The sequence below is a fragment of the Beta vulgaris genome, chromosome 1 (genome assembly GCF_026745355.1).
Source record: "Beta vulgaris subsp. vulgaris cultivar EL10 chromosome 1, EL10.2, whole genome shotgun sequence".
Taxonomy (NCBI): domain Eukaryota; kingdom Viridiplantae; phylum Streptophyta; class Magnoliopsida; order Caryophyllales; family Amaranthaceae; genus Beta; species Beta vulgaris.
Genome location: NC_079202.1, coordinates 6130835 through 6202923, shown reverse-complemented (window position 1 = coordinate 6202923; position 72089 = coordinate 6130835). Strand labels below are relative to the sequence as shown.

General features: G+C 37.0%; 3 protein-coding genes and 1 long non-coding RNA gene across 7 annotated transcripts; 2 read left to right on the top strand and 2 right to left on the bottom strand.

Annotated features, from left to right (window-relative positions):
* Positions 1-3536: 3536 nt before the first annotated feature.
* On the bottom strand, positions 3537-10968 carry LOC104905113 (uncharacterized). Of its 4 annotated transcripts, none has more exons than XM_048647003.2 (5): positions 10522-10968; positions 10313-10424; positions 8133-8203; positions 6985-8022; positions 3537-4060 (listed from the first exon to the last, which is right to left on the bottom strand). In XM_048647003.2, exons 1-5 carry the CDS (start codon positions 10732-10734, stop codon positions 3944-3946), a joined length of 1551 nt encoding a protein of 516 aa, XP_048502960.1. In that variant the 5' UTR covers positions 10735-10968; the 3' UTR covers positions 3537-3943. The 4 variants fall into 4 exon arrangements, with proteins under 4 accessions (XP_048502960.1, XP_010691860.1, XP_010691861.1 ...); XM_010693558.4 differs by having other exon boundaries at positions 8127-8206; positions 10522-10967; XM_010693559.4 differs by having other exon boundaries at positions 8133-8206; positions 10522-10967.
* A 10756-nt stretch (positions 10969-21724) lies between these two features.
* On the top strand, positions 21725-28018 carry LOC104905111 (probable alkaline/neutral invertase B). Its single transcript, XM_010693556.4, has 5 exons — positions 21725-22120; positions 22592-23017; positions 23701-24132; positions 25914-26472; positions 27481-28018. Exons 2-5 carry the CDS (start codon positions 22619-22621, stop codon positions 27774-27776), a joined length of 1686 nt encoding a protein of 561 aa, XP_010691858.1. The 5' UTR covers positions 21725-22120; positions 22592-22618; the 3' UTR covers positions 27777-28018.
* A 3602-nt stretch (positions 28019-31620) lies between these two features.
* On the bottom strand, positions 31621-33224 carry LOC109136232 (uncharacterized). The gene is made up of 2 exons (XR_002041119.3): positions 32748-33224; positions 31621-32505 (listed from the first exon to the last, which is right to left on the bottom strand). It is a non-coding gene; the product is annotated as an uncharacterized LOC109136232 (long non-coding RNA).
* An 8123-nt stretch (positions 33225-41347) lies between these two features.
* On the top strand, positions 41348-51150 carry LOC104905109 (uncharacterized). The gene is made up of 6 exons (XM_010693555.4): positions 41348-41765; positions 42460-42659; positions 45333-45473; positions 45735-45815; positions 50551-50675; positions 50761-51150. Exons 1-6 carry the CDS (start codon positions 41540-41542, stop codon positions 50807-50809), a joined length of 822 nt encoding a protein of 273 aa, XP_010691857.1. The 5' UTR covers positions 41348-41539; the 3' UTR covers positions 50810-51150.
* The last annotated feature ends 20939 nt before the right edge of the window (positions 51151-72089 follow it).

The window sequence follows — 72089 nt, the reverse complement described above, 5'->3', positions numbered from 1 at the left end:
CATTGATGAGTATAATGAGCAAAAAGCATCATTTTTTATTTCATTATAGATGCTTTTAGTTGAAAATCAATCATTTGATTTTTACTGATGATCTTATGCTTTTTGCAAAGGGGGTATTCGGTTTACAATGTAGATAAAAAGAACTTTCATGCTAGTCAAGAAAAGACTACAATATACTTTGGGAATGTTAATCCTGAAACCCAAAATAGAATCTTGTAGCTTATTGGATTTCAGAGATGGGAATTCCCTTTCAGATACCTAGGCATACCCACTACAGCAAGAAGATTATCAACGGCTGATTGTGATGTGATTGTTGATAGAATGCTTAAGAGAATTTTTTGCTGGACCTCCAGGCATCTGTCTTATGCAGCCAAGGTCACTTTAGTCAATGTTGTGCTTCTCACTCTTCATACTTATTGGGCATAAGTTTTGTACTGCCTAAGATGGTGATGATGAAAATTACACAATTGTGCAGAGCTTTTTTATAAGAGGGAAAGGATTATCTAAACAGACCTCCTCCTATTGCCTGGACTAAGGTGTGCATGCCTGGGAAATATGGTGGGTTGGGTTTGAGAGATTGCCTTGTTTGGAATCATGTTGCAGTTGGTAAATATGTTTGATAGGTGGCTCAGAAAGCTGATTTATTATGGATTAAATGGGTCCACAATTTATATCAAAGATATGAATTGGTGGAGTTATGTTCCACCACAATCTGCAAGTTGGGGTTGGAGAAATATTTGTAAAGTGAAGGATATGGTGAAAGGGGGTTGTGATTCTAGAAATAATTAGCTCAATGGCAGCAAAATATATACTGTAAAAGGGGGCTACGTTTGGCTTATAGGCCAGTTTGAGAAGGTGCAATGGTATGATTGGGTATGGGCTGCTTATAACATCCCCAAGCACTCTTTTTAGCATGGATGGTGGCCTTGGGAAGGATCAAAACTAAGGAAATCAATTTTTTTTATAATGATTCATACGTTTTATTTTTATTGTTTCAAAAAAAAGTGAATTAAGAAAGACTCATGGTAACCATTTGAGAAGACGAAATTAGCAATATTATTCGGGAACATATTGAACAATATAATCGAGAAGTAAAGGTTGCAAAAACGAAACAATTATTTTTGAACAACAAAAAAGCGATTAATCAAGTCCGACAACGGATTTTTCAACCAGCCTTACAAGGAGCTCTAGGAACTCTGAATAGTTGTTTGAACAACGAATTACATTTACTCACCATCAATGCTAATATTGGCATGTTTGGTTCACGACTTTTGGAAAGATCCGCTAAATCAAGTTCTCGTTTAGGTGAAGGAAGTATGACCGCTTTACCAATAGTCTAGGCCCAATTAGGAGATGTTTCGACTTATATTCCTACTAATGTAATTTCCATTACATATGGGCAAATATTCTTATTCGTCGATCTATTCAATGCTGGAATCAAACCAGCTATTAATGTGGGTATTTCGGTTTCTCGAGTAGGATCCGCAACTCAAATTAAAGCCATGAAACAAGTAGCTAGTAAATTAAAATTGGAGCTGGCCCAATTTGCAGAAAAGATTACTTGTTGCTGGTATTTGGACTGATGATTTGTGTTTATTGTGTGTAAATGGGAAAGATGCTTATCTTCATCTATTTTTTAGATGTCACTTCAGTAGGAAAATTTGTGTTGAGGTTATGAATTGGTTAAGTATCAAAGTGAGTACAGATTAATGTCTTTATACTGCTTGGAGACAATGGGGTAGGAAATACAGAAGCAAGAGGATGCAGCAAATATGTTATTGTGCTCTTGCTGCTACTGTCAAGGGGGATCTTTTAAGGAGCAGGACTGGACCTGGCCCCTAAAAGATTTTGGAAAAAAATTACAACATTACTATTTTGCTGAGCCCACTAAGAAAAAAGCCCAAATATGTTGAATATATGGAAAAATAAACACTACTTACTGTGCATTAGAAAGGCTGAAAGGGGAAGAAGAAATAGAAAAGTGTGAACTAGAACCACACTTGAATTACACAACTGTCAATAGTACTGAACTGAAGTATTGATGCGACATGAAGAATTGAATATGACGTTTTTGATTCCTACTTTAATAACATTTCTTTCTTTTTTGTCTTTTCTTTTTTTTTTCTTTTTTTAAGGGGTTTCTTTTATTTTATTGATTAAATATTACTGATTTTCTATTCTTAACCAAATTTTCTTACTTTATGCATTTTAAAAATTTAAAATTTTGCTATTCTATTTGTCTTTTTGCCAAGTTGAAAATTATTTAAAAATTAGATAAATATCATATATCTATGAAGAAAAAGTTGTACCCTCATATCATATCCATGTCCTAGAATCTCTAATTTTTAGATTTGCCGAATCGGATACCCGAATTTGTACTCGTATATATTACTTATACCCCGCGCATACTTGAATTTGCACCCGTATCCGATACTTGTTACCAACCCAAATAAATAGATATTAACTAAAAGTATAAAGTAGGTATTGGCCCCTGATAACAAAAGTTCCAAGATCCGCCACTTTAGTACTGTATACTATGTATGGAGAGCTAGGGCTCTATGGAAGCAAGTTGTCCCTAGACTAGAGATTTTATTGGAAGAAATCAAAAGTGTAGTGTGCAGAAGAGCTCGAACCAAAACGAGTGATAGATGGAGTAGCTTTGAAGTGACATGGTTGAATGGGTTAGCTGACAGTATAATTAGCAAGATTGTAATTGTTTTGGTTGGGTTGCTGAATGTTATTTTGCTGGGTTTTGGTGTTTTCTGTTGGATTTAAATGCTTTGGTTGTTTAGTAGTAGGGTTGTATGCAGATGGCTTTTTACGCTTTTTTTGATAATACAATTTTCTTACATTTTACCAAAAATATAAAAAAACAAAACCTTCTCACTATATCCTTAATCGTAACTATGTAGAACTACCTAAAATGATCACTTGAGGAGACCAACTTAGTATCTAACACAGCGACTAGTATCTAAAAATTTGCCAATTAGTACCTAGAAAAATATAAGATGTAAGAGCAATTAGTACCCAACAAGACTTGTTGGTTTGAAAAAGCCATTTTGAACTTTTCATATACCAAGATATTATCCCGCAATTAGATGCCTTTAAGAGCTCATCAACTGAACACAAGGGTCAATTAGTGCCCTTCTTCAGCATGTTTCTTTTGTTGTGGCTTTCGGAGAAGCCAAATCCAGTTACTTTTCTGTTTCAAATTGATCCTTATGCCCAACATGAGCGGCTTTTGGTTAAATAGAGACTTCAAAAATCGACAAGCTCGACAGGAAAACCTTATTGAGAGGATCTCAAACTCCAATAACTGGCAACGGCTTCCAGTAACTGGCAACGGCTTGCTGGGAGCCAGGGATACTTGTCCGGTCACAGCTGAGCTTAACCAACATCCATGTTAGAGAATTTCGATAACAGGAGGATGTTTGCTGGTTTTGATAGCATGTCTTCTGCAACAAAACAAAAAGGTATAACTAAAGGGACAAATGTATCACAATGTCACGCTATCAATTTTTCTCATACAGTAGAAATTTGAAAACACAAAATCAACAATGGCTCCCATACAGTGGAAATTTGAAAACACAAAATCAACAATGGTTCGGCAGACCAGACAAGGCCTATCTTTCAGTATTCATATTCTTTTTACAGATACTAATAGTACAGCTTACAAATGTTGGACTTGTTGCATGAGCTATTGAGCTTAGATACAGCAGACTGGATCATCTGGACTCGAGGCGAATCAATAATCTAAGTATTCCATATAGCATGATGTAGTAGAAGAGATCATACATAATTATGGCTCCATAACTAATGCTCTCTAAATTACAAAAAGATCTACATCCATTATAAAAAGAAAAAATTAATTATAACATAGACATATATCTGTACAAATGCCTGCTCCTTTGCCTGAAAAAACAAATCAGATGACAAGGAAACGTCATCTTCCACAAGGAGATTGGCTCCTCAATTTGGGAATCTTAAACTGCGATGTGAATAACCTCGGTGTCTCCTCTATGTTGATAATATCTTGTTTTCTCTTGGATCGTCTACCACCCTGCTTGTAGTATAAAATAGGCAAAGCTTATGAATAAATCAAAATACATTTTGGATCTAGAAAATAGGTGCACAACAGCAGAAGCAAAGCAAAGCAAAGTAGCAAACATATGCAAGTGAAACTGTGAAAGGGCAAGTGTACCCCAAATAAAAAGGTCTGCTATTCCCACCAATGTCTTCCTCCCATAAGACAGTTAATGCTAAAGTTAATTTCACAGCAAAATGGTTTCACAGAGGTTCCAGATACAAAATTATACAAGTGACTTCATCTCTATTACACAGAACTTACAGTTCAGAACTCATAAATAAGCAACACAGTGATCCTTTATTGATATGAATAAAATGGAACCACTTGAACTTCCCACTGTCCCCGGTGGCAATAAATGCAGTAACAGCAATGGGGCAACAGTCGTCTAAATTCTCAAACCAGCAATCTGCACTATCTAAATTCTCTTGGTATGTATACATTCCAGAAGAAAAAAAACAGCTCCTGTTGGGTTGCAAAAGGGAGAAGGAAAATTTTTAATTGACAAGTCTCCTCCACCATGACTTGTAGTTCACCTATGTTACCTGGACTCGGCTACGAGTGTCGGATATGGGTACGGATCCGAGTGTCTGGTACGGCACTTCCAAAAAATCAGGAGACGGGGATACTGTCCGATATTTGGACACGGGTACGGGTATGGCGAAATTAATATTTTATAACATAAACTTTAATAATTAATCTGCTAATTTATATTTTCTGATTGTCTATTTATAGCATATTTGTAAAATTAAGGTATTTGTTAATAGGCAAAAAAAAATAAAAAGGAAAGCAGAACAGAGGAAGGGAAGGAGAGAAGGAAAAAGAAAAAGAAAAAAGGAAAAAGAAAAGAAAGAGAAACAAAGTCACGTGAACAAAAGATGAGAAGGAAAAGAAAGAAAGAAAGAAAAGAAAAAGAAACAAAGTCACGTGGACTTGCTTCCCCATCTACTGTATAAAGGACAACAAAAAAAGAAAAAGAAAAAGAAAAGATGAGAAGGTGAAAACTGAAGAGATAGAAGATCGAAGAGAGAAGAAGAGAAGGAACCGAACGGAAGAAACATGAAGCTTACCGGCGAGTTCGATGCTCCGGCGGCGAGTCAGATGAGTTACCCACTTCTCCTCTTCTTCTCTTCTCCTCTTCACGTTCGAACTCTAGGGTTTGAGTATCTAGGGTTTAGGCCGCCGTGTCCGAGTAAAGGTTGCCGCATCTGACACGTATTTCATACCGTTGTCGGTGTCGTGTCGTACCGACACCGGTATTTGGCAAATTTTGCCGAGTCCGGGTAACAGAGTAGTTCACACTACTTCTCGCAGGCCAGCCGGACTGAGAGTACGGTAGGAACGGGCTTCCCGAAAAGCCATCCCACCGTTGTACCCTGCTTCTCTTCCTTTCACTATTAATACCTAAAAAGTCACTATCACAAGAAACCACACTTGTGCCATATTTTCCATCTATAATACATGTGATGGAAAGAGAGAAAATATATACAGGTTCCTCAACATATCCTCACTTCCGTGGAAAGAAGATACTAATATGGTGGTCAAGTTAGTGAAAGTAGGTATATCGACCACTCCCAAACTCCAGCCACCACCATTATCTGGCCCATAGTTCTCTCCCTTCAATTGAAGCACCATTGCTATTAATATAACCACCAATTTTATTACAATCCCCCACCCCCTCGCTCTCTCCCCCTCCCCCTCCCCCTCTCGCTCTCGCTCTCTCCCTCTCCCCCCTTCTTTCTCCCTCTCCCTCTCCCCCCTCTCTCCCTCCTTCCATCTCCCTCATTCCCCCCCCTCTCTCTCTTTCCCTCCCTCCCTCACTCTCTCTCCCTCTCTCCCTCCAGCCATCTCCCTCATCCCCCTTCTCTCTCTTTCCCTCCCTCACCCTCCCTCTCTCCCTCCTTATATCTCTCTCTCTCCCTTCCTCTCTCTCTCCCTCCCTCCCTCTCCATCCCTCCTTCCATCTCTCTCCCTCCCTTTCTCTCTCTCTCCCTCCCTCCCTCCTTTCCCCCCCCCTCTCTCTCTCTTTGCCTCCCTCCTTCCATCTCTATCATCTCTCTTCTCCCTCCCCCTCTCTCTCTCCCTTCTCCCTCCCTCTCTCTCTCTCTCCATCTCCTTCCCCTCCTCCTCTCTCCCTCCCTTCCTCTCCCTCTCCCTCCCTCTTCCCCTCTCCCTCTCCCTACCTCTCCCTCCCTCTTCCCCTCTCCCTCTCCCTCTCCCAACCTCTCCTTCTCCCTCCCTCTCCCACTCCCTTTCCCTCTTATTTCCTCTCCCTCTCTCTTCCCCTCCCCTTCCCCTTCCCCCTTCCCTCCCTCTCTCTCTCCCTCCCTCCTGTCCCCCCCGTCCCTCTCTCTCGCTCTCTCCCTCCCTCCCTCTCCCCACATTCCTCTCTCTCTCAATACTCCCTTCGTCCTCATATAATTGTCTTGTATACTATTTTAGTCGGTCCATAAAAAATATTCCTAATATCTTAAATGAAATTTTCACCTGCATCCAATCCATGGCTCGCTCTCCCCCCCCCCCCCCTCTCTCCCTCCCTCCCTCTCTCTCCCTCCTTCCCCCTCCTTCTCTCCCTCTCTCTCCCTCTCTTATTCTAAAATCACAATGAAAAGGAAATGCGGGTAAATATTCCATTTCATGAAACCCCCAAATAAACTAATTCTTAAATCCTAAGGAGTTTCTAAAACCAAAACGCTACATTAATAGAATCCTGCTTTCATGAAGATTATGTGAGACATAGTACAAACAGTAGAAAGCATAAACATTTCAATGTTTTAGTCAATTGAAATGGTGAAATAAAAAAGAATGCACAAATTTAGAATGAAAAGCACTTTTGTGTTAATGTTTGATGGGGAGTGGAGGGGAGGGGAGCTAGATAAATGATTATCTAATCAACTCACTTGCATAGAGGCCAGCGCTAGAGAAGATGCTTCTTCCTTCAACACTGCACTCTCTTTGTCCCTACGGTTTTCTCTCCCTCTCGACCTAGAAGTTGGTGGTCGACTTGTGCAACGTCTTAAAGCAGGCGTATCAGCAGCACTTTTAGATCTTGACAGCTCTAATTCCTTTGACAGCGCAGAGATCTCTCCATCTTTCTGGTTTCTTTCAGCCTGCAACTCACTGACTTTGACTCGCAGAGTTGCAATCGTAGCCTCTAGCTGCGCAAAGGATACTTCATCCTCCACAGCAGCAGTCCCTCCACTCCTGCCATTATCTCTGCGTCTTGAAGCTGATGGTTCAATTATACAGGGTTTCAGCACAGGCGTACCAGCAGAACTATTTGATCTTAACAATTTTGTTTCCTTCGACAGCATGGAGATTTCTCCATTTTTTTTATCAACTTCAGCTTCCAACTCACTGATTTCGGCTATTAGAGTTGAGACCATGACCTGTAGCTGTGCAGAAGTTGCTTCTTTCTCCAGCGCAGCACCTCTTTTTCCTCTAGTTCTTTTACCTTTCAAGCCAGAAGATGAAAGTTCAGTGGAGCCATCAGAAATTTTGGATTTTAACAACTCTAGTTCTTTTGAAAGTCGGGAAATTTCTCCGTCTTTTTTATTTCCTTCAGCCTCCAATGTACTGATGTTGGCTATTAGTATTGCTACTGTGTCATCCTTTTCTATGCTTGCTGACTGCAATTGCTCCATACTTGTCAGTAGATTCATGATCTTCTCCTTTTCTCTATTAATTTCATCATTCTTAGTCTGCAATTCACTGATGTACTTGCCCTCCATTTCTTTGTATTGATTCCAAACAAAGGTGTTCTCATCCTGAAGACCAGAAACATCAGACTTGTGTTTCATAGAAAGCTTCTCATATTCATGTTTTAACATTGAGATTTCCTTTTCAAACTTAGAATGATGCTTAGCTGCCTCCTTTGAGATGCTATGACTACCACCTTTTGCTTTCAGGCTTTCATATAATCTTTCGGGAGACATATCCTACATAAACAGATAAGGTATGGTAAGTGCATAACAAGGTGACATTTGGTAATTAATCTACCACCACCAATCACAGTAATTCACAAATAACTTAAGCAATATACCTTCACCTCTTTATCAGGACATCTGTGAGACAGAATGTCAAACCAGGCTTTAAAATCATCCAATTCACTCTGAGCATCTTCTGCATTATATCAAACATACTAGTAAGTGTAAGACAAGCCAGCATAAGCATATATTTTTCCAAATGAAAAATGGCAAAAAGCAAGCACAAATAGAAACAAAAAATTATTCTTATTCTAAATTCCAAACAGATATAAGACTACATATCCCCCCCCCCCCCGCGCTAAACACCCTCCCATATTGTAATCATTATTAAACTCCTGAACTGACTAATCCTCGAGAAAGCAAGACTGCATAATTTTCAACAGAAGTGCTCATTAGGATAAGACACTCCACTGTAAGCGTTCACCAATGACGTCTCTTCGCTGCAGGTGTCATATATATACTAATAGGAAGAGAAAAAAAAGATGACGGAACTAGGCTAACCAAATTCCACAAAGCACCAATAATTATAAGATTGTGACAAGTTTGCCATTTTAGGACTGCGTTTCATCTTTAACCTTTCTACATGAAGTGTACGAAGAATACCAACAACCAAATTTTACAAGCTTAAGGCAAATAAATATCACACTTCCATCAAAGATTGACAATCCAACAGGAGCACACATCATACAAAGGTCGGTGCCAAATACATCAGCAAGATTAAATATAGCTACTCCATATAGATGAATGTTGGACATCAATTAAGTATTTGGAAGCTTCAAGAACTTTCCCATCATTGTTTGAGCTTTGAAGACTATTTGGAGTTGTGCTTTAGGTGTCATAACAAGCCAATCACAGGCTAGAATAATAGATTAAGTAGCCAGCGGAACTTCTTAATACAACGAAAAGATGTTGGTGGTCCAAAAATAACTAACAGCAGCATTACTTATACACAACTCTGTTGCAAATAAATATGATTCTGGTCCACATATATTATATGTGGGAGATTCAAATGAAAAAAAAAAGTAGGAAACTCTTCATCAAAGAGGGATGTAGAGAGTGGGAAAGAGTCAAAACTAGAGGAAGCAAAAGTACTTAATTAGCAGAGTTATGTTCATGGTTGATCTTTTATAGAGCTAAGGGGTAATCGGGTTGGAAAGTTGGTCTATCAATATAGAAGACTTGATAAATCTTTTTTTGTGCAAAGATTTTAACACCGGCAAGGATTGACAATCTTAGTTGTGTACAAAGTTGGATCGTGAGAGATTTTCAACTCCACCTTTCTAAACTTATTTGACCTAATTTGAATTTATCTTGACATATCTAGACTACATAATTTTTGTGAATTGAACTTACTAGCCCTTTTGTAAACTCATTAGACCTTATCCCAACTTCAGCTAAAATATTTGACACTATGGTTGAATAGGAAAATTTTGGAGGAAAGAGAGGGAAGAGTAAGTGAGCATTCTATATTTCATTGTTAAAATATGATACAAGCCCAAAGAGCGGAAGGAAAAGAAAAGGACTTTGACAGATCTATTTTCCTTCTCCTTTCTGTAAATCACATTTCTCACTCTTTCTCTTGCCCACCTCCCTTCTCTCTTCCCTCCGTTTCTTTCCCCTCTCTTCCTCTTCACTAATGCTAACTAAACACATTGTTATCGTTTGTTCGGAGGGAAAGGTGGGAATTCATTATCCCTTCTCTAGATTCAAACATGAAGTCCAACGATCCGTTTTCCTTCCCCTCTTAACAGATATAATCTTTCACATGTTGGAAAGATATGATACGAGAATGCAAGCTCACTCGTCCCAGCCCCTCCCCTCTCCTTCCCTTCCAAACAAAGTGTTAAAGTAAGTAGTAGAACAAGGCTTAAAAAGTCTCCATTAGTACGTAGTGACTTGATAAGGTGGACTATTCGTCAAGCGGCCATCTGATCCTGTGTTGCAGTATTTTCTTATTCCTACATTATTTTTTTTCTCTAATTTGGAAGGGATTTTATAGGTTGGCTGGTGTGCGGGAAATTCAACAGTACAATGCTGATATACATGAAAGATCATAATAGTTCCGCGACAACGCAAAACATAAAAGAACAACAGTTGCTTTGTATAGTGGAAGGATTTGGCCCTTCAACAAAAAGCTTTTCCTTTATTCTTGAACAATAAATAAAAGTTCTATCACAAAAATAATAACAATCTAAGAATAAAAATACGAGTATTTCATCTAAAATGAGGAACAGAAATATACCCAATTTAAGTTTTTTCATCAGCGCACTCCTGTTCTTCGAACCAACCAACAAATCACTTTTAGCAATCTCAACCAATTTCCCCAATTCAGACAACGATAGTTGTCTTTGCGTCTAAAAACACACACAAACAATCCACAAAATCAATAAAACAATCCAAAACCCTAAATTTCGAAGTGAAAGAAGAAATTTCGGAAATTGTAAAGAATACCTGAAAAAGCACATCTTCTAAGAGACGAACATCGGAATTCCAACGCTCATATTGAATTTGAATGCGTTCTTGAAGAAATTTGCGTTCTTCAAGAAGAGAATCGAGCTGTACAGCTTGTTTTCGAAGCATTTGTTTGAGAGCATTGAAGATTAACTCCCATTTTTTGTGATCTGAAGAAGGTTGAGCAGGTTTTTTCTTCTTCGATGTTCCCATAATTACTACTAAAAAGAGGAGAGAGAATTTGAAGGAAAGAAGAAGGAGATGATGATGAACGATGACGAAGAACAATTCAAAAAATACTCTACAGTGTAGTGAAGAGAAGGGGAGTACGAAGAGGATACAACGGTCAAATTACTACCCAAAAACAACGGTTATATTAAGGCTTAAGGGGTATTTTTTTGGAAATGAATTGTCTCGGAGTCAAAGACTTGAGATGCTTTGCAAAAAAGACGGGACTGGTAGAGTTTGAGTGAAGTACTTAAGCATATAATATCACCTAGATTTTTCTAGCTAAACTTTACTTTAAGCCAAAACACCTCTAATGATTTAGCCAATATACTTGTTGCTTGAGTAGGTCCCACTTATCATTCATCTTTTGTATTTTATTTTTTACACAATACTCACTTATTATTAATTAGAAGTAAATTCTAGATAGATTTTTAGTACATATATAACTTATAAAATAGTAAACAAAAACACAAGTTGAAAATAAAAATTTGTATGCGAATAAAAAAAGTCGATATAAAATTAATTAAAAATCTGAAAATATGCTTGAATTACAAAGCCATAAAAATTTGTGAAGGAAAAGAATGACATAGCATAATTAATAATTTAAACAACAATAATCAGGAATTTAAAAAACAACACATTAATTATCAACTTGGCTTCCAAAACGTGTCCAAATGTGCTCGACAAGATCCGCTTTGAGTTGATGATGCATTTGTCTATCCCGGATGGCTACATTCCTTGCGAGATATGCTTGAAAATCTTGAGCATGCCCATGTTGAACGTCCTCAACAACACCTGGTGAAAAATCATCGTCGGAAAAGTTTCGCGAGTACGTGTGTCTCTCATCTTCAACAATCATATTATGCAATATAATACACTTATACACACTTCCATAATATCGTGGAGTTTACTTTTATGCCAACATCGTGCTGGTCCACGAACTATTGCAAAATGAGCTTGAAGTACTCCAAACGCTATCTCCACATTTCTTTTCTTCCACTTTCATGCTTACGTTTGAAACATATTCTTTTGGGGTCTTGAGGGTGTGGGAAACTTTTAACGAATGCAGCCCATTCAGGATATATATCATTTGTAAGATAGTACCCCATATTGTAATCACTACGATTAATGGTGAAATGAACTTCAAGAGAAACTCCTTGTAAACTCTTCTGAAACAAGTTTGATCTACTCAAGACATTAAGGTCGTTGTTCGAACCAGCCACACCAAAAAAATGCATGCCGTATCCAAAGGTCCACCGAGGCGACTGCTTCAAGCATTATTGTAGGATGTCCATAATCACCTCGTGTGTACTGACCTTTCCATGCGACTGGACAATTTTTCCTAACCTAGTGGATGCAATCAAGACTACCAAGCATGCCAAGAAAACCACTTGTCATTCATCTTTTGTATTTTATTTTTTACACAATACTCACTTATTATTAATTCGAACTAAATTGTAGATAGATTTTTAGTACATATATAATTTATAAAATAGTAAATAAAAATACAAGTTGAAAATAAAAATTTGTACGCGAATAAAAAAAAAGTCAATATAAAATTAATTAAAAATCTGAAAATATGCTTGAATTACAAAGCCATAAAAAATTGTGAAGTAAAAGAACAACATAGCATAATTAGGAATTTAAACAACAATAATTAGGAATTTAAAAAACAACACATTAATTATCATCTTGGTTTTCAAAACGTGTCCAAATGTGCTCGACAAGATCCGCTTTGAGTTGATGATGCGTTTGTCTATCCCGGATGGCTACATCCCTTGCGAGATATGCTTGAAAATCTTGAGTATGCCCATGTTGAACGTCTTCAACAACACGTGGTGAAAAATCAACGTCGGGAAAGTTTCGCGAGTACGTGTTTCTCTCATCTTCAACAATCATATTATGCAATATAATACACGCTTACATAATATCGCGGAGTTTACTTTTATGCCAACATCGTGCTGGTCCACGAACTATTGCAAAACGAGCTTGGAGTACTCCAAACGCTCTCTCCACATCCTTTCTTGCACTTTCATGCTTACATTTGAAACATATTCTTTTGGGGTCTTGAGGTTGTGGGAAGCTTTTAACGAATGCAACCCATTCAGGATATATACCATCTGTAAGATAGTACCCCATATTGTAATCACTACGATTAATGGTGAAATGAACTTCAGGAGAAACTCCTTGTAAACTCTCCTAAAACAACTTTAATCTACTCAAGACATTAAGGTCGTTGTTCGAACCAGCTACACCAAAAAATGCATGCCATATCCAAAGGTCCACCGAGGCGACTGCTTCAAGCATTATTGTAAGATGTCCATAATCACCTCGTGTGTACTGACCTTTCCATGCGACTGGATAATTTTTCCAAGCCCAGTGCATGCAATCAAGACCACCAAGCATGCCAGGAAAACCATGACACTCTTCATGCAACTTTAGCAATCGCTGAACATCGTCATAAGTCGGTTTTCTCATGTAAACCCCTCCAAAAACTTCAATAATAGTACGACAAAATTTAAATAAACATTCAATAGTAGTGCTCTCACCTATTTCAATATACTCATCAAGTGCATCAACAAGGGTTGCATAAGCAAGTATGCGAATAGCTGCGGTGCATTTCTGAAGTGGAGACAAACCTACTTTGTTAGCTGCATCACTCCTTTGTTTGAAAAACAATGACTTACTTTGAAGGGAATCTACTATACGCATGAACAATTCCCTCCTCGTCTGAAACCGTCTATGAAACATTGACGCTGGATATACGAGTTCAGGAGAAAAGTAGTCTAGGTAGAGGCGTGCTGCACCACCTTCACGGTCTCGAGGAATGATTTCTCAAGGCGGATTTGAAATTTGTTGATATAAGTAGAGCCTCATTTGCTCATCAGTGTCATCCCTAAATTCATCATCCATCTCCTTCATCCAATCAATATATTATTTGATGAGTTTGGACTATCAGACATTTTGAGGAGATTAGTAATGTAGGTATAAAGAGAGAAAATTGAGAAGATGAATTATGAGTTGTGAATCTTTACAATAGATATGACCTATATATAGAGAGAGAAAATTAATTCAAAACCGCTAGTTTCCAACCACTAAATCCAAAGAGTTAATTGTCAACCACTAAATTCAAACGGCTAGTTTCCAACCACTAAATTCAAACGGCTAGTTTTCGGCCATTACATCCAAACGACTAGTTTCCAATCACTAAATCCAAACGGCTAGATTCTAGCCACTATATCCAAACTACTAATTTCCATTACATAAAGACATTTGATTAGATACTAAATAAACATAACTTATAGGACTATTACATAAAGATCTATACAACTACTTATATATTAATCAAGCATAGCATAAAGTCAATTACTAAAAGATTAATTTAAACTAAATTTCGTACTTAGTTCTAATGTACTGGCATACTGATTCATGATTTTTTCGAGTGTTCTCGTCCAAGTTTGAAGTGTATTTACACAAAAGCTCAAAATCTTGCACACAAATGCGTTCTTCATACAATGACATTTTTTTTGCTTGGAGATCTTCAAACTTACTCCAGGTTTTTCCATAGCTTCTGGATTAGTCTTCTTGTTCTTCGCCTTTCCCTTACCTCTTGCTCCTGCTTTAGCTGCCTTTTGACCTGGTGGTTAAACATCCATAACCTTAACAACATTATAATTTTTACTATCATCCGGGTTTGAGGATGATGAAGTGTACATACCAAAAACAGAATTTTTTGTTCTCTTTGAAGATCGATCTTCCTTTTTTGCAAATTGTTGCCATTTCGGTTGCTCTTTAAGAATTTTCCAAGAATGTAAATAAGCAAATTTCCTTTTATAACGACTTCTCCAAAGATTCAAGGTCATACCCATGATTTGATCATCACTGTGACCACTTGGGTGGCTATGTGCCACCTGTATGTAACAACCACTAAATTTGGAAACATTGGCACTCATTTTGTACCAATGATTGAAAGTTTGATTTATGGTCATTACTTGACCCTCCTTCCTATATTGACTATCGTAAGCCACAATATTTTCCCAGTAATTATTGTACGATTGATCAATTCCCTTTACACCATCATTCGAAATTGTTAACCAAGCATAACACAGCAAATCTGTATCTTGTATCGTACTCCACTTGATTCTTTTTTCACATTTGCCCTTGCCTTTCATGTTTTTTTTTCAACCACTTCGCCTATTCCTCTTCATTGATTTCATGTTGAGGAGTTTGAGGCTCAATATCCGAACCTGGAGTTTCGGAATCTTGATGCATGCTACTACCTCCAAAGTTTTCCCTTCTTGAATTATCATGAACTGTATATGGTTCATGAGGATACGGAGCACGAGAGTAGTAGCTTGGCCTCATTGGAGGATTACCCAACATAATATTTGGTGATGGATAGTACCGGTGGGTTATAATAAATTTTTGAGTCAAGAGGAAATGAGTGATGTTGATTATTATAATGTAGAGGAGTTGGACGAATCGGAGAATTTTGGAGATTTGGTGAAACATTATGGGTTGGATTTTGGGTGTTTTCATTATCTAAATTGGGAGAATTTTCTAAGTAGGAGTAATATTGACCATAATAATCTTGTAAATTGTCCATATTATAGAATATGGAACTTTTCTAATGAAAAAAAGTAAGATTGTTTTTTTGTAGAGAATAATTTAGAAGTGGAGATAAATTTATACTCAGTTTTCCTACTATATATACAAAAAATATTTACTGTTTTAATTTATTTAAAAAAAATTAACAAAACTATCCGTTGAACTATTGCAATGTGGAATAACAATGAAATTTTGGAATATAAAACCATAGCAATATGTAGTGCTGCTGGTAGCCGTCGGAAGCATGCAATGGAAATTCAACGCCAAACATTATGTGGGCCATCCCACTTTTTGGTTGGCCAAAGCATTTCACTCATTTCTTTGTGCGTATACTACAAGCAGTTTAGCATTTCCATTGCAATGAACTTCACACATAGTACTCCACCTCTTTGTTTTCTCACCAGAAATTCAGCATGGTCCCACATCAATTGTTTGGGAAAAGTAGCTTAGTTAAGCGACATTGTTCAGCGAGGAGAAGTTCAGCCAACCACTCCAATGGTTCAGCTACTTGCTCCATATTTGTTTTAATTGTTAGCAAGTCCTCCAAGAGAACAATTGAAGTTGTTCTAACTAGGGACTAACGTTTAACAAATTTCACCTTTTAGGACCTCCTATGTTTTTTTTCACCTATAAGGACCTCATTCCAATTTTTCCAATGAGTTAACCGCACTATTAACTCAAGTCAAATAACATTTTGCAAAATTCACCTTTAAGGACCTCATGAGATTTTTACAATTTTTTTTGGCAACTGAAATTAAACAAAAAAAAAAATCAAACTCAAAATTTTTTCATGATCACGGGCTATAGAATACTCAATTTCTTTGTTTTACACAGCAACAAATTAATATTTAAGATTTCTTCAGAAGCTACAGCAAAATATTCTTCATTTTCTTCAATGTTCACTCAGCGACAATTCTAAATTTCTTCAAAGTTCGTAGAGCAAATATTCTTGTCTTTGTTCCCAAAAAAACCTTGCAACAAAAAATTTAAAAAAATATGAATTAATTACTGAATGGCTATATGTTACTGTAATTATAAAGTAATACATAGAATGCTACACAAATGTGAAATGAGGTATAAGATGGTGAAAAAAAATTCAGAAGTTAGTTAGAATGGTAAAACAAAATGTAATTATGTAGCTCTTCCAATGTATGCACCTTATTCAGAAGTTAAATTATATCCAATGCTGCTTTGTGTTCGATTTATGTTGATAAATTGTTAAATGAATCAACATCTTAATGAATATAGGTACATGAATAAACATTAATAAAGAATTCTTAAAAATAAATAACTCATCTGAGCTGGTTTTTGAAACCCATTAGGATAGGTATATATCCTCACTCCCTTGTTGTGCATTGAAACTGACAAATGTGCAGGTTGAGTTGAAGGATTAGCTAACTTTTTCTTAGGCTGCTGCTTCTTTTGCTTATGTTGAGAAGGACCAACTTGAGTATGTCCTTGTTCATGAGCAGGGATAGCTTGAGAAAGATTAATGGTAGTATCAAAATGTCCTTGTTTAGGAGGGTTTTGACACTTTATTTTGTTATGACCCTCTTGGTTGCAGTGGCTACATCTCTGAACAAGCCCTTTCTTTGATGCCTTCACTCTGTCAATCTCTCCAATAGAAGGCTTTTTCTTAACAGTTGGCCTATGTTGAAGTTTCTCAACAACTGGTGCCTCAATGGGGGGATAATTTGATGTTGGCCACTGTTGAGGGCCATTTAAAGGCTCTAAAGGCCAGGGATAAGCCTTAAGAAATGATACATTTGTGAAGCATTCAGCTGCATAGTGTTCCGGATGTTCGATGGCCTTCCAAATGGCTGCTACAACATGAATGCAAGGCACACCACTTAGCTATCATGCGTTGCAACTACATGTCCTCTCTAGCAAGCTTACCACAAATCTTGTTTGGGTTGCTCCTTCTCTAACCCCATAAGAGCAGTGACCATCCCAGAAAGCAGACCATCCCCGAGCATCAACCTTTGCCTTATCTAACTTTTGTTGAATTCTAGGGCATATAACAATGTCTTTATTAGCTATGAAATCCCTCTTCTTATGTAACCTTTCCATTAAGCCCTCTCTGATATCTTCAAGCATAGTAATCATAGGCTTATGTCTAGATGATAATATGTAAGCGTTGAATACCTCATTCATATTATTGTCTATGCTATCACATTGGGACTGAGAAGAAATTAAGAAATGCCCTAACCCACTTTTTGTAATTTATTTTCATCAAATCTTGCCCTGCTTCTATAGATATAGATGAGAACAATTCCATGTTAGCTTTGAATTCATTTTCTGTAGTGCTCTTAGCTACTTTCCAAAATCTCCTTATGTACAACAAACCACCACCAAAGACCTGTCTAAAGTTACAATGTACATGTCTGGCACAACATCTTGTTTCATCCTTGGGCCAAACAATTGAAACAGCTTTTAGAAGTCCCTTTTGCTGATCTGACATGATAGTGTAACCACTCCCGTCTATGGCCTCTAAATCATCAGCAAGTAGTTGAAGAAACCAACTCCAAGTATCAGTATTTTCAACTTCAACATATGCCCATGCTATAGGAAACATTTGGTTGTTTCCATCCCTCCCCACAGCCACTAATAACTGACCTCCAAATGGGCCTTTCAGAAAGCATCCATCAATTCCAAAGAAAGGTCTACACCCTGCTAGGAAACCCTTCTTAATGGTAGCAAAGCACATGTATAATCTTTCAAACACATTGTTGTCAAGCTTGAATTTTATAGTGTTCTTGGGATTTGATCTTTTTATCTCAAGCGCATCTCTATGAAGTAAAGAATATTGCTCTTTATACTCCCTAAGAATTAAATCTTGAGCTTTCCTTTTTGCTTTTAATGCCAACCATAAAGATGTTTTAACACCATATTCTGACCATATGGTGTCAACTATTTCTTATACTTCATGTACTTGTTGACTTTAAACTTAGTGTGGTATGTTTTTGCAATCCAGACAGCATGTACTTTTTTTACAATAAGAATCCTCCCACAATTATGGTTTGGCACATAAGTTTTCACAGTGAATGTAGTTTTCCCACTATCAAAGGAAGCCCGTATGTATCAAGGATAACCCTTCGCCTTACATCTACCCCCAATAATCCTCTTCTTATCATTTTTAGAGAAATTTATATCCCTCCCTTGGTTGACACAGTATGTAGTGATGGCTTCTCTGAACTCTATAACATCCTCAAATTCTTGTCCTAAAAGGAAAGATGTGTCATTTTCAAAACTACTCAACATAAGGTTGTTTTGGTGCCTATGTACTTTAGGTTTTTTCTTGGGAGCTGGTTGTTGGGGAAGGAGGAAACCACATTCAGCATCATCATCTGAGTTACATGGACTATTTAGGTAAGACTCGTACTCATAATCACTACCCTCATTCAATGGATGTGTGCTACTCCTAGCAGCAACCCTATGTAATGACTTGGATTACAAGGGAATATGCAATGTTGTTAAAATCGAGATTCTAGTTTGAATCGAAAACAACCTTTAGAATCAGATCGTAAAATCGAATCGTAGAATCGTAAGATGCTACAAACATGTATTATCAAGATATTGTACTCAATCTTCATTGAATATGCTAAAATTATAAGTTAAAAGACCTAAAAATTAGAAAAAATAGTTGTTTACCCACTATATTGGCAATAACTAATAATATATATCTCTTATTTTCTTTCTTAGCATGATTTAAAATTGCGAGGTTTTCGCCAGTCAACAGAAATGTATAGAATCGTCTAGAATCGCGAATCGAATCGTCTACCATATTTTGAATCGTAAAATCGTAAGATTTTAAGATTTGAATCGCGATTTTAATAACTTTGGGAATATGTGAGTTTGGCTTCTCCAAAACGATCGAAGCCCTTCCCTTGAAGCTGCTGAGTTGTTGACCATTAGGGAAGGCCTCAAGATTGTCTGGGATTGTAGCTATTTCAAGTTAGAAGTTGAATGCGATGCCATGTCTATTGTTAAGCTTCTAAAAAATCTGGAGCAAGATGAGAATCACGCCATGAGGGTGGTTGTTTGAAGTTTGGCTTATTTACTTAGCCTTAGATTAGCTTTTAATGGGTTTTATAGCAATGTTTGAGTTACTTTAGGCTAATTTTCTATCTATTCCCTTTAAGTTGTGCAATATTCCTCCCTTGTGCGTTTTCTTTAGGTGTTTGGTTTGATTTCAAGACTTACCACCATGCTTGGAGGACATTCCCACAACCCGAGGCAAGTAATCGAAGAAATAATGGGGCATTAAGGAGATCGAAAGAGGAAAAGAAGAGGATCAAAGACTAAACCGAGGGCCTGGATCAATCAACCCCCGGGTCAGCTTATGATTTAACTCATTGTAATTAGCGAATTAACCCTTGCTTAACCTTACTTCCTTGTGGAATCCACACTTTACTTATCCTCTATTGGGTAGTTTAGGTATTGGGCATGTTTACAACGAGCCCGTCATTGTTCTTGATACTAATCGTGAAGCGAATGAGTTTGCTCACCTTATGATAGCACAAGCAGAGTACCACATCTTATTCTCATCTTAATTTGCCTCAAGTTCTTGTTAGTTATCAAAGGCAAATTAACCTAGCTGATTATTTCAAAATAATCCTAGTTATTCTAATTAAAACTAGTTAAATACTTATGATCTCTAATTAACCTTAATAATTAAATCCCTAACCATCCCACTTATAAACCCACCCCCACCCAACCTCCCGCCACCCAGCCCTCAAAACCATACTCTCCCCTTCCTAACCCTCACCTGGCCACCTACAAACCCAACCCTAAAATTCCCCTTCCCCAGCCTCGAAACACCTCCCTCCTACATTTCAGAATCCCCACCCACCAACCACCTCACCCATGACGTCAATTTTGCTTGCCTAGCCACCCTATGTAACCCTCCTCTTCCCACCAACATGTCCTCAAAAAGACCCCATTGGGTTAATATTTCAGTCCTCTCAAGAAAACTCTATTGTACCTAGCCATAATCGAGGAGATTAAATTCCACCAATTAAATAATGCGCCAACGGCGAGGAAATAGAGCAGTAGCAACGAGCTTCTGGTAATGCAGCTCCAGTTGCTAGTGGCGGAGCATCATACATATAGAGGAGAAAAACTGGGAAGCAACAACTTAGTAACCAAGGAGAGAGAGAAGGCCATCGCGAGAGACAACCATCTTAACAACCTGAAAAATGTCAGAGAGGGATGCACTAGCGGAGGATATTTCGGAGGTGGCGTCACAACACCGGAGTAGCAGCACACCAGGCGAGGAAATATAGAAGATTGTTAGAGGGAGGTTGAAAGAGAAAGAAGAGAGTATGAGAAAGTAAGAGGGATTTATAGCTTGGGGTTGACAGCTTTGATAACATGGTTCGATTTTTGTATGGAGGGCATTCAAGGGGAGGGCGGAGAGAAGGGGGAGGAAGAAGGCTGGCATGGGAGGAAGGAGGGAGGATAGAGAAAGATGAGGAAGAAGAAAACAATAAAAAAAAAGTTAGTAATTAGGTTTGATTATGTTTAATTAGGTAGATTTAGGCTTAATAACTAACGAAGTTTACGGCTGTTAGTTAGAGGTGGGCATGGGCCGGGCCAGCACGCGGCCCGGCCTGACCCGTTGTCCGCTTCGTGGGCCGCGGGCCTGTCACGGTCAAACAAATTTATTTCAAGCCCGCACCGGCACGAGCCCGCGTGGTCCTGCCCGCGAGCCGAACGCTCCTTTCCTTTGTTTTTTAGCCTAAAACTGTCAAATATCCTAAAAAAGAACATAAAACATGGGCCAGCCCGCAAGAGGCACGAGCCCGGCCCGTGGACAAAATCTGAAAATTTCAAGCCCGGCCCGGCACGGCCCGCCACTCACGGGATTTGGCCCGGCCCGCCATTTCTCAAAGCCCGAGGGCCCAGCCCGTGAACAGGCCCGGGCCATGCCCAGGTCTACTGTTAGTTATTAAGGATATTTGATGTATTTATCTAAACCACAAAGGCATCTGGTGCAATTCTGAAACAAGAAGGGTAACTAATACATTTTCATGAAACCTTAGCTTACTTGGTAAAATAACCGTTTAATATTTACAATTAAAATTATGATATAACATATAAATCTTTCATCCAAATTCAATCTAGTTGATCCCAAACAACTAAAAGAGGTTTACAATAATACTTGCATTATCCTCGAGTTCTTAAAATAACATTTTTCTTTTGATAGAAGTATTCAAAATATATAAGTATATAATATTCCTACCACAAATATGCTATGCCTCCTCAATCCCCTCACGAAATATATTGGATAGAAAAGTCTTACAAGAAAACAAAAAAGAGGCATATTAAAGGAAAGATATAATCCTTTCATACAATGCTGAAAGTGACAATATTTTCATTAAGAATATCTTCTTCAATTCATGATGCATGTGTACTGTATATTATTATCCAATATATTTCCCTTCCGGAAAACGTCTATACCTTCTAATACACCTAACATCCCCGAAATTGCCACCAAAAGTTACATCAAAATCCTTTAGCCCTGTCAATTTTGTCAACCAATCCGCGTCAGATTCCCCATTTGCACACTATCATGGATTTATTAAAAATCCCCACCTATAAATATCACTCACAAATCACGTTTATATCTTCTCATTTATTAGACTCTCATTAATAATTTCCTCTGTTCATTTTGGTTGAGTTTCTTCATACTCCTGTTAAATCTTCAAGAGGGTTTTGGGCAATTTTCATTTTTGGTTAATATCGATTATTTGATTCTCTGGTATGTTTTTTTTTTTTTTTTTGCGATGTTCATTTCCTCCTTTTTTTTTGTGGTGATTTTTGTTTGTTTTTGTTTTGTACTTTTAGGAGTATAATGTACAGTAAAAATGTTCTTTTTGTTTTGTTTTGTTTTTAATTGGGTTATTGGTCAACCAATGTGATTCTACTTTCTGTTAAAGAAATAGCTGAAACGTAAGATCTACAAATAATCTTACTTTTTTTATGATTTTTGATTATGTCACATGCCCTTTTACCAAATCTATGAAAATGAAATTATACCAAATCTGAGAATTATACATGCTTCTTCTTCATATGTTTTACTTGGTTTAGAATAGTTAAATCTTTGTGAGTTTACTACATTAGGTTGACTTTTCATTGATTGAGACTGCTATGTTTTTGTTGTTATACTATACTAATCCAATTAATTTGGAGAACCCAAAAATTGAAACATCTTCATTCCTTGTTTTTGTAGATTTTTGAGGGATACCCAAGTCTAATCATGTCTCAAAATGGTGGAGTTAGCACTAGCAACGCAATTTTTGAGATTGCTGATGATGATTTCTCAAGATTTTCTGAGAAACCCAAACCCATAATCACAGAAAGGAAGCGATCCTTTGATGAGAAATCCTTCAGTGAATTGTCAATTACAATGTCCCCTAGACCCTTTTACAGGAATTCAGAGAATTCGTCTCGGGTTTTCGAGCCCGTTGACAGTATATATTCATCTGGTGGAAGGTCTGGTTTTGATACACCAAGATCAGAAAATGGGTTTGAGACACATCCTATTGTTTCTGAAGCATGGGAAGCATTGAGGCGATCGATGGTTTACTTCAGGAATGAGCCAGTTGGTACTATTGCTGCTGTAGACCACTCTGAAGAAAAGCTTAATTATGATCAGGTGAAATTTTCTTTTGCTTTGCTTGTAAAGCACACAAAGTTTTAACTTGGATCTACATATGTGACAATGATCATTGTAATTGCATACTATGTTTTCAGGATATAGATGTTGTAACAAACTTTTAGCTGCAACTCGAGTTTATGATGGTCATATGAACAAAGGAAATTAGCTTCAGATCAATCTCTAATATGCTAAATGTTTTTATTATATGATTTTCATGTTATGAGGAATAATTATCTAATGCATATGGTGTTTTAAAGGGTGTTGTAGAATTGACTTTTTAATCACTGTGAACATCATGGTTCTTTCATTAGTTAAAAAACTTCATATTGCTATGTGCAATCCTATGGTTTGTTTGTGTGAAAGCTAAGTAAATGTAACCTTAATACTGAAATAGAATGCTTCTTCTGCTTGACTGTTTCATATTTTTGGGAGGCTTGAGGCTCTAAGGAACTCACTTTCTTCTATGGTTGTGGCAAATGGATGTTGTTTTTTAAAGTGAAATTTTTTATATGATTATTGAGTACATATTTTAGATCGGCTTTCAGTTTGTTTTCCAAGGTGGTGTTTGTTTCTTACTGTGAACTCGAGTCCTCTTTGAATTCTGTGGTTTTCGTTTAAGATATTACTTTCCGAATTTCCATATACAGGTCCTGATTTACTAATGTATGTGCTTTCTGCAGGTTTTTGTGAGAGACTTTGTTCCAAGTGCTTTGGCCTTTCTAATGAATGGAGAACCGGATATAGTGAAGAACTTTCTTATCAAGACCCTCCGCCTCCAGTCATGGGAGAAGAAGGTTGATTTATTCAAGCTAGGTGAAGGTGTCATGCCTGCTAGTTTCAAAGTACATCATGATGCTGTCAGGAACACTGAGACGTTGGTTGCTGATTTTGGTGAGGCTGCCATAGGAAGAGTAGCTCCTGTTGACTCTGGTTTCTGGTGGATTATCTTGCTACGTGCGTATACGAAATCAACTGGAGACTCTTCCCTGGCTGATAAGCCAGAATGCCAGAGGGGTATTCGTCTTATCTTGGGCATATGTCTTTCAGAAGGCTTTGATACTTTCCCAACCCTTCTGTGTGCAGATGGGTGCTGTATGATCGATCGTAGAATGGTTTGTTCCTTGCCAGCTTTAGCCTCAAGTATATGTTGGAAAATGACATTTTATATATTGTTAAATATGATTTGTCATTATAATACTCTATAAGTGTTTACGTGCCAGGTCAACCACCTCTTCTAATTATTTGCATGAAATAATTGCAGTAGTACAGTAGCTGCATCATCCATGCTGCATGTCAACTACATTTACATGGAATAATTGCAATAGCAGTACAGTAGCTGCGTCATCCATGCTGTGTGTGTGTGAAAAATGCCCACCCCAATTACGGTTGCATCTGATTGATGACATATGCAACCTTTGAATATAGTTAGCCTCTTTGAAAATCTAGCTGCGCTTTCAGCTAGCTTACAGCAGAAATTAGGACATACGGTAAATAACATATCTTAGCAACTTGGTGTGACATCAAGGATTAGTGTGGGATTTCCTCTCTTTTGGACTTTCAGTGATACACAATCTTAGAATTATGTTTAGAGAAGAAATGGAGTTCCAAAAGTTCCTTCAAGGGACGTCTATTGTTCCGTCTAAGTTTATGATACTGATGATTTATATATCAGATGTACAATAGTGATGTTCATTATTTTCTTGTATCTCAAGTGTTACTTTTCTGAGAAGTGATGTCCTTATTGCTGAAATTGGTTCCAACTTCCATCGTTGTTGGATCCTGGCTAAGAGAGTCCTTTAGTTGAAATGTTTTATCCTTAGTTCTGTTTGCTTCAGGGATCAGTAGCTTACTAGTAAGCTACAAAATGGCTTGTGTTAGACCTCTTCTTGACGATGTACTTTAGCGTATGCATGACGTCTCCTCGCCTTCTTTGTTAATACAATCGTTTCATATGCTAGTATGTTGGATAGACCTATCTGCCTTTCTGTTGCACCTTGTCATTTACTGTGAGCTTACCCTGGCTGTGATTCTATGTTCAGAACATGTTTCCCTCCTATTCTTCTTGTAAGGTCCATTTTCCTAGTCAATGAGGCCTAGATGACAGAGAGGTGTATCAGCTAGCAGACTGCAGAAATAGACTTCTGTTTGTAGCCTTCTTGCACACATTATTATATTTAGAGTCAAAACACTACATTCCAGTCCTCTTTCCGTACCTCACTTTTTCTTTACTGGGATGTCCCAAAATGAACTTCACGTTTCTTATTCAATTAAATTAGAATATTGTTTCGTTTTTGCTTCTCCAGGCCTGCAGTCCGTTTTCTTTCACCATTGCCACACTTTCCTCTTGCTTTTGTTTTTTTCTACTTTTACTATTCTTGATCTCCGTGCAAAAGCCAAATGCGAAAGTTTATCAAGGGCAGAGGGATTAGTAAACATGTTAGTTGAATGCTGTTGACCTGCCATGTCTTTGAGCTCACTTGATCTGATTTTTGTCTTTTGGGAGTAGATCTAATCTTAGTTTTGTAGATACTGTGACTTTGGAGTCATTCACTTCACTGTAAGACAGTGCATGAAGACATTAGATTCTTGACAATATTCCTTGTTGTTTGACAAGCTCTGGCTCTGAAATCTAGAACTGACTAGTAACATGTCATGCATTATATGATTGAATTCTTGATAACACGGTGATTTCTATTCCTGTCATCTCGCTATTATATATAATATCCAAAAGGCAGTTCATTTCTTGCACCATATATTCACCCTTTTTCATAAAAGAATGTGAAACCTGGATAATCATATAAATTTTTATGTTGATTTATGATTAAAATTAAGATTATTTCATATAATTGTTTTTCTGTACCCTTGAACTAAAATTAAGTTCATTTGTCATTAGGGTATCTATGGTTATCCCATTGAAATCCAAGCCCTCTTCTTCATGGCTTTAAGGTGTGCCTTGCAATTGCTTAGGCCTGAGGGAGAAGGGAAAGAGTTCATCCAGAGAATTGTTGAGCGGCTTCATGCCTTGAGCTATCATATGAGAAACTACTTTTGGCTCGACTTGAAGCAACTCAACTGCATCTATCGCTTTAAAACTGAGGAGTATTCCCACACAGCAGTCAACAAGTTCAATGTGATGCCGGATTCTCTTGAAGACTGGGTATTTGACTTCATGCCTGTGAAGGGTGGTTACTTTATTGGCAATGTCAGCCCAGCAAGGATGGATTTCCGGTGGTTCTGCCTGGGGAATTGTGTTGCTATCTTGTCTTCTATGGCAACCCCAGAGCAGGCTTCAGCAATTATGGATCTTATTGAAGCTCGATGGGATGAATTGGTTGGTGAAATGCCTCTTAAAATCAGCTATCCAGCTCTGGAGGGTCATGAATGGAAGATAATTACTGGATATGATCCAAAAAATACTCGGTGGAGTTACCACAATGGTGGTTCATGGCCAGGTGAAGTACCTTGCTCTGTTGTTTCTTTTATATGCTATCTCAAACTACAAAGTCATATATTTGGTAGCTGTATAGAGATCTATTTTTCCCCTTTCTGCTTGCTTCAACTCACCCCTTAAAAGTGGGATATGCTATGCCAATCTACTTACTACTGAATTAGGTAGTGTAGGTAAAGTTTTGTTCAACTTATTTCAATTTATTATAGAAAAAAAATAAGTTCAGTTAAGCTTCAGAAAGTTATAAAAGTAAATCAAAGAAGTCAACGGTAAGTTCAGGTAAGTTCAGTTTACCGCAGTTTAGTCAAATTCAGTTGAATGGAAGACACTCTAGTGTTTGATTTTCTTTGTGGTCATGATCGTTTTTAGTCTGTTAAGCCATGAAAATGTTTTGCTAATTTCTGATGTTTGGCTTAATATAAAAAACAAAAGATAAAGTTTTCATTATTTGAAAGAGGGATAGCTCAGCTGAATATTTTTCAGTATAATTAACTTCACAGACAAGCAGGAACTTGTTCTGCGAATTAGTAGAGCATCATATGATGCAGAAGTGAGCTTCAGAACATCCAGCTCCAGCAGTTGTTCTGTGGATAAGTAGCATTATACTTTATCTCATTGTAAATAGTGTGTTTGGGAATTCGGATGAAAGAAGAAACTCAGCAAAATTTTAGAAAACTATCGATTACTAAGATAACTATGGCTTAGTTTTTTTTTAATATTTTTACTTTTATTTCTCAGTAGTTTTTCTTTTAAAATTGATGGATCATAGTATTTGGTCTATGTAGTTATCATAGCTGAAGAAATCTAAAATAAAAAACACTGTTAGCTGTTTATTTCTGCTTTTATAAGCCAATAAATGGAAAACTGCATCCGAAAATAGAGTAAATGTAAGTCTTAGAAACAGCAAAGTGAAACCTGTAACAATTTTTTAGCTTCTCCTTAGAAAAATGACATTTATTTTAACAAATAAATGTTTATACTAAATTATAAATCTCTTGGAATTGGAATGCAGTTCTACTATGGCTTCTGACAGCTGCGTGCATTAAGAGTGGAAGGCCACAGATAGCAAAAAGAGCAATTGAGCTTACTGAAGCCCGGTTGCTGAAGGATGGATGGCCTGAATATTATGACGGTAAGACTGGTCGTTTCATTGGGAAGCAAGCGCGTAAAAACCAAACTTGGTCTATTGCAGGATACTTAGTAGCAAAGATGATGTTGGAGGACCCTTCTCATTTGGGTATGGTCTCACTTGAGGAAGACAAACAGATATGTTCTCGTGTCAAAAGATCTACATCCTGGACTTGCTGACCAAAATGTCCTGTATTTACATCTTTTTTCTTGCCATTTTGTATGAACAACTGAACAATGGTGATTGGGGGTGGATGATGTGCATCTCTTCCTTTTTTCTACTTTGTTTTTTTTGAATACGCCATCGGTCTCCAAGTGAGGATTTTTGGGCACTACATTGTATTCTCCAACTTGCCGGGTGAAGTAAATTGTGGACAAAGGTCGAATTCTTTCAAGAAAATATTTTCTTTTTTTGGCTTTTATTCTGTTTGTTTCTATTTAATCTATGCATTTTTGATCCGTTTTTTAATTGTTACATTTCTATTTTGGGAAATTCAACTACTAACTTTGACCGATTATTTTGATTTCTGTATAAGTAAAAATATAGCCATGTATGGTCTTGATTAGATTCGTGTAGATTTATAATATCAACTTTTTATGATTTAACTTAAAAATAGTAAGAGATATTAAGAGTTAAAAAAACGTCTTGAATATCGTGCCTGCACAATGTAGCAATTAACAAGAAACGGAGGGAGTAATCTATACAATGTTTTTTCTACTCTTGGTAATATGTCTCATCTACGTTCTTCTCTTTTTCCACCCATGTCATCCACCTTTTAATATTTTAATCCACTTCTTAGTTTCTTTCTCCATTTTTTCATTTCCCTCTCATACTTTTGGGCTTCCGCCTTGGTTCTCCTCCAAAGTGAAGTGAGAAAACTAAAGGAAAATTGATGTCTAAGGATCCCAACTATGGCTCAGCATTTTTGATAGATCTTGTTTCGGTATTGAACAAAAGGGTACTTGATATTACGAAGCCGTCATGTATAACAATCATTGAACCTTGCCGGTTAGATGTGCCTGCAAGATGAACTCCAAGCACGGGGTGGGTCCCTGTAACGGAGCCTCCGACGCTCAATTCAGTACCCAAAGATGGATAACTATCATTGAGAAAGTAGGGTAATTTGTGGAGAGTGGATAGAGATCCCCTTACCTTGACCCTTAGTCCCATATTTATAATGGTGACTTATTAGGTTAAATAGTGTAAATGAGTCGCTTAGGGCCTATGGGCCACATAACGAGTTATTCCAGATAGAGGAATGATCATACTCGTATTGAGTCGGTATGTTATTGTTAAGGTGATTGAGAATATAGACACCGCGTTAGGTCGCGTCATTGTTATTCCCATACAACTAGCCCCCCGGGTCTAAGTTCGCTTGAAGATTGAACTTGAGCTGGATGCTTTATAATTTAGCTATAGAGTGTGCCTTAAGGCTTTTCTATATATTACAATCTCGGAATTAGTGTTACAAAGATAATGTCGAGCTTGTACCGTTGCACTTGGTTTCTTTTCAAGCCACGAGTTGCTAATCGATCAGCTGACAATACATGGTGTCGAGCTTGTACCATTGCACTTGCTACTTTTTGAATGACAAGATGCTAATCGTCAGCTGACAATACATGGATCCTTGTCGGAATTTGCTAGGTTCATTTTAGCTTGAAAGAAAAGAATGTAGTTTAACAATTAACAGCCGAGTCACTTTGTTAACTTTACATTTCTATGATGATTTGAGCAACTAATACTCAAATTTTTTCTGATGTCATATGCTCACTAGCCCCCCCCCCCCTGAATTGAGTTTATGTTCAGCTTAAGAGTGACATCAACAATTTTTTTTTTATATGAGGTAACATTTGTCTGACATTATCATTGATGACATGACAGGTGACTTAGTCAAAACATTATTCTATTTTGCAATGTTTTAGCCAATAACTATTATGACATACTTACTAGCCCTCTACTCTTAAGTCGAGTTTGAGTCGGCTTAAGAGTAGTATAGGCTAACATGTACAAAGTATGCTATGAATAGGAGTATGTATGCTCCTTTACTTGTGTCATAAATATTTGCTATGGATGTAGTCATGATTCTTCACATAAGCATATTTGAAGCAATCTAACTAACACTAATTGCAAGATTAACATATTAATTGGGTAGTTTGTGTCAATTTTAGACCTCTACTTATGCCCAATTTAAATTTGGCCACTTTAATGCATAGAAAAATATTTATAAGACAAAGCTTGACAAATGCATGTAATTTCACAACGAGACATAAGTTGTGCTCACATAAATGCTATAGGAAGAAGGACTTAGCTTTGCTCCCTCTAATGGGAGAAGTTAAGTTTATGATCTGCCTTATTGAAATACTAGTCCATACTTAAGCTTAAAATAAAGAGCATAGCTTCAAGAAATCATGAGCTTAGTAATATCTCTTGTTCTGCATTTGGAGGTTTGCATGTATACAAGACAAGTGTACTCGGTTAAGGTTTGCATGCACAATCCTCAGTGATTGTCTACAGAATTTCAGGAGCAATAGTCTATATATTCTGCTTCTCACTTAATAGTGGATTAGTATATCACTAATCGTTAGGGTTTGCTTATCCTTAATAGCAGATCCACTTAGGTCGTAGACTGTTAACAGACATAGTCAATTTGAGGTTTGCTTCTCTCTTAACGGCAGATCCACTTAGGTCGTAGACCGCCCATAGAGATAGTCAATTTGGGCCTGCTTCTCTCTCTCTAAAGACAGATCCATTTATTAGGTCGTAAATCGACAAGAGTGATTGTTAATTTGGGGCCTGCTTCTCTCTAACGGCAGATCCACTTAGGTCGTAGATAGACCGATGAGAGAGATAGTCATGCTGGTTGTTGTGTTACTTCTCGTTTTTCCCCTACAGTTAGTCGTTAATGCACATATCGTTAGTTCAGCCTGATTTGCCTAAATAAAGAGCATAATAGTATATGAACTGGAGTTTATGTACCAATAATGAGGCTTGCTCATATTTGATGAGGGTGTTGTCATTAGTATTAGGAGTGCCATGAGAAATAGATTTTGCTAGAGTGGAGTTCAGATCATATAGAAGTAACTACTTTCCTTTACTTGATTATTGTCCACATATAAGGTCTCATTTAGAGAGAAGTTGGGAAGATGACCCAATTAGTTAGAGTTTCTGCATGAATATGGTATTTTATTATAAGAGTACAACAATCATGATCACAAAATGATAGCATTATATAGCTATAAAACTTAACCAAACATTCTATCAAGCACTTAGAGTGCACAACGAACATTAGCTCATTAAAAGGAAAAGGAGCCTCTAACATTCTGACTTCAATGCGGCATGTTGTCAAATACTTTGAGTGCAACCGATGTGCTTGTGTACATCACATTGGTAAACTTAAGCCCAAACTCAGATAATGATCACAATCACACAATATTTATCAATTTATGACAACATCCAACAATCCCAGGCATATAGATAGAATAATGTGATGATTTTTTTGACTTGTAAGGATAAAAATACTTAGCTTATTGCTGAAGATGAAGAGATGTTTGGCGAAATTGAGTTGGTTTCACCTTGTGATTGCAACCTCACTCTTACTTGTTTGCTCCCTGTTGCCATAATCAGCTTGCTCCTCTATTTTTTTATAATTTGTAGCAATAAGTTCGCTTAAGAGTGAGTGGGTCTGCATCTCTTTTCGCATGAGTCGAGTAAGTAAGCCATGGATGGGTTTCGTTGGGCTAGTGGAGGCTTTGAACCAGCTACATTCTTGCTTGCTTGCAGTAGATTTTTTCTTTGATGGCGAATTGGAGATGATCCACTATTCTGACAATCAAAGTGGTGGTTCTTCCTCTAGCTGTCTCTCGAAAATTTTGTCAACTTCATATGTTGGATGGATGCAACATTACACTGTCGCAAACCAACAAGAACATCAAGTACAATGATTGTTATTCCGTATAATAGTAGGTGAACTTGATTTCTCAAGTCATCGTATCATTTTAGCACGCATAACACTAGCTTATAGAGTATAGAAAGACAATTGGATACTCTGACTTCATTGAAGCATATTGTCTAACACTTTGCGTGCTATATGGTGTGCTTTCGTACATGAGATTGAGTGATAATTTTTACCCCAAATTGATAAGGTACATAATTAGTTTAATGAAAAGTTACAACAAACTCAACCAAGGCAGACCAATATTCAAGTCATTGCACACAAATTCAAATTCTAAAATGTATATCTAAAAGTAACAATACAAATAGAGAAGTTATCATTCTATTGGATTTCTGTTTTGTGAAGGTTGTGATTCTTGCTCTCGAGAGAAGCAATTGAAAATCTGGCATTAGTTGTGAAGGTCGTCCAAGTAACGGCAGAATATACCGGAATTTAGTTCTTCTCTTACTTCAGTAGCTTCATCTTGAGTCATTTCATCTTATATGTTTGTGTAGGAAGTGAAAGGCTCCACCTTTGTCAATGTTTCCCATGGATTTCTATCCACTTTAATTATTAATTGGGAATTTGATAAAAGAATGAACACAATACCTCATGATACATATTTGTACGTCCCGCGCCCGCCTCTTGGACACTTGAGATTATCACTAATATGTTGATGAATATAGATCGATTCATGATTTTTCAATCTTTCGGACTAGCTAATTTTGAGTGGCTCGATAATTAATTACTAGTGTGAAAACGTGCCGCGGATTAGCATGTGATTAATGTTCGTTCATCCACTGATCTCCACTACTCTCTATCTTCGAGATTTCCGGGATATTGTGTCGCGGGCTGAATGGTTGCCACCGGGATCGGGAAACATGAAGCTCAACACTGATGCTTATGTGATGGAGGGTGGAGGTGTGGGTCTAGGGGCAGTGCTGCGGAACAGGGCCGTCTTGTTCAAGTTAGGGGCCCTGTCTTAAATAAAATTACGAGGCCTCAAATGGTAATAAATTTTAAACGAACATGAATCAGAGAAAATAAAATTTAAAGCATGAATCACCAAATATTGTCCAATTAATAAATAAAAATCAAAATTTGACAATTCAACGATTCACTTGGCAAAAAAATAATCAGAAAATAGTAATAAATTAACCAAAATTTCTGATTATAAAAAAAATAACTAAATAACAAAATTTCACAAGTTAGAAATTACCCTCAAAAAATAATTATATAAATTATCCATTCTCTGTCAAGTGCCATTCAGCCATTGCCACCCACCATATTCATCCATTCTCTGTAAGTTTTTTTCTTCAATTTGCTGCAGCTTCACTTCTCTTATCCCATCAAAACCCTTCTTTCTCTCTCCTCATTCCTTTAATCTCTCTTTCACGACTTTTCAACATGAGTTTCTTTCATTCTCGTTCGTATGTTCATCTATAATTGTTGTTTTATTACTTGTTTTCTTTGTTAAATGGGTAAACCAGAAAAGAAACTATCTTTGTAATCTTTATTTTTTTGAGAATTGTAATGGAGAAGATTTAATTATCTTGGGAATAAGGAACGACATAGGTACCATACTACCAGTTCATGGGGTTTGGGAAATTGAAAGGGAAAAGCGTGATATTGGTTGGCGAACGCGTGAGTTGGAATTTTTTTTTTTTTTTACTTTGGGCAGACAATTTAAATGATTGGGCCCTTATATTTTGGGGGCCCTGTGCAGTTGTTCACCCTGCACAGGGCCTTAGCCGGGCCTGCTGCGGAATACGGAAGCCACAATTGTCGCGGCAGGGATGCGTAGGCATGGTGCTCGTTGGTCGGCATCACTTATGGCAATGAAGTGGGGGCTGTAGATGGCTCAGGTACTGGGGTACAAGAACATTGAAATGAAGAGTGATGCCCTCGCCCTAGTGAAAGTAGTCCGCCGAAAAAAATTGGGGTAGAAGTCCTGTTGATCTCATCATGGAAGACATATGCATTCTTGGTGATAGCTTTAATGCTTGCCTATTTTCTCATGTTAAGAGGGCGGGAAATACCGTTGCTCATTTTTGTGCTAGAGTAGTTCCTTCAGCAGGGAGGGAGCATGTTTTTGTTAACAATTTCCCTCAAGGTGTGCTAGCCTTGGCGGAATTGGATATTGTTGGTGATTAATATATTTTGGTTATGTTTTCCCCTAAAAAAAAAGGTTTCGGAGCAATAATTAATTATTGTCCCTCCTTCTAGCGCCAATTGTTCCGGTATTATTAAACAAAAAGGTACCTAATATTACGAAGTCGCCATGTATAACAATCATTGAACCTCGCCGGTTAAATGTGCCTGCAAGATGAACTCCAAGCACGGGGTGGGTCCCCACGATGGAGCCTCCGACACTCAAGTCAGTACCCAAAGATGGATAGATATCATAGAGAAAGTACGGTAATTTGTAGAGAGTGGAGAGAGATCCCCTTACCATGGCCCTTAAATAGTGTAAATGAGCCGCTTACGGCCTATGGGCCACATAACGATTTATTCCAGATAGATGAATGATCAAACTCATATTGAGCCGAGATGTTATTGTTAACGTGATCATGAATATAGATCACTTTAGGTGGCATCATTGTTATTCCCATACATAGGCTAACTTTAGGGGATATTGTCTTTTATTGGACTCATATGACAATATCACTCGCTAAATAGGTAAATTGATATTATTTTTTTTTCTTTTAATTTCATAAATCTTTATTCTGTCTCCCTTTTTTATTGTATGTCTTTCTTCTTTCACTCTCCACCCAATTTTCTATCTTCCTAAATCAGATGAAAGCCACCGGCAACAAACCACACCGGTGGCAACATATCTTCCCCATTTTCCTCCTTTATCTCTCATCATTCTTCCTCCATTTCCTTCATTAATGACGGAGGTTTCTTTCCTACATTTTCCTTAAAAAGATCAGGTATTCGTTGATCACCACTTATTACTAGAAGAAATATTCATCCTTCATTCCTTCATATATTGGTCCACATTATCCCATATTTCAATTTTCTCTCTCCTCGCTGAACGTCGTCATCCATCACGACGATAATATATTCGCACCCAATTCTTCTAATCATGCTTCCAAACCTTCAAAAAGCTTTAATTTTGCTCCCGGCACCATTAAATATTGAAATAATCAGATAAATTTTGTTATTGACTTGTTTCATTAATGCGTTGAGCAATCTCATGTTGTGTGTGACCGGGTGGTTGTGAATTTATATCGGAAACTGTAAATGATTTTGAATTTTGGGGTATTTAAGGATAATTATGATGGGTACAAATTCTTCTTTGGATTTTCTTTTCATCTTTTTTACAGTCACAAAACTAACTTTCACTCAATAGTATAATAGTTGTTTAAGGGTGGTGTAAGAGGTAGTTTTGATGGCGGAGGAGCGCCTTATATAAATTAAAGTGCAATTGTACAATGGATCTCATAATTATAGACACGTAATCGTGTCTATCCAATTTCGTACGCAGTGATATACAGTCGCCCTAATTGGTTCGGTCCAAAGGGGAGAAATCCAAAGAGCTAAGCGCAAGACCATTTTAAGAACACTAAGTCTATTCTATTAATTAGAAAGGTTTCGAGCCTAGTTTTAAAAGCATAATTGATTATTAATGATAATTAATTGTATTTTTAAGCTCATTTTCATAAAGTCCAATTAATTATTCTTGATAATTAATTGTATTTTAATAAATATTTCCTAAATTAGAAGCTATTATGAAATATCAAATTTTATCTTTTAGATAGTTGATTTTTGAATTTAAATGATAACATCAAATGAAAGATAAAAAGAATATTATAATTTCAAATAACAATCAACACCAGTACAAAACCGTGGTTCTACGACACATAGTATGATGCGTCTTGCGCAACAGGATGAGCACACGTGAAATCAAGTCAGATATCGAAATTCAAAAGCGTAGGAGCTGATGCATGTTGCACATCACTAATGAATGAAAGCATGCATCAATCTCGTTTTTATGATTTTCCATGCATGTAAATAGACCTCGTACCATTTGGGTTTTGGGAAAAATTGACACACTTCACATGACTTCATAATACGATTTCTTCTGCTATACTCTAAATATATTCCTCTTGTACTCCAAATCTAAAGGCTTTAAACACTTCAAAAACATAACCTTCAATCTCCATTCAAGCTTCAAGATTCCTCTTCTTGCGGTATTTGAGATCTAGGCGATAAAGATATATTCATACGAGTCCTTAATATTTCAATTCCAAATTTAATTTCTTGAAGATATATACTAAACAAGTTTTTCATAATCCAAGTCATTAGATAATTCATTTATTCTTGTATATTCTAATCTCTTTTCTTTATTTTATATTGTTTTCATCACCTCACATATTTGTTTTTGCTAATCAAACACTTATATAATGTTCCAACAATAAAGTCAGATAATTAGGATAATTGACTTAGGTTCCTAGTAATTTCATTGCTTAAAGAACATATCACAAGAAATTGTTTTTTTTATTAATAAACCAACATAGATTAGTTTTTAGCATGCAAGAACTTATTACTTGATTGTTTATCTGCATAAAACTAGATTTATGAATCGTATTAAGTAAAGGCCAGCAATGGGCAAATTTCATTTCTGGTCATATTTGTACCTAGAGGTGAGCATGGGTCGGGCCAGCACGTGGCTCGGGCCCGACCCGACCCGTTGTCCATTACGTGGGTCGTGGGCTTGTCACGGTCAAGAAATTTTATTTCAGGCCCGTACCGACACGAGCCCGCCTGGATGGCCCGTAGGCCTATCACCCCTTTCCTTTGTTTTTTAGCCTAAAACTATCAAAAATTCAATAAAATAATATAAAACACGGGCCAGGCCCATAGGAGGCACGTTACCAATTATGAAGTTCATCACGGGGAATTATACATTGGATAAGTTCCTAAGTCGTCTTTATGATTTTGCAATATCGAATTTGGTTTATTGAGTCTTCCTTTAAAGGCTTGTTGACGACTTTAATGTTGGTTCAGAAGATTTAGGAAACAACCAAACTATCATAAACATGAGTTTTTGGAGTCATCTTTAAGATTTTAGTATATTCTCAGCGAAATATTAAGGCTTGAGAGGCTTTATTGAAGGAAAAAATATGAATCAATAATACCTTTTATGACATTGATTTTGTAAACTAGTACTTTGTATGTTTTTTTTTGTCAGCTAGTACCTTATAGTATATAAATGTTTTATTTCAATATTTTGCAAGAGAATTCCAGCCAAAATGGTCAATTCTCCAACATTGACCTTCTAACTTCCTCCAAAACTTGTGTTTTTTTGTCTTCAATTTGCGTTTGTTTTCACTCACTCGTTTTAACTCCTTTTTCCCCTTTCACTTTTTCATCTTCTTTACTCCCTTTAACCAATTTCTCTTGACCTACAGTAAATTCTTTTACCTCTTCTCTGTCATACTTTGCACTTAAAGTCTCAGTTGCGCTAAGTCATCTTTGTAAAAAGGTTATAGTTTTGACAAATATGGACCACAACTAGCGAAACTACCAGATAGTTGCGGAAAGGTACTGCCAAAACATCAGTTGAAACAATTTGAGAGTCATCGGCGGGGGGGAATGAGAGCCACTCCTGGAGAATATTGGACAGAGGCAAGCCACCAAGGATGTTGTAACAATTTCGAGAAATTCAAGTTATTTCAATGAATCGAAGAAGGAATTCAAGTTATTGGTTTGGAAAAAATAAATCAAGGAAGACATGTTAATGGAATGGAGAATAAGAAAGGGGAACACATTTTTTATATATGTAAAATTTGGGTTTTTAATTATAAATTTCAAATACTTAATATCGTTATGTTTACCATTAATGACAAAATACAAGTTTAGGGTTGTCAGCGATAGAGGTGAAAATGTCACGGTTATTTAGGAAATGACCTATATGTCAAAATCATATGAGATAATATCCCTTTCTTTTTTCCACTTTTATGCGCCTTTATATGCAGTTGCTTATATATGTTAAACTAGTATAATTACATTGATTGGTGTACTGTTGGTCATACAAAAAATGTACGATTAAAGACTGACTTTTGCTTATTATCTTAGTGCCCTAATTTCATACTATGTGAATTATTGATGTAATTGTGTTAATACAATGCCCTAATTCACTTATCAGATAATGAGGATGAAAATGAAGTCAATTAGACAAAGGCCTAACCTTGATAGGCCTGCTAAATCAAAACTTTTGTACGGGTGATTTTCTATGGAAAAGAAAAGGGGAAAGCAACTAATATATGACGGTGATGGGGTTTCATCTATACTAATATATTAAAAGGCGTGCATAAATCAGGAACGGTGCCACGTGGCGCTCTCCCTAAGGAGTTTTAATTCATGTAATCCATGTACAATAAAAAAAGTAGAAATTGCATAGTATAGGTTTTGATCCCGTGACCTCAAGTTCATGTACTAAAGTTTTAACCACTAGACCAAGTTGTATTTAGTGTTATCATATCAAAGTATAATATTAATAAATGAAATTTTTTTCTTACCCGGGGCATAGCCCGGGCCTAATAACTAGTTATATATTAAGTAAAGGGAAAAAGGCATTTGTGATAGGACATTCTCACACATCGTAAAACTTAGCTTGCATCTAATAGAGTTCCTTCCTGGGTTGTCAATGGTTCATGATTTCTTTTAGCAACTAGGACACCACATCCACATTTTCTAGCTTGGACATTTGGCTGAGAAAGATGCAAACTTGAAAGAAGACATCCTTGTGCAAGATGCCAAAACAAATTTAGCCCTAATTTTGCAGTGAGAAAACAAAAATAAATTGAGGAGAAAAAATCTCTAAAATTATATTTACCTTGAAAACCATTCCCTAAATCTAAATTTCGTTTGATTAGAGAGATTTTAAAGAAGATGGAGGAAAGTATTTGTAGATTGGGAAGGAAGGACTTTAAATAGGGGGTTTAATAGGGGCGAGCGGGAGAGCTATTACTTTCATTGACATTTGCAATTCACGTGCAAGTTTTGGATGGAATTCGAAGGTTAATAGCGGATAATTTACCATTTTGGGTGAAATTTTGGTGCAAGGAACTGAAAATAAAACATTTATGTATTTAAGGTACGAGTTGATATAAAAATATAAACGATACTAGTTCACAAAATTAGTGTCATAAAATGTGCTAATTTGCAATTTATCCTTTATCAAATAAGGAGATGATATTTTAGGGTTGGGAATAGGCTAACATAAAATATTTGAATTGCCTCTTGGGTTGTTCATGAACAGGGCCAGATCCCAGGGGGGGACTATTCGGGCCTTGGCTCGCCCCATAACGAAAAATTCAAATAAGTATTAACGTGCTTAATAGTTAGGTAGAATAAGTCTGTGGCGCAGTTGGTCATCAAATGATTTTAATGCAAGCGCCGGTGCAAGGTTCGAAACCCCTTTTATAATAATTTCTCTCGCAGCAGCGTGCTGATGCCTGATGTGCTCTATTCCTTAGATGTCACTATTATTTAACTTTCTAGTCCATCTTTTTATTTCTTTAAATGTACTCTTAAATTACTAGATTGAGCTAACAACTAACATTATTTAAATATGCACTATACTACATCCTCGTTAGCACAATTTTTATACTGCTCTTTATTTTATTTTATTTTTGCATTTTATCCGTATGATTGTTAATTTATGATATGATATATTCTTATCCTACAAATATTAGGTTGTATTCACTTCACCTTGAAAAATAAGTTTTGAACTTAATAAGTCCTAATAATTTTGGAAAAATTACAGAAAGGAGATTGTACTATTAAAAGTAGACATTATAAGAAAATAGAATAGTGAAATATAATGCTTTATCTTTCGTACTTTTTTTTTTGGTGTTTTGCACTTTTATCTTTTCTCACACAATAATATGTGAATATGGATTGTCTCTTGGTATGTGTTCAACTCAAATGTGAAAAACGAAAGATTCAAGGAGCATATAGATATATATTCTCCATATAATTATGTATGATATAATAAAACCTTATTTTAGAGACAAAAAACATATTTAGTTGAAGGCTTATGACCCACCCAACACATATATCCTAGATCAACCTCTGTAGGTGAACATGAAAGTTTAAATTGACTGAAGACGTTGGAGGTAAGATATTTAATAGTGACCTCATGGATATGCTAACCAATATGTGGCATTATGATCTCATAGCTAGTTAATGCATAGGTTATAAAGTGCATCAAGGAGGTTAGTAATACTCTTGGTCGTATGTGCCCATATAATTATGCACGGGGCTAATTTTTGTAATCCCTTCAAACCACATTGTAAGCATCATTCCAACATCAATACAAAACATTTTTCTTAGCAATCTCCTTCCCTTCGTGCCAACACACCTAATACACTTAGCTTCCTCATATTAGCATCGATAAGCATTTAGATGCCCGGACTTCTCTTTTGATGTTATTGTGAAGTAAGCAGGCCGCATGCACGACTAGGGAAACAACTACACATGGTAACATGGACTTTAACCTTACCGTTTGTTCTTTACACAATCAATGTCATTAAGTTGAGGATGAGAGCTTCCTATGATGTGAGAATGATACAAAATGATTAGTTGGGCCCTCCTTTATTCTCAAAGTTTTACGTAAATTATGGGTATATTTTACTTGGTTGTGAAGATATGAGATAGGCAGGACAACATTGCTTTTGTGGACTTATGAAATAATAGAAAAAGCTTTAAGAAAAGAGGAAATAGTTGTGTGTTACCTTGTTGAACATTATATTGCGTGATAGAGAAAGAACGACAATGTGTTCAAATAAAAGCAAAGAAGCTTTAGAGGGTGCTAATCCATCCATTTGACAAGTCCTTCCTATATGCTATTGTAATGCATCTTCAAGCTTTGAAGTAGCCTCCTTCAACGTTTGTTTATCAAGTTTCTATTTTTTTTTCTTGTCTTTGTTGTTGAATCATCCTTCTTTATTTCGTTTTGCAATACATTTTCTTGTAGAACATTATCCTTTTTTGTGTGTTTCATCTTTTTTTCTTGTGAAGTGTTTCAATGTTGTGCTTTTCTTGATCCAAGAGATTTTGGTACAACGATCGGCAAATACTTGAAACTCTTGGTTCACTGAATGAACTTCATTGACGCTAATTGCTTGATTTTTTTTCCTGATAATCTGCAATTCATCAATCTCTTTAGAGTTTGGAAAGAGAGTGGAAGACGAAGTGAACGAAAGGAGATCTTACGGGAGAATGTAAGATAATGCTATTGGCCCTCAAGCATGTAAGATGGTTTGGTTTAAGAACATTTAGCATGATTATCTTGGAATTAGTTTGCGAAACTCTAATTCCTCCTACTTAAGTAAAAGTGACACCTGTAAAATTTATCATATCGACTTTATTCTCAAAAATATCTTATCATTAAGCAATCATTTTTTATTTTATTAATTATTTTTTAATAAAGGAGACAAAAAATGATATATAAACAAGTGTGAGAGCACCATCATCCTTAGCTTATTAAGATTTTCCATTATATACTAAAAAGACAATATAATTCACCAAAAATACAAAAATTAGTTTTAATTAAAAGTAATATTTTCCTTTTAAACAAATTTATATATAATAAAAGATTAAAATCAAATCCCCAATATAGATATTGCATCATGGTAGACCATCAAACTCCTTCTAATCTTATCATTAATTTATGAAAAAAAAAGGGGTTAATAGTAATTTGTGGAACAAGGAAGACTAGAAAACGTTACGTGGCCCTTTACTTCCTAGGAACAAACAACATAACTACGTAAACAAAACCAATGAAAACCGGTCACCTAATCAATAGTCATAATTCATACACACTCTCTCTCTCTCCTAAAAAAAGTCCAATTCCTTTTCCAACCAACAAACCACTTCTAAAATTTCAACTCAATTAAGCCCAAATTCCATCTTTTATTCTTTTGTCACTCCATTTTCAACGCCCAACAAAACTTTTTTCCACACACATTCATACACACAGAAAAACAGAGAGAGAAAATGAAGGGAGGTAAAAGAAGCCCTGTACAAGCGGTAAATCTATGGGTGCGGCGACAACCACCGAAGATGAAGGCGTTTCTTGCGGTTGTTGCAGCCATGGCTGCACTTGTTTTCCTTCGTATGGTGGTTCATGATCACGATAATCTCTTTGTTGCCGCTGAAGCTGTTCACGCCATTGGTATTGCTGTCCTCATCTTCAAGCTCACCAAAGAGAAAACTTGCGCTGGTTTGTTTCTTTTTCTTTTTTCTTTTTTTAGGTTTTCAGGAAAGTTTAGTTTGATTAGATCTTTCGTGTTTTTGTTTTTCATGGTTTTGTTTTGTTGCATGTGTTGATCTATGAGTCAATTTGTTTGACCTGCTTCAATTTTTAGATTTTTTTGATGAATTTGATTGGAGTTCAATTTTGGTTAAAGTAGGTTGGATTTGTTATTCTTTGTTTTGAAGTAAGTGCATGCAATTGAGGTGTAATTTAGAATCTAGGTTATCAATCTTATTATTCTGCAAAAAGTATGATTTTCGATTTTTAGTTAGTAATTTTGGAAGTATATGATGTAGTATGTTAACTTTAATTATAAATTGTTTGATTGTACAGTAATTAACTCTTGTTTCTGATTTGTTGTATTATTATATACGGCTAACGAAAGAGTGATAATTTGATTACTGGTGTTAAACTTGATGATTTTCCGCATGATTTGATGATTAAAGAGTTAAAGCTGTATTCTTTTTGAGGATGAATTTTTTCTAATGTCTTAGATAGGCCTTGATTGTATTGCAAACCTATTATACTTGTTTCGTCGTCGGTACTCTTATGAACTACATTTGGTGCTGTCTAATTTGAGAATGGTTTTATGGTTTATTATGTTTAATTTGTTTGTCTAAGACAGTAACATTACTTTTTATGATATGGCCCATTATTGCAGGACTTTCACTCAAATCTCAAGAACTTACAGCTATATTTTTAGCTGTTAGACTGTACTGTAGTTTTGTGATGGAATATGATATTCACACATTACTAGATACAGCAACATTGGCGACAACCCTTTGGGTTATTTATATGATTCGTTTTAGACTGAAGTCCACTTATATGGAGGAGAAAGACAACTTTGCTATTTACTTTGTGGTAAGTCTGCTATCGTTGTTTTGCTTGTTGAGTTTTATAGAAAGTGCTTTGTGCAAACTTCATCTTGGTATTCTTTTCTTGGTTCATTTATCTTGGTTTGTTATTTTTCAAAAAAAAAAAACATCTGGTTACTTCATATGTTTGTGTTCACATCATTGTTATCTTTCCAAAGTAGCTTAAGCGCTAAACTAATTTTAGGGATTGACAGCTTTAAATGTTATATGATCCTGGTTTGTTGGCATATGTAGCAGAATGATCAGTTATATTGATTATGTTGCAAAAGATATCCTGCACTGTGTAAATGTGCTGGTTTGGGCCTCCTATCCCGGCCTTTTCTTCTAAGTATATATGGCGGTTTGCGAGCGTGGATGTCCTTTACTGTGTTTCTCTTTTTTCTTCTTGATGCCAACAAACTTGGATTTATATTCTATGTGTAAGGACTAAGTCCTTCTTTTCTGAAATACTACATGTTTGAGGTCGATGTTGAGTTGCACGAAGATGAAGAATTTTCTTTATTACTTATTTTGTACGAAGGGAATCAAGGATTTATTATTTGTTGCAATAGTATCCGTACATGACCAGTATGCACTGCTAGCCTACTATTCTGAAGCTACGACTAATATTTTATTGGTATTATCAAGTGGTATTTATCATGGAATAAGAAAAAGTGGTTATACTGACTAAACCTAGGAATGCAGGGAGTATACTCTTCAAAGAAGCTCCTCTTTTTCTCTTCTACTGGCATGGTTACTAGGATGCATGCGCTCTTAAGGTGTCACATGCATGTAGCTTTGTTAGTTGCGCAGGAAGCTGTCCTTTACTGGCATGTGATGGCTTTGTAAGACTCCATGTTAGCAAGTACTCCCTCCGATTTTTATTAGCTTACCCACTTTTCGTTTTGGGTTGTCATTTATTAGGTTACCCACTTCTTCTTTTTTCCTGTTTTTGGAGTGATTCTATCAATTTTATATTATTATCTTTACAATAAAGTTTTTTAACTCTTCTTCTCTTGGTCTACAACATTATCTTCGATACAATATGCAATGAATTTATATTTTCTCTTTCCTCCTATGACTCACAACCTATGTGTCCTAAATTCTGTGCCAAAGAAGTGGGTAAATGAATAAAAACCAGAGAGAGTAAATAATAGTGCTTACGGCCCTGTTTTACAGTCTTGTTAATGGGCAGGCCTAACTTTGTTTAGTGATATGTTTAGTTGCTTACAGGACTGCACTGCATCTTGAAGGTGCGAAATTAAGTTGCAATCTTATTGTGATGATGAGGCGCTGCCTGTTTCTGATATATATATATATTGTATATTTACCCTAGAATTAGCTCTATCGTGGAGACCAAATGATCTAAAAGCTACCTCTTGTTTAAATCTTTTCATGCTTAAGCGGTCAACACTGCCCTTTTCTTTGTGTCGATTCCAAGATAGTTTAAAGATCATTATACTTCATCTTTTCTTCTGTAAGTTAGAATTAATAGGATGTTTCTTGAAGGCAAAGGCAGTAGCAAGTCACATGAATATAAAATAGGAAGCTGTGATGCTGATATATAGAATCACACCATCCCGAACTTCAAAGATTGAAAGACAAAGTAAAGATGACCCAATGGTGCCAGATACTATGATGAAGAAGCTTATTTGTACTCTGAGCTGTAATTCTTTTGGAAGTTATCCTTACTAGAAAAATATTTGTCCATTGTTATATCTTCTTATGTAGCCTTTTGTTTGGTTAATTTCATTCAGTCTTCTGGAACTCACTCTATCAGTCTTTAGTTTACAATTTTCCTAGAAGGATGGTCTACTGTATCGTAGCTACTTTTAGTTGATTATTGATTGTGTGCTAGAATATTTTTTCTAGTAGGAGCATTAGTAAATTGGTTTGTGTAAGGTCATATGTGGTTGTTGTTATCTATTTCCTTGTGATCTAGGTGATCCTGTTTGGTGACGTCTGGTAAAAATTGGAAACCACTTTTTTTTTCTAAAGGAAGGAATGCCACATTTTTCTACCTATACGGTACCTTCTCTTTAGGCCATGTTCTTTTGGACTTGTTTTCATTTATTTCAGTTTAGTTTCTCTCAGTTCAATTAAGTTTTTCCCAGTCCAAGAGAACGGGGCCTTGCTCTTCCCCATCCATCATTTCCCCTCCATTTTCAATTTTTTTTTTTTTATTTCTTTTATCTTTAACATTTTTGGTGGGTTTCAAATAGAGGTTTACTATTTTACCATTGTATTTTCTATCAAAAATGTCTTCAGTCCAACCAAATTACCAAACATACCCTTAAAGTAAGTTGATATGTTGTTATAGAAATTTTTCGAATCCAGTGGTGTAATGCTAGGGTATGATGTTGCAAAATGCATATTAGTTTGGGTAAATTACTACGTATTAGAGAGTTTTTGCAAATGGAAGCCTTTATTGAAGCATCATTGCCTCTGAATACAACTTTCCTTAAAGAGTAATTCTGTTTCATCGTCGTGGCTCATTGTAACTTTGCTAACAATTGTACGGTAAGCTGATTATATATATGCACTTTCTGTACTTTCTGCTTTGTTAAGTCCACTTTTGCAGAGCCTTATATGCTCTGGTAATTTGCTTTTCATCACTGATATGGAATATTAGATTGATGTATTGTAACTGACTTGCTGCTGTGTTTGATTTTTGATTTAGGTGGTACCTTGTGCTGTATTGTCTCTACTTATCCATCCTTCCACTGTCCATAACATTGTCAATAGGATTAGCTGGGCATTTTGTGTCTATCTGGAGGCTGTTTCAGTGCTACCGCAGCTACGAGTCATGCAAAACACAAAGGTAGATTATCATTTTCAATTTGGTACTATGGCTGCTGAAGCATTCTTCATTTTCATCGTATTTAATTTCTTGTTATTAGGGTATATCTAGTTCATCAGCTTCCTTGAAGCTAGAAGTGAGGCACAATTGCCCTTTAATTGTGCTGAGTGTATTCTTTATCATCCTATTTGTTCATCGAGGGGAGGGGGGCTGATTGTTTTATTCACTTTGTGATATCATCTCTTTCAATTGATTCTGACCTCTAATTTTTTTCCTCTCTAGATTGTTGAACCATTCACAGCTCATTATGTTTTTGCCCTGGGAGTGGCGAGATTTTTTAGTTGCGCGCATTGGGTTCTTCAGGTATGAGCCAAAAAGCACTGGAGTTAACTTTTTTCTGAGAAGATGTTTGCCTTTTCTGTTTGGATTGGCTGATATTGTTTTGTCCTTTTACTGCGTAGAACTGAAGTATTTCCCATTATTCCATACTGTTGCTACCATTATTAGTTTATCCAACGCTATTAGCAAGGGAATTCTACTTATCGTTAACCCATTGGTTGCATCATGTCATTTTAGAAAATTGCCGGTTTGAGAGCCATGTTTAGTGCTCGTGGTTGTAGACACTAACCATCATGATGGTGAAGTTAGTATGACTACTATCAATAAAGAACTTTAAAATTAAAATTTAGCTTTATATAATTATATCTGATTGTACTCATGACAGGAGATATTCCCAAATTTTGAACTTTTTATTTTATTTTTTAGTTATCTTAGTGTTTCATTGAAGAACCTGTATGAGGTTTCTCCTCGAGGGTCCTCTCATGATGATGTCTTAAGGAGAAATTATGATCCAATTATACCTTGGTTTGTCAATTTTTTTGTGCCTAAGATACCAAGGAATTAAAGAAATTTGTTTATTACGAAAAAAAAAGAAGTGGAGATATTTTTGACAGCATAATGGGTGGGAGTAGTATAAAAATATATTTTACATCTCTGTTATATAAGGGAGGGTGAGGAAGATGGTGTCCCCTTCTGAAAATACTAAATTACCTTTAATGATCTAATTAATGGAATGAAAAAAATTACAAAAGAAAATAATTTAAGATTCCTTCCTCATTTCAACTCGCCATTCTCAACAAGTTAGAAATTGTAAATGCATCAAAGACTTCAATCAAAAAATTAAAAATATCTCGACATTTTTTTTTTTTTTAAAATAGAAGATGGTATATATGATATCCACCTGAAAAGTCTGAAACACTCACTACCTTTGATACTATTTAATTAAGTCAAACCTAACATTATTTCGGTTCTTTGTGCTCAAAATTCATTCACAAAAGATTAATATTAAAAATAACTCACAACCTTTGTTAGTTTTTAACATTAGCGAATTAATATAAAGTATCTAAATTCATCTATTTATTAATCTTTCACATTTGAAGTTTAATCACAAGTATTGTAGAGATGTAGTATATAATAGAATAACAAGTTTTGACATTAACTCACGCATCGCGTGCATATGAGGCTAGTGTTATATAATGTATCATAATGCATGATAAATTGTATATGATATACTATGGGCATGTTCGACATCTGGCTTTTAGCTTCTTGAGTAGCTATTAGATTTGGGTAAGCTTAGGCTCGGGTTGATTAGTTTATGTAAATGCTCAGCCCTCCTCAACCTGACCTGTTTTTGTAAACGGGTCAGAAAATTGAACATGAACCTGCAAATAAGCAGGCTGACCTGACCTATCAGTTGAAGCTATTTATTTCTATTAACTCTATATTTAGGTCAAAATATGGGTTGATCTGAATCTAACCCGAATCTGAATTGAATTAAGTAAGCTCACAAGTAACATTTTTCAAAGTTAAATGTTCCAGACTTCCAGCAAGTAAAAGTCTAAATGCTTCTGCCTTTGCATGGGAAACAACTGCATTGCGGTGGCTTTTGAAGAGAGAAGACTGAAATTGAGGTGGTGGTGTTGATGGTTGTTGAGGAGGTGCATGGTGTGGTCATGTGGCGGTGTTCGAAGAGTATAAGATTGAAGGAAATGAGGAAAGAGAAGAAAGAGGGGGAGAGAGAGAGAGAGAATGAAACAATGGAGTGTAACAGCACAAAAAGGGAATGGAAAATAGGGTTTGAGCCGTTGAGTAGAGCAACACCAGTTTAGTAAGGAAATAGTTAATTGGGGTTGGCCCAACATTTTAAATCAAAGGCGAAACCGCAAACAATCTAGGCTAAAATAAATATGGACTTATCATAATGAATGGGCTTGATCTGAAATTGGAAATCAAAAGCCTAAACAAGTTATAGGTGAGTTGTTTTCCGGCTTAAATTTTCAAGTTAACCTAAACTTTTTAAGTTTTCAGGTCGGATTCGTGTTGATCCATTTACTTAAACAGGTCGAAAATCTAACCCTTTGCCTGCTTATTTTGGGTTAGGTTCAGGTTGGTTTATCGGGTCGGGTCAGTTTTTGCCAGTTCTAGCCAAACATTTTGCAACTACTTTGACTCATATAGTCATATCAGATAATGATTATAACATACAACAGTTGACAACTAGCTGAATAGTTCATGACTATTGTGACAAAGTTGTAGTTGTGCCAAACAGGCCCTATATACGATGCCTTATTCAACTGTCTCAGACTTTTGTTAGGCAGCCCTGCCCATGGGTGATATGTAAGTTAATTTGGTGGTTACTAGGTGGTAAATAATGACAGATTGATGCTGCAGCCAAAACATTCTTAATTAATCTTAGATGTGGAGCTTCCTATTGGAATTACAGGCTTTGTTGCTTGGATTAAAACTTCTCTTGCTACCTGGATTGACATTGTTATAACCTGGGTTAACATATGGAGCTTCCTATCGAAACCACCATTCTTTCTATGCCCAAAGTCTGCCTTAGTGCATAGAGCAATAAATGGAAGTGACAAAATTACTAAAGGAAAGTTAAATATAACTAGATAACCAAAAGAAGCAAACTGTCGGTGAATGCAGAGATGAGAAAGTTAAATAGTTTATGTAATGAGGAATTAGTAATGCTTAATTTAAGAGCATGAGTAAAAGATATGTTGGACTTGAGCAATAAAAAAAGAGCTTTAGATCTAGTTTTTTTTTCTATATAATAAAGTCAAATAAGTCCACAAATAACAAGTCCTGATAAGGTATAATAAGTTCTTATAAGGGCTACTAAAACATATTTTTAATCTGATATCAGTTTAGTTAGAGAGGGTCTAGTTCATGTTGGTTCACTAGGTTTTTTTAGCTGAAAAGAACATAAGTTAAGACGAGGGGGGCGGGGAAGGGGAATGAGATGGGAGTTGCATATTACAAGGTCTCTTCTCATATGATTTCTTAAGATGACAAACATCACATCTAACTTCCTCTTTCTTTCTTTTTTATGTGATGGCACTATGGGTGATCCTCACATCTATCCACTATCGCAATTGAATGCAATCTTTTAGGGGAGGGCTGCCATGTTTCACAACCATTATAATTTTTTTTGTTTATACTTCTTTTTTTACTTGCATAATTTGTGTTTGCACAAGGACCAAGGAAGAGGAGAGAGATAAAAAAAGAAACCCATGTGCTAGGAGAGAGAAAGAGAATATGATGCCAAAAATATAAATGATGCAAGTAAAAAAAAAAACGGCGAAAGTATATAGGGGCAAGATCACATGAGAATACTCCGTACATGAGAAATGAGAATGAATCTCAACTACACGATTGGATTAGAGTTACAACACTTGTTCATTAGAGTTATACTCCTTAAAAAAAATTGAGCCCAATTTTTTTTTTTTGAGATCTTTTTGTAATATATTTTTTTTTTTGGAGTTACATCACTTTTTCATTAGAGTTACATCACTTATTCATAAGAGTTATAGCACGTAAAATTCATTCCCATTTCTCATGTAAGTATGCATTATCATATGAACTCACTTAGGTAATAGATAATGGTGATACTTGGTTTCAATATACAACACATGTAATTTAATACACAACAATTACTCCTTGCATGTCTTTTTAATTATTACACTTATACTTTTTACGCATGTCAATGCAAAACTCTGAGAATATATCTCTAGTTTTGTATTTGTAAAAATTATAAAAAGTACATATTAATAAAATACATACTAAGACGAATCTAACAAGATCACACATGACTATGTTTAGTTCATGAATAAATCACAAAAGAGGGTCAAAGTGTAATTTGTGAATAGTGTAAAATGTCAAAATGTAACAATTAAAAAGAAATAGAGGTAGTACAATTCAATGTATAACATTTGTTATTGAATAATACAATAAACGAATGTTGGAAACAAAAACACTTTCATAACAGTTATGAACTAGGCATTTCTCTTTTTATTGTGCGTGTAGGCCATCATAGACTCGCTTCTGTCATATTAGGATAAAGTTCTAGATTACTTCATTTGTAACATTATCTTTCCTTATAAGACTGCATATGAAATGTAATATTATCATCAACTCAGGAAGTTTTGCTGTCTTAGTTATCCAAGTCTTGTGGGCCTTGTGGGCCTTGTGGTCCGTAGAGAAGTTGATGACTTAACCATCATTCTAGATAGAAAATTGATGTTATTGGGAAAAGTTCTGAAAGATTAGCAAGGGGAAAGGAAAAGTGTATGGACCATATTCCATTGATGTCAGGTTCTTTGGACAAGAGTTGTCTATATTAGTTACGTGATATGCATGTATTTTGATTGCCTGGTTTGCTGTTTCATCATGAAATGTATTGGATAAGTAATTATTGTTCCAATCCTTTTGTTTCTCTCTCGGATAGAGGAGGGGGGTAGTGGAGGGCTGGAAACTGGATATTGCTGAAATTTGCCTTCCCAACTTGGGCCCATTAGAGGCCTTAATATCCCGTGCTCAGTTTGTCTCCTTTAAGGTTATGGATTGTTCATGTGTTTGAATAATTATCAAGATTCACAAGGCCAGAAGGCTGAATTTTCGTTTTACATTTCCCCCCCCCCCCTTTTAAAAATAGATTATGAAGACTTATGCTTGGAATTGTCCATGGCCTGCGGATATCTTAGTATACGAGTCCATTGAGATTTTAACTTCAAATATGAATTTTATGCAGGTCCTAGATACCCATGGTCGTTTGCTCACAGCTTTAGGATATGGTTTGTGGCCTTCAATGGTGCTGCTTTCTGAAGTTGTTCAAACTTTTATCCTAGCAGATTTCTGTTATTACTACGTTAAAAGGTGAGTTTTTGGTCACCTATCATTTGATATTTGATTAACACTATGGAAGAAGCAAAGTTTCATGAATCTCTTAATTTGTTTGCAGCCTTGTTGGTGGACAGCTTGTGCTGCGTCTTCCCTCAGGAGTGGTGTAAGTTAAAGGTTTAGTTATGCAGGATCAGAGTGATACATCCTTGTTTAACTTGAAAAAACACAGAGGCGTAAGTCAGGTGCTTTTTGTTAAATTTTTATTTTTGGCACTGAATTTCCTGTACAAACAACTTGTCAGTTTCCGCTACTACTAGTGATATACCGAGGAGATTCCAACCAGGGATGTATCTGTTCTTAATATACATGTCATATTAACTGTTTCACTGTGAATTAGATGTTTATCCTGTGTAACATTAGTATTAGTTAGAACTTTTTTCGTTAGCTTTCCTTCCCTCAATTGTCTCATCAACTATTCAGCAGGTTCTCAATCATTCAGTTTTTGCAATTATGATTTTCAGTTTCCTTCATTTTTCTACATACAGTTAGCTTTAGATGTAGACTTAAGTTGAGATGCTCCCGAGTAATATCTCTCAGGGCTGGAGTGCTAACCCTCATCTATACTGATATATTAAAAGGTGTTCTTAACTAAGGAATGGCGCCACTTGGCACTCTTCTTTAGGTTGTTTTACCACATATCCATATACAAAAAAAAAAAAAGAGTAAATGTATTGTATAGGATTTGATCCCATGATATTTAAGTTTAAATATTAAAGTCTTAACCACTATCAAATGATATGTAATGATATCATTTTAAGTAAATTATAATAATGAAAACTATAAAAGTAAATTATAATAATGAAAACTATAAATACTTGGGGCATAGTCTGGACATACAAACTAGTTTAACCTTATTTTGTGGTAGAAAAACAAAGTTTAGAAGATTTTAATAGCGGTTGCTTGTTGATATAATGGTATGACTTGTGCACTAGGGGAATTTCAATGCAGAATGGCTTTTCTCAAAATTTCAAGGCATGCATATTGAGATAAGTGGACAGAGGTTGTCTAAGTCTTGGTCTATTAGTGTGATTTGTTCAAATGCTTACAAATGGGGTGATGGGCAAATCAATCCATAGGGAATATGGGGATAAGAGGGTAGGATAACCGGTAATGATAGAGAATTTGTGAGGATATTAATAATATGTGTGTTCCATTATTTGGTACAATTAGTATTGTTTGCACCAAGTGCTAATAATTTTGTTAATATACTACTAATTTTAGCTAAAATGAAGCACTTCTTAAGTTAAAAAGGAGTCATTTGTTAAGTTAAAATAAGTCACTTTTTAAAGTTAAAAGAATCATTTTAAACGGTAGCTTTTTACCTTAAATGAATCACTTTCAGAAGTGATTTAGTTAGGGCAAAAATGTATCCTTATCTAATGGATAACTTTTTATCTAATTTCTAAATAATTGACATATTTAGAACAAAAAGTTACTCCTGTCGCACAATAATATATTGCACAAATCTATCTCATTTAAGAATTTGTGTATTTGCTTCAAGTCAAGAATAGATTGGGACATAACTATATACCTTTGCTCACTCTTTCTTTCTGCCCTCCTTCCTTTAGTTTAACATTTTGTGAAATAAAATTGATATGTAAATTTGTGTTTGCTTATGATTTCTTATTTCGCCTATTTTGCTTTTTTTACGGGCTTATTTCTCCTCCTTAAACCATCTCCTCCTCCTTGGCATAAAATATATATAAATAATACTCTCTCCAAATATTTGGCCTTAAAACTCTCTGCCTTCTCTCTTCCCCACCCACGAAACCCTAGCCTCCCTCCACCAAAATCCGCCGCAGCAGGCTCGCTGGTGGCCGAAAGTCGCCGGCGAGCCTGCTGCTTGTAGCCTTCATCTTCGTCGGTCTTCGTCGGTTAGTCGTGTCTCCGTCTCCGTCGGCGGATTTTCATTTCCTCAGCTTTTCAGTCGGGTTTTCATTTCCTGCGTTTGTATCATCGTCTATGTCGCCGCCGTCTATGTCGCCGCCAGTAAGGGTCTTTCCCTTTCCCCCTCCCCAGTCGCGTCAGTTGCGTCTCGTTTCTCCTTCGCCGGTCAGTTCCTCTATATGCCCTGTTCCTTCGTTTCCCTGGTCGGTTTTCCCCTTCCCTTCCCCTGTTTTAGTTATTCGGGCTTCCCCTCCCCTTTCCCCCCCTTTGTTTGCGTGGTTCCGTCCTGATGTTACCCCATCCCCTGTTCAATGGTTCGGTCGACTCCCCCTCCCCCAGTTGTGGTTTGGTTTAATTCGGGCATCCCCTTCCCTTACCCCCAGTAGTTGGGCTTCCCTTTCCCCGTCCCCCCTAGTTGTGTTAGTTATTAATTCTGAGGTTTTTGGTATGCTAAGTTGTTTCGTTGATATTAGTCGGGTCGTCCAAGTTGATCAGAATTTAGTTTGTTGTTGGGTCTGGCTTCTAAAACTCATTTGCCAGTGTCATACGGGATGGTGGTGTAATGTTGTAGTAGTTGTTTTTGTAGTTTATTTGAACTGTTTTTTGAAGGAATGGGTATATTACATGGATGAGAAATGTGAGTATGGTCGAGGCGTTGTTGGTATTCATGGTTGGACGTTAAGTTTTCTGATTTTCCAAACCGGTGGTGTGTTCGAGAGCTCACCATGTTGAGCTCTCCTTTTCGCTTGGCAATGATCTTCATGGTCTTTGCCTTGAAAAATCAAAATCTGCAGGCGGTCCCCCAGTTTCATCTGGTGGTTTTCAGCTCGCTCGCCCGTTTCTCCTACCTTCAGGAGAACCATGATGTACTCTCGCGAGAGAGTCATGAGTCACTTAGGAATGTGACTCTTCCACAGTGCATGAGCCTAGAATCCCACGTGTCGGAAGTTCGTTGGGATTGCTCATGCGGCAATTGCAACTCTTGCCTTTGGTTCGTTGTCCAAATCGTGATCGACATTTGCTTCTCCTACCGCATCCATCAGTCATCTGCGTTTTGCTTCCACCAGCATATTCATCGACCAACGGCGCACTACCTCATTGGCGACTCTTTATCAGCCTTGTTTATTTGTGTTTTCTAGGACTTGTAAGAGCTCATAAAGCTCCTTTAGGTTTTTTTTTTTTTGTGTGGGTTGTTTTAGTAATAGGTTGTAATTTGTTTTTCATCAATGCACGTTTTCTTGATGTCGAAAAAAAAAAAAAAAAAAAAAAAAAAAACCATCTCCTCCTAAGTATTAATTTGATGGATAAGAAGAAATTATAACAATTAAGCAAATTGGTGAAACGATAATGTTTAACATATATTAGGAAAAATTTATAGGAATAAAATCTCACCGTTGGTCTGTTTAAAACATTTTGATTAATCTCAAATAATCCCAGCTAGAGGTGGGCATGGGCCGGGCCAGCACGGTTTGGGCCCGATCCGACACGATCTCGCTCGAGGCCTAGCCCAGCCTGTTGTTCGCTACATGGGCCTGTCACGGTCAAGACATTTTATTTCTGGCTCGCACCGGCACGAGCCCGCCTAGATGGTTGTGGGCCGAACGCCCCTTTCCTTTGTTTTTTAGCCTAAAACTGTAAAAAAATCCAAAAAAAACATAAAACACGGGTCAAGCCCGTAGGAGGCATGAGCCCGGCCCGCGGGCCTGTTAACAAAATCTGGAAATTTTAGGCCCGGCATGGCACGACCCAACCCGTCATTTCCCCTAGCACGCGGGCCGAGCCTGTGAACAGGCCCAACCAATGCCCAGGTCTAATCCGAACTTTACATATGACCTTCTCAAAATAGCCCTTATAACTTGTTGATAGCAAGTTTAATAGTAAATTTTGACACATGTTTTTCTATAGATCTAGAGTTTTTAATTATAATTTTAACAGGAGTGCTATATACAACAAAAAAAAGGCTAAATACAATAAAACATATTAAAAGACTAACCTAACCTTTGGGGGCCATCTAAGACAAATGACCCCCTTATATAAGGATCATCTATGATAAATGACCTCATTTCCGCCATACCCCTACCACGTTAAGTATTATAATATATTTAGGCGCTGGCTATAATGTTGGGGGGGGATGCGATAAGCCCATTTCAGAATTTTTCCCAACCCTAACGCATCCAACTTTATAAATAAATGTGACACGTTGGCTTGTGTGCACAAGTACTTATGGTAATGTATTTTGCTGCATTGCTATAGTACATCCGAGAATTCTTAATTGGTTAGTTGTAAATAGCCCCGAGCAAAAGATTATCCCGGACCTATGCATACGAGATTTTTTTTTATTAAAAAAACTTAAAATTAACCATGGTTAAGTTAGGAGATAAGGATACAAGAGGGTAATGAACTTTCACATTTGTTCCAGTTAGGATACTGAACTTAAAAAAGTTCCAGTTAGGGTACTCAAAATGGACGACCGTTACCTTAAGGTACTGAACTTTGGTTTGTACTGTTATCCGCCCCAAAAATAAAAGAAAAATGTGAAGTGACAATAATTACAAAGTGACAGTTAATTCAGTACACTAAAATTCAAATAATGCAGCGAAATTCTTCAACAGTAATAAAATCAGATATACATTTTAAACTGAACCATATGAACAGATTTAATTGAACATCCAAAAAATCCAATCTCTCAAGAAATCAGGAGCAGCATAAATATCAACTTCCACAACACGAAAAAATCGGATATTGTTCATCAACAGCAAAAAAAAAAGGTTTATTTCTTAAAAAATAAATTTGAAGCATTTGACACTTTCAAGAAGTTCAAAGCAATGGTTGAGAAAGAGAGTGGTTATGAAATCAAAGCACTAAGAACAAATAGAGGTGGTGAATTCACATCTAATGAATCCAATAAATTTTGTGAGGAACATGAAATTTGCAGACCACTCACTATTCCAAGAACACCACAACGGAGTAGCAGAAAGGAAAAATAGAACCATTCTCAATATGGCTAGATCAATGCTGAAAAAAAAAAGAAGATGCCTAAAGAATTTTAGGCAGAAGTAGTTTCATGTGCAATCTACTTGTCAAATCGCTCCCCTACAAAGAGCTTAAAGAATGTGACTCCTCAAGAAGCTTGAAGTGGATGGAAGCCAAGTGTATCACATCTTCGAATATTTGGTTCTGTTGCTTATGCACAAGTTCCCAAGCAACTGAAGTCCAAACATAATGATCGAAGTGAGAAATTACTATTCATTGGATATGATGAAATGTTTAAGGGTTACAAGTTATTTAATCCAAACACCAACAAGTCAGTAATTAGTAGGGATGTAGAATTTGATGAAGAGGCAATATGGGATTGGAGTACGGAAGATGAAGGATCTTATAATTTTCTTCCTTATTTTGAAGATGAAAGTTCGATGCATCACGTTCCCGAGACTCCTCCCACTACTCCAACACATCTCCTCACATATCATCATCATATTCGGGTGGAGATTTATCTAGTTCGAGTGAAGGACCAAAGCAAAATAGATGTCTTTATGATCGTTATGAAGTGACAAAAAGGATGGAAGATAATGCTTCGTTATTTTGCTTGTTCACTGATATTGAACCAATGAACTTTTAATGAAGCAAAAGAACAAAAAGAATGGATTAAAGTAATGAATGAAGAGATATATGCCAACGAGAAAAATAACACGTGGGAATTGACAAAACATCCGATAGATAAGAAGGCAATAGGAGTCAAATGGGTATTCAAAATTAAGAGGAATGCCAATGGTGATGCTTAAAGATACAACGCAAGGCTTGTTGCTAATGGTTACAAGCAAAAGCAGGAAATTGACTATGAAGAGTTATTTGCTCCAGTTTTCCAACTCGAGACAATGAGGTATTTAATTTCAATAGCAGTGCAATTTCAATGGAATATTCATCAAATGGACGTAAAGTCTGCTTTTCTAAATAGAATTCTAGAAGAAGAGGTGTACATTGGCCAACCATAAGGCTATGTTGACAAAGGACACGAAAGTAAAGTACTTAGACTGATAAAAGCTTTATATGGGTTGAAACAAGCACCTCAAGCATGAAATAGTCGACTTGATATATACTTGTAAGAAAATGGATTTTCAAGAAGCATTCATGAGTATGCACTTTATGTGAAGAAGAAACCAATGAAGTCTTTTATGTTTGCATCTATGTGGATGACCTTACATTCACACGAAGCAGCATTGAAATGTTTAATGAATTCAAGAGAAGCATGAGACATGAATTTGAAATGACAGATATAGGACTCATATCCTATTATTTGTGCATTGAAGTTATACAAAGTGATGATGGAATCTTCATTTCACAAGAAGCATACACGAAAGAAGTACTGAAAAAGTTTAACATGCTAAATGTCAATCATGTGAACACCCCCCATGGAGTGTGGGATGAAGTTATAAAATAATGATCCTTATGGTGAAAAGGTAAATCCAACTCTTTTCAAGAGTTTGGTGGGGAGTTTGCTATATCTAACATGTACTCGACCAAATATTCTATTTGTAGTAGGGCTAGTTAGTCGTTTCATGGAGAACCCATCGAGTTCCCATTTGAAGGTAGCAAAGAGAATTCTCCGATACTTAAAAGGTATATTAGATCATGAACTGTTAGGTTGCACTTCACAAGATTCCAAGCTCAAGGGAAATTGTGATAATGATTTCGCTGGAAATATTGACGACCGAAAGAGTACAACTAGTCTTGTATTTCCATTAGGAAACAATGATCTTTCTTATAGCTCAAAGCAACAACCGATTGTCACATTATCAACATGTGAATTAGAATATATAGCTGCAACTTCATGTGCATGTCATTCCATCTGGTTAAGAAGACTATTGAAAGAACTTAAGTTGCCACAAACTGAGCCCACTGAGATCATGACTGATAACAAATCAGCTTTAGCTCTACTGAAAAATCCAGCCTTTCATGACCGAAGCAAATATATTGACACAAGGCTTCATTTCATACGACAATGCATTGAACAAAGAGAAATTGAATTGAAATATGTTAAATCCTTGGATCAAATTACCGACATCTTTACAAAATCGTTGAAGTTTAAAGATTTTAATAGGATGCCAAAGTTAATTGGGATAGTGAGCAAGTCATGATTAAGGGGGAGTGGTAAAATTAGATAAACTTGATAATATGATGCATTGTAAGGAGAAAATCAAGGAAAGCTATTAATATGTGAGAATGAGAGAAGTATTAGGAATATCATTCTTCTATTAGTTTATAATAGCATTATATAAACAAAATATGTAATTTATTTTTGTAACACACACATTGAGAGATTATATATTATATACTGAGTGCCTTTGTTTTTTCTCTCTATTTTATTGAGTTATTGTATGTGGACCCACACCGCTTCCAACAACAACTGTCATGACAGCTCATTATTTACATTCATGATAGAGACGAAGATAGAGGAGTGGGGGGGGGGAGGGGGAGAGGGGAGGGGAGGAGGGGTTTAGCAGTGACGAAGTGAGAGGAGAGGGGGGAGGGGCGCAGGGGTGGGTGGGTGGCTGGCTGCGTGCCTGCGGAGGGTGGGGAGGCTCAGTGGTGCAGAAGTGGGGGTGAAGTAGTGGTGGCTAGGTGGTGGTGGCTATGGTGGAAAATATTGTTGAAGTAGATTGTCATATTTTTTCGTTCGTAAATAATTTCTTATATTATAAAGTTTTATTTCAGAAATTATAATTATATTTTTGTATATCATACCAAATTTAATATAATAAACATTAATTTCAGGATTTCATAGAATATAATTTAGGAAATTACTTATAACTAGTTCTAAAAAGTCCAAATTGCTTTATTTGACTTTATCTATTGTTATGCGGAAGCGTTTAATTAAACCAACGAGAATTCACAACAACCAAGCACACACACAAGAAAAACAAAAAAGCGAATAAAGGACACACAAATTTAACGAGGTTCACTATCAACATGATAGCTACGTCCTCAAGGCAGGGAAAAAGATCGTTTGACTATGAACGAGACGATTACAAATACAATAGGCAAGATTCAATTGAATGGATTTCTAATTGAATCTCAAAGACTCCCTCTAATCTTCTCTATTGTGTTTTCTCTAATCTTTCTCTAGTATTTTGTGGTTAAAAGCCCTAAATATGACAAAACATATTTATATGAAGTCTAAGATACAAGCCCTAAGTCGTAAGATAAAAAAAAACACCCGAAAATTTCGCATCCCCCGATAGGTGCGGGAGCACCATCATCTGGTGCGGGCGCACCATCATCTGGTGCGGGCGCACCAGCCTGATGTGCGGGCGCACATGCCTCGAGTGCGGGAGCACCAAAGTGTTCTGCCTCAACTTGAAGAAATCCGTCGTAGCGACGTGCGGGAGCACCACATCTTGGTGCGGACGCACCTTCATTTGGTGCGGGCGCACCACTCGTGCCGAGCCATTCTTCTCTCGCGCAAGTCACACTTCACAAATCTCCACCTTGACTTGCATCTACCACACAACTCCACCTCGAAACCATCAACACAACATGTATCTCTGCAACAGTACGCGAGATACTCCTTTCCCTTCCTGCTCATGCATCTTTCACCCGATGCCAGGCTTGCCATCATATGAGTCTCACCAATCTCGCCAAGATCGCTGACCACTCATCATGAACGACCCTGTCTCACAGCCTATGAGACCCATGTTGCGCATTCACCTGAAACCCAATTTATTACCCGTCGGAAATCAAATCGCCTTCACTGAACCGCAAAAACACTAGCTCCACCTTAAATAAGACGAGCCAGTACCATGCCAGTTGCTCCAACTAGAGCCATTTGCACTTACGTCTAAGTACCCAAAACAAATCACCCTTGGCGCAGGGGAACTTCCGTCGAAGTTCTTCTATGCTCGCGCTGGAGCCCTCCACCCCGTTCTCACTGGAACGCAGGCAACTCCTCCTGGAGTTCCAATCTAGCTACCTCTTGGTGACTTCTTCAGAATCACCTCTCAACCCAACACTCCCTGGCAAAGACATGTCGCTCGAGATCCCATAGCTATAAGCTGGCACACAAGTATCGATAAAACCGAACCTTATCATACCAATCTGCTGCTGAGAACCCTTGGTTGTTCTTCTTGATGACCCTTAGTTTCAACCAGTTGTGTAGAAGTTCCTACAAACTCTACCTCATTGTTGACACTCTCATCCTCAACCCAAGTAGTACTCTCAAACTCGGTTGTTGAACTCATTCCCGTTGACTCTGACCTCTCAACCTGTGAAGAAGCCCCCATAAGCTCCACCTCACACTCAAGACCATCACTTGTTAACTCAGAATGCAGCTTCAACTCAGAATCATCTCTAGCCAGTGCCGTACCCTGCAAATCATACAAGTTACCCACACCTGACTTCACGCCACGAAGTAACTCACAAGAACCCTTCACCACACGCAAAACTCCATCCCCTCCTTGGAATCGAAAACCCTTACGGTCTAACATCCCAAGAGATATAAGATTTCTCTTAAGTGTGGAACATGCCTCACGCCTCTAAGATCCTTAACTCTCCCATCATGCATTCTAAACCTCACAGAGCCTACTCCAACCACCTCACACACCGTATTGTCACCCAAAGTAACACTACTCTTGCATAAGCTATAGGTCGAAAACATCTCTTTGTCAGAACACGTATGTGAAGAACATCCACTGTCAAGAACCCACTTATCTTCTAAGCGTTTCTCCTCATGGACAATTAGAGCTAAATCCTCCTCAGAATCGTAGTCAACCTTATTTTGTTTTGCAAAAGAAGCCGAACCATCCTTCTAGGACATTCACTCTTCCAATGACCCGGTTCTTTACAATAATGGCAAAGATCATACTTTTAGGGCCCTTCGACCTAGGTTTTCTCCTATCCCTACTCGAATCTCCCTTATTTTTCTCAGCATTTGCTACCAAACCTGCAGAATAATCACATCCTCTACCATATCACCAGTTGCTTTATGACGCAATTCCCTAGTATAAAGTGCCGACTTTACCTCCTCTAGGGACACAGTGTCTTTTCCAACCACAAAAGACTCTACAAAATGTTCATAGCTACTTGACAATGAAACCAACAATATCAACGCAGCATCCTCATCCTCAATCTTAACATCTAAATTACGCAAGTCCAGTAAAATAGAATTCAAACGATCGAGATGATCTTTTAGGGACATACCTTCTCTCATGCAGGCCAAACAACCTTTGCTTCAATAGCAATTTGTTTGTGAGCGACTTTGTCATGTACAAGCTCTCCAGTTTCAACCACAAACCTGCAGCCGTGATTTCATCTGCAACTTCTGTGATGACATCGTCCGCCAAGCATAGCAAGATAGTGGAGTGTGCTCTTTCCTCCATAGATTCCAACTCAGCCTCAGTTAGACCAGTCAAATTACCCTCTTTTGCTGTCGTTGTGAAACCCTTAATCAATGGTTTCCAGATACCTTGTTGTTTCAATAAAGCTCTCATCTTTATCTGCCATAGCCCAAAACTATTCCTTCCCGTAAACTTGTCGATCTTTAAGGTTGTTGTTGCCATGTCCCAAAAGCGATTAACCCCGGTGTTAACCTGTAGCTCTGATACCACTTGTTATGCGGAAGCGTTTAATTAAACCAACGAGAATTCACAACAACCAAGCACACACACAAGAAAAACAAGAAAGCGAATAAAGGACACACAAATTTAACGAGGTTCACTATCAACGTGATAGCTACGTCCTCAAGGCAGGGAAAAAGATCGTTTGACTATGAACGAGACGATTACAAATACAATAGGCAAGATTCAATTGAATGGATTTCTAATTGAATCTCAAAGACTCTCTTTAATCTTCTCTATTGTGTTTTCTCTAATCTCTCTCTAGTATTTTGTGGTTAAAAGCCCTAAATATGACAAAACATATTTATATGAAGTCTAAGATACAAGCCCTAAGTCGTAAGATAAAAAAAAACACCCGAAAATTTCGCATCCCCCGATAGGTGCGGGAGCACCATCATCTGGTGCGGGCGCACCAGCCTGGTGTGCGGGCGCACATGCCTCGAGTGCGGGAGCACCAAAGTGTTCTGCCTCAACTTGAAGAAATCCGTCGTAGCGACGTGCGGGAGCACCACATCTTGGTGCGGGCGCACCTGACACGGTGCGGGCGCACCTTCATTTGGTGCGGGCGCACCACTCGTGCCGAGCCATTCTTCTCTCGCGCAAGTCACACTTCACATCTATAATATCTAATTATAAATAACTATTGTTGATGTGTATATATAACTATTGTTGATGTGTATATTCGGCTCACATTAAAATATTATGATAATGTTTTTTTTTTTAAAGAAAACTATTGTAAAATTTTCCCTTTAAGATGCTCCTTTGTTCGGATAATTCCTAATTTTTTTTTCTCGATAAAATAAATAATTCCGTCTGCATCTCCATCAAGTCACATCATAAGAACGAATTATAAATTGGTTTAAGCATGGTCCATGTAGGATTGGCAAATGGAAATAAATATTTTTTGGACACAACGTAAAGGCTAAAGCCAGTTAACTGAGTTTCTATCAAAAATGTAGCATTATATTAAAAAATTAATGAGCTACAATATTCCATCAAACAAAAAAAAAAAGAAACTACAGTAGGAACCTTCAGATTAGCCCTTATCTTGATATGATATTAATATCTATAAAAAATGTTTGCACCAAAAGGTAAACTAATCTATCAAAATGTCAAAGCATATGCAATGAAAGAGTTATTACAAACATGCAGTATGTATTGCATGAATTAGCTAGTTTTAAAGTAAGAAAAAAAAAAAAAAACTAAAAATGAAAGGTATAAACTATAAAACACATGAATGAAATTCACCTTACAAGCCGAAATTATAAGTGTAGGAAAACTACATATGCCAACTTCGTTTCTTTATTTCTATGGTTATATTAAAAAAAAATTTTTATGTCTGTTGAGACTTGAGAACCTGAGAAAGTTTGCAATAAAGGCCAAGTTTTTCTTTTTTGGAAAGCTTTGCTAAGTGTGACTTTGGCCTAAGCTACTCATCAACATCAGGTGAAGTCGTGAAGAGAATAGTGATGCTCGCCACTTGAAATTGTCAATTCATTGAATGAGCTGATAACAGCTGTGGTTTATGCCACACTAATTCTGTGACATATTCTTTACTCCCAACTCTACCACAGCTGTTTAAAAATGGCTGCTTTTGAACTTACCCTTCACTACTTTCTTTCTCTTGCTTTGTCCTTCATTTTCATGCTTCCCTAGCTAGTCTAGCTTGTCTCCATCTTCCCTAACGTGTAGGACTCTCTCAATTATGACTTATCCCTTTTAATTGGTTCAATAATGCATAAAAGGACAAATACACTATACATATACTACTTCTTATCGAAACTTTATTTTATAAGAACTTGACTCTAATCAAATAATTGATTTTAATTTAGAACTGAGGACGGACACTTGAGTTTAACTGTATCAAACTAGTCCACCTCTCATAAAGGATATTAGAGTTCAAATCTTTGGGGCCACGCTTTATTGCTCGGAGATGAGAGAGGTTTAGAACTTGGACTTTGGATCGGACTTTGAGATAGAGCAAGCTTAAGGGTGTACCTTACACCCGACTAAGAGCATGCCCACTTATGGTTTTTTAGACATCAATTTGAGTCATGAACCATGGTTAAAAAAACATCGGATTGCATCCATGATTTTTTGATGTTTGTATTTAGGTCATGCTATGACTCAATCTATGGTTGGTCATCCTATGACCCAAACAATGATTGGTCATCGTATTACCTAAGTCAATCATTTGTGGACATGTGGCAGTGCGTCATAAATGTTGTTTTCAATAATTCAAGTTTTGTAATATGAATAACTTACAAAAATACAAATAAAAAAAATAAAAATTTCAGCAATGGTCCTATCTTTTTGAGATCTATAAATAGACATCCATTTTACTATATTTTGACACACTTTCAAAATTAATTATTTTCTCTTTACATTGTACGAACAAGAACAATTTTTTTTGGAAAATTTTATTATTGAAGAAGTTTTTAAAAATCAAAATTAATTACTACCAAAAGAATTTATTTAGGATCGTTAATATATAAAATAATTTATTTATAATCTTGTATGATATTATAAATATCAAATGGTACAAATATGTATTGATGTAGGAGAGAGAAAATGAGATGGAGTATAGTAAGAAGTGAGATAGAGAAGGATGATGTTATTTCTTTTTTGGGTCATGAGTGGGGTGCATTTGTCAAAATGGGTCATAATTCATGACAAACTTTTGAAAAATGAGAGAGAAAGTTGATGAGAGAGATGGATGGCATGGTTTTTTGGGGCAAGAGTGGGCATGCTCTAAGAATAAATAATATTTGAATTTGGATTTGAGCTCAACATCTCTCAATCGAAAATTATACGGCTTTGTTTTTCTATTCTTTATTAAAAAATACAAAAATTATTACCAATCTATTCTTTTTTAATATACACACTTTGTTATACAATTTACATACTCCACTTTAACCACGATGTGTATAAGAGGTCTTCGGTTCAATCTCTGGCAAGACATAGTATGGTATGGTAAACAATAATTCTCTATGTGAGAATCACGTGAGAGCCCAATATTTGGAGCTTCCACCTCCAACCTCATGGTCGGGAGTGCGACTCTCATCATCTCCATATTAGGGGTATTTGTGTGGATATTTGCTTTCGGGTATAAATCTCCACTTTCCAGTCTCTGGAAGTTTCCTTATGGATTAGAATCCCCTTCTTACCCCCTAACTCATGAGGATTGAGCCTGTTTGGGCCAGTAAATTACCGAATCAACAAAAAAAAAAGGATAATTCTCTACTATTTAGAAAGTAATATATAACCAAATTCTCTACTATTTTGTCAAAGGGAATATGTCACAACTAACTGATCGGCCACTTATGTTATCAGAATTATTAATCCATGTATAGAATAATCTAATAACAACTATTCCTCAATATCCAGCAACTAACCACTAATAAAATCAGTAACAACTTAAAAGATTAATATTATGGGAGTAGCTAATCTTGCCAAATATGGTTATGCTGCTGCGAGGTTAGCTGAAGTTTTGTCTCCTATAATTAAGTGAATGATGAGGTTTATTTTCCTAGTATTCTGTAAATTGTAACAATGTGCTTGGACCTTGGACAGCAAGAGAAGGGGGGGGGGGGGGCGGAGAGGAGACCAAAGAGATAAAGAGATGTGAGAGGAAGACATGAGTGAATCAGTTGTCTTTTTTTTAAGTAATTATTTCCAATCTAATATTAGATGGATTTGGACATTTGATTTATTCACAAGGGAACGAAATTAGATCATTCTAATTTTATTATTTTCTCAAATTTATATCCAAATCTAGTTCAATAGACCCCTGACCCTCGTAAGCCTCTATAATTTTCTCAAGATTTTCCATGACTAGTTCATATTTTTTTCGACATTCTATATGTTACTCATTTGAGCAGTGACACGTGAAAAAAATAATATTTGGGAGCACATCGCTCTATATAATACCTAGAACACCACAGAATTTGCACTTACCCTCCCACTTTATCCAAATGTGCTACAGGTTAGTTTGTTAAGATCACTATAAAATATCAATGTTCATAAGGAAGGCAATTGAGTAAATGGGCAGGCCCAAAACACATTGTGAAGTTACCGTTGATTGTGTGTTCACTGAATATTCATAGCTTGTGAAACTTGAGCCCTTTTTTTTGGGGGAATAAGGTGCTAACTCATGGTTGGAGCAACCATGAGGTTCCCTGGGGTGTGGCACTCTAAAGCATGGACTATGGCATAGCGATGACCTGAGATAAGCCATGACGCAGTGTGGGATTGACTTTGACGAACCCTAAGTGAAGACCCTTTGACATGGCATATCTAGGTTGCTTGGCCTAAGGCATGGCCCTTGTGTGCTTAGTGCATGGTGCCTTGTCTTAGCCTCTTGTAGGCATAATAGATGGCTGACGGATGTGATGGATGGTTGTGGCTTATTGCTTAGTCTGGGATGCTTGGTGTTGGGAACGCGCTTAGTGTTCTCAAATAACGAACAAGTATAACTTATGTGGGTGCATGTATGCCACATCCATGTCTCGGATGCATCACGTCATAAAGAGCGAATAAACAAAACGGTTCACATAAATTCTTATTGGTTAGCTAGGCACAAGGAACGCATCATCAAGAGCGCATATAAGCACTTAATTGTTGTATGAATGTGTCATATGTGTTGGCAGCTATTGTGTGTCAGAAAGCCTTAGCTTCTTTTATTAAAAATGTCCCACATTGCTTGTGGGGGGGTGGGGGGTGGATACTTCCTTGTTTTATATTCCCTCCCTCCTTTCTATTATTGAGTTGGTACTTGAGATGCTTTTGTGGTTCGATGTCATGTTTGGTTTGGGCTTGCAATCAAACACGCGCGTGCGCGCCGCCCGGGCTAGGGCCATGGGCCTTGGGGAGCTTTCCGGCTAGATTGATTACCACCATTGTCGGGTCGTAATTGCTTTCAAGTCAGTGGTCTCCTACCACGGCACAACCTTGAAATCAGTGTTCATTTGCCATTGCGATTGTCAGTTTCTAACAATTTGAAAGCAATTACTTTATTCACAATAGTTGATAGTTCAACCAAATCCATGGCTCATCTTTCCAAGCTTGAGTCTCTTGACGGAAATAATTACAAACGTTGGGCTCAAAAACTGCTCATGTTTTTTGAACAGTTGGACATCAATTATGTTTTGTTTAAGGATTGTCATGCTGTTATTACTGCTACATGTAATTCATCTTCTTCTCCTTTTGCTACTATTATTAAGCAGAATGAGGACAAAATTTTAAAATATGAAAAAAAATAACAAAACTGTTCTTTCCATCTCCTTAATCTGATGACAAATAATCGGTTTGATTTATTCATGGTGTATAAGTCATCTAAACTGATTTGGAGGCCCTTGAGAAAAAATATTGGGCTGATGATGTTGGGAAACAAAAATATGTTGTCGGTAAGTGGTTGGCTTTCCAGATGGTTGATGATAAACCTGTCATGGACCAAGTTCATGTCTACGAAAATCTGTGTGCTGATGTTTTAAATGAAGACATGAAAATTTGCGAAGTTTTTCCGGCTAATGTATTGCTGGAAAAATTTCCTCCTTCCTGAAGGGAGTTCCGTAACAATCTGAAGCATAGGATAGAGTTTATGCCTCTTGAGGAAGTAATTAGTCATATGAGGATTGAAGAGGCAAACCAAATCAAGGATAATCAAGACTCTGTTCTTGTTAGTGTTACCAAAGCTAATCTGGTGGAACCCACTACTGCCTCATCAGGTTCTGATAAGTTTAAGGGTAAAGGTAAGAAGGTCAACAATAAAGGTAAGAAGCAAGGGAAATTCAACAAACCTAATGGTAAGATTCAGAAGAGGATTTTCCTTTGCTATGTATGCGGCAAGCCTGATCATAAGGCTTATCAATGTCCTCAACGCCAAGAGTCTGTCCAAAAGGAAACACCTCAAGCTAACCTTACAAAATATGATGATATTGTTACTGTTTTGGTCGTTGAAGTGAATCGGATCGAGAATAGTTTAGATTGGATTTTGGACACCGGGGCTTCAAGGCATTTCTGTTCAAACAAGGAGCTGCTCTATGACTTTCAGGATGCTACGGAAGGTGAGTGTGTCGACATGGGAAATGCGCAACTGCTGGAGTGCTTGGACAAGGAAAGGTCACTCTAAAACTTACCTCTTGAAAAACCCTCTCCATCCCTTTCAAATGTTTTGTATGTTCCTACTACGTGTTGTAACCTAGTGTCTGGTGCCTTGTTAAACAAAGCTGGTTTGAAAATTGTTTTTGAGGCTGACAAGGTTGTAATGACTCGTGGTGGGGAATTTTGGGGAAAGGGTATTAGTGGGGTTTGTTTATTTTAAATGTTGCTTCTTCTGTTCTGCTATTAATAAAATTTTGTGGTTCTGCTTATATTGCTGAGTCTTTAAATTTATGGCATGGTAGATTAGGACATGTGAATGTTGCTTCTATTAAGAGACTAAGGACCTTAGTTAATTTCCTAATCTGTCCTCAACGAGTTTTCTAAGTGTCCTTTTGTGTTGAAGCAAAATTTACTAAGAAACCTTGCAAAACCGTGACTCAAAGGACCACCCAACTTCTAGAATTGGTTCATACAGACTTAGCTGATTTCAGAACACTAGAAGTAGAGGAGGAAAATTCTGGTAATTTCCTTTGTTGATGATTACTCGAGGTTCACTAAGTTATACCTTCTTAAGCCAAAAGTGAGGCAGGGAAGCTTTTTGAAGTATAAGGCCGAGGTAGAAAACCAACTTGATAGGAAAATCAAGAGGGTTAGGTCTGATAGGGGTAGAGATATGAGAACTTCTCTTGAATGACCATTGTGAGAAATTGGGAATCATTCATGAACTTAGTGCTCCTTATGTACCCCAACAAAATGGTATAGCTGAAAGGAAAAATAGGTCCTTGAAAAATATGATGAATGCTATGCTTGTAAGTTCTGGGTTGCCTGATGAAATGTGGGGGAGAAGTTTCTTTCAGCTTGTCATGTTCTTAACCGAGTTCCTCACAAAAGTTAGATAAGACCCCTTATGACTATGGAAGGGTTATCCTCCAAACTTGAGTTTCTTAGAGTGTGGGGGTGTCTAGCCAAAGTTGGGCTTCCTGAATAAAAAGTCAAACATTGGACCTAAGACTTTTGATGCTGTGTTTATTGGTTATGCTCATGCTGCTTATAGATTCATGTCTTTGAGTGATAGGTCTATTTGTGAGTACAGAGATGCTGAGTTTTTTGAACATGTTTTTCCTTTGAAAAAAGGTGATGTTGCATCGTGCCTTCTTGTTCTTCTCCTGCTGTTGATTTATCTACTTGTTCTACGCATGATGTTGTTCTACCTACTAGTGATTTCCTGCTGATTTGACTTTGAGTAGTAGTTCAGTTGACATGCATGCTAGTAGTTCTTCTGTGTAGATGAGCCTAGGAGAAGTAAAAGACCTAGAGTAGCAAAAGACTTTGGTTCTGATTTTGTTACTGCTTTTCTATCTGAAAGTTCTTGTGTTGACTTGTTGAGTGATGAACTAGTTTATGCTTTCATGATAGAAGAGGACCCAAAGACCTTTGATGAGGCAATGAGATCGTGGATGCAGTTTTTGGAAAGAGGCCATTAAGAGCGAGTTAGATTCCATAGTGTCTAACTCTACTTGGGAGTTACTGACTTACCTAAGGGATCAAAGACCATAGATAGTAAATGGATCTTTAAAAAGAAGTTGAGACCTGATGGAACTATTGAGAGGTTTAAAGCTAGGCTTGTCATCAGGGGCTTCACTCAGAGGAAAGGACTAGATTACTTTGACACTTATTCTCCTGTGACTAAGATAGCCACATTAGGACCCTGTTGCTCTTGCTGCTATTCATGACTTAGTTATACATCATGGATGAAGTGCTTTCCTGAATGGTGACTTAGAGGAGGAGATTTACATGTCTCAACCTGAGGGTTTCGTGTGTAGGTCAAGAAGATAAAGTGTGAAATTGAGGAAGTCCTTATATGGTCTCAAACAAGCACCAAAACAATGGTATGAAAAATTTGATAGTATATTGGTGTCAAATGGTTTCATTGTAAACAACTCTGATTCTTGTGTTTATTCAAAATTGATAGGATCAGATTGTGTATTATATGTCTTTATGTGGATGACATGCTGATTTTTGGTAACAACTTAAAGGTGGTTAATGATACTAAACTTTTCTTGTCTTCAAAATTTGAGATGAAAGATTTGGGGAAGCTGATGTGATTTTAGGAGTAAGACTTAAGAGAGTCTCCGGTCGCATTTCCCTTAGTCAGTCTCATTATGTGGAAAAGGTGCTTAAAAAGTTTAATTCCTTTGATGTTGTTCCAGTGAGTTCTCCCTATGATTCTAGTATTCATTTGACCAAGAACTTAGGTGAAAGTGTCTCTCAAAGTGAATATGCGAAAATCATAGGTAGTTTGATGTACCTCATGAACTGTACTCGACCTGACATAGCTTATGCAGTGAGTAGACTTAGTAGATATACACATAACCCTAGTAATGAACACTGGAGTGCTCTTCATCGTCTTCTCAGATACCTAAAAGGAACTTTGATTTTTGTTTGCATTATCTAAATTTCCTGCTGTTCTTGAAGGATTTTGTGATGCAAACTGGGTATCTGGTAATGATGAGATTAGTTCAACTAGTGGCTATGTGTTTACCCTTGGTGCATACGTGGAAGTCTTCGAACAGACTTGTATAGCACGTTCCACCATGGAGTCTGAGTTCATTGCCCTCGAGTTGGCAGGGCAAGAAGCTGAATGGTTGAGAAACTTGTTGTCTGATGTTCCTTTATGGGGAGGACAGGGTGCACCTGTCTCTCTTCATTGTGATTCGTAAGCAGCCATTGGTGTTGCTAAGAACAGTGTCCAGAATGGTAAGAAGAGACACATAGATCAGACATGGAGTCGTCAAACAACTCCTGAAAAATGGGGTGATTTCTTTGGACTATGTGAGGTCCGAAAGAAATCTTGCAGACCCCTTTACTAAGGGGTTATCTAGGAGAGTTGTCCTAGAGTCGTGAGGGGATGGGGCTAAAGCCCATTAGTTGAGATTTTAGTGGGATACCCGTTTGGGTCAAACGAAGCCATAAATCTTAACTTGCACTACATTCCCATCCCTATGACACATGGTAGTGCTTTTATCCATAGCCTTTTGGTGGTGCTACTGAGATGCACTTGATGGATCTACATTGAGAGGTTGAGCTTTTGCTCTTAATAGTTCTATATCCCATCGGGGTGGTGTTATTGAGAAACACTTGATGGACTACCTACGTAAGTGTGGAGGTTAAGCCGCCTTCTATGAAAGACTGGGCTGTCTTTCTAGAGCACTTATTAGACCCAAGGAATGCGCATGGCTATAAAGCGCTTGTGATGTATCGCGGAGAATGCACGATCTTAAGGTAGGTATGTGTTGTGGGGGTCTCAACGGAACTCTGGTGAGTTCAAGAGTAATTCACTCACTAGATAGTAAGTTGTTGCCTCATTTCACTATGCATCAATTCAAATCGAAAGATATTGGTGCTTAAGTACTTTCCTTTCCTTACCCAGGAATTTCTTTTGCTTTTCTGAGCCTTTGTGGGGGATTGTTGGATTAAGGCTTGGAAAAGCCTTTCTTCTTTTGTTTGTCCCACATTGCTTGTGGGAGGGAATCTTCCTTGTTTTTATATTCCTCCCTCCTTCCTATATTGAGTTGGTACTTGAGATGCTTTTCTGGTTGCATGTCATATTTGGTTTGGGCTTGCTATCACACATGCGCGCGCACCGCCCGCTCGGATCGGGCCAGGGCCTTGGGCTTTGGGCTTTGGGGAATAAACTTAACTAACTTTTTGGACCCTGACTGAGCGCGTGTATGACTGATGAAGATTTATAACGTTTTGACCATTACAGGATTAATAGCGATCTCATAATATCCTCCCTATTTAATGCCTTTTGTTTTTTGGCCTGATTTTCTCCTATAAAATCAGTGCTTCCTGATCAGTTTAAGACACACAAAACATTCTCTTCTCATCCTTCTCTTCTCTCTCTTTCCTGGGTTCGTGATATTCTCTAAGTCTATACTGCTGTGTGGCAGTTTTAGGCTGTTGTGTTAACCTTGGGGAGCTTTCTGGCCTGATCGATTACCACCGTTGTCGGGACGTAATTGCTTTCAGGTCAATGGTCACCTACCACGGCACAGCCTTGAAATCAGTGCTCATTTGCCATTGCGATTGTCAGTTTCTAACAAGTTAATTCGCTCAGACAGAGGGGATTGTCTCTGTTAGTGTTGCCTATATATTGGACGAATAATATTATCAATAAAGTGTTGTCAATTATTATTTACTTCGAGTGGGATTTTGCGTTATTAGTGTGATTCATCGTATGCGGACTTGGTAGGCTGGTTAGATAGCGATCTAGCACCCTCACAACATATTTGAAAAATTTACCGCCGTGATATTCGGGTGAATAATAACTTGATCCAAGCTTAACCTGAAACTGTGATAGGCTTGATTTAAGTTTGACCCAAATATGAAAAAATCCCATTTGAAACTCAAGAATGAGTCCATTCGAGCTTAAGGTGAACCTAAAAAAGACTCGATATGAGCTTAACTCAAAACCGAGAATCTATATTTGGCTGTACGTAGTCGGGCCTGGAATCACAATGAAGTGATCCGAGCCTAACTTGAACACAATGATGACCTAATTAAACATAACCCAACAAGAAAATAAGCCGTTTCTAATTTAACTTAATCACCCAAAAGGACATGACATAAACCTAATGATCGATGACCTAGACAAACTTACCCCAAATCCGAATTAAACTGACCTAAGCTCACTCAATCGTAAAATCACACATTACTTGATAATAATTTGATCTAAAATTATTTAGGACACTTTATTGAACTGGTTTATAATCTGATGTACGTACAA

What these genes read in the sequence shown, in the direction of transcription:
- LOC104905111 (XM_010693556.4), top strand. Translation starts at nt 22,619, where the DNA reads ATGTCTCAAAATGGTGGAGTTAGCACTAGCAACGCAATTTTTGAGATT. An exon ending in AAAAGCTTAATTATGATCAG is followed by an intron (nt 23,018 to 23,700) that starts GTGAAATTTTCT and finishes TGCTTTCTGCAG; the next exon opens with GTTTTTGTGAGAGACTTTGT. An exon ending in CAATGGTGGTTCATGGCCAG is followed by an intron (nt 26,473 to 27,480) that starts GTGAAGTACCTT and finishes ATTGGAATGCAG; the next exon opens with TTCTACTATGGCTTCTGACA.
- LOC104905113 (XM_010693558.4), bottom strand. Translation starts at nt 10,734, where the DNA reads ATGGGAACATCGAAGAAGAAAAAACCTGCTCAACCTTCTTCAGATCAC. An exon ending in GTCCTGATAAAGAGGTGAAG is followed by an intron (nt 8,023 to 8,126) that starts GTATATTGCTTA and finishes CTGTTTATGTAG; the next exon opens with GATATGTCTCCCGAAAGATT. An exon ending in TAGCGCTGGCCTCTATGCAA is followed by an intron (nt 4,061 to 6,984) that starts GTGAGTTGATTA and finishes TACTACAAGCAG; the next exon opens with GGTGGTAGACGATCCAAGAG.
- LOC104905109 (XM_010693555.4), top strand. Translation starts at nt 41,540, where the DNA reads ATGAAGGGAGGTAAAAGAAGCCCTGTACAAGCGGTAAATCTATGGGTG. An exon ending in GAGTCATGCAAAACACAAAG is followed by an intron (nt 45,474 to 45,734) that starts GTAGATTATCAT and finishes TTTCCTCTCTAG; the next exon opens with ATTGTTGAACCATTCACAGC. An exon ending in GCGCGCATTGGGTTCTTCAG is followed by an intron (nt 45,816 to 50,550) that starts GTATGAGCCAAA and finishes AATTTTATGCAG; the next exon opens with GTCCTAGATACCCATGGTCG.